The sequence below is a fragment of the Mercenaria mercenaria genome, chromosome 13, assembly GCF_021730395.1.
Source record: "Mercenaria mercenaria strain notata chromosome 13, MADL_Memer_1, whole genome shotgun sequence".
Lineage (NCBI taxonomy): Eukaryota > Metazoa > Mollusca > Bivalvia > Venerida > Veneridae > Mercenaria > Mercenaria mercenaria.
In genome coordinates, this window is record NC_069373.1 from 37,079,618 (window position 1) to 37,140,565 (window position 60,948).

Here is a 60,948-nt window from a genome sequence, read left to right on the forward strand (position 1 = left end):
AATTTCTCGTTTGTTGCCAACTATTAAAGAAAAATACAAAATAAGAAATAGGTAAATAATGACGTTATGTAAATGTTCTTAGTTCTTTTATTGTAGATACGATCAAAACAAGGGTATTATTCTAAAGAAACTATATTATTTATAGTTACAAATATCATTATATGTATGCTAAAATGTCATTATATGTATGTAAAAATGATATGAAGTATCTCTTAATTATTCCTTTTAAAAAAATCTTAAATGCAGTGTAACAGTAAGGCATTTTTGTTTGAGCGGAAATATTTAATTAACCTAAATATATCTAACGTTACACGTGCATCTACGTTGTGCTGCGCGCCTACCTTCACGTGGGCATTGAGATCATTGGGGTCACGGTTTACCAAATCTACTGTAGCCATTTTTTAAAAGTCTTAGTCCTAGTCAGAAGAAAACACTTCTAAACGAAGCTGTTGTCGTCACAAAGCGGTCTCAAAGTTTCAAATTTATATTTCAGTATTTATATTTTTGTTTCCATCCCTTGGATACGAGTGAATGTCTTTCTGAAAAATATCTTTATGATTAACCAACGAACCAAATCTAAACTTTCGTAATATGAATATAATGATATCATTGTCACCCCTCATTAGACTTTTTGATCCTGATGAAACTTGAAAAAGGTAAAACAATAGATATAACATTGGTTTTCAGACACGTGCATGCAGTGTGTCATAGTGCCATATGTTGCAACATTTCACCTTGTGTATGTAAGATAATTTGACACGCTCGAAGAAATACACGTTTTGTGTACTTGATTAATCATTAAGTCCTCTTTTCTTCATTTATGTATGCATGTATAATAATAATAATAATAATAAAAATAATAATAATTAGAATAATTTCGCTTTTATTTCGCTTGTTTTTCAAGATATTTTTTCTCTCTTGCCTATGGCCGACTTATGACGAAAATATAGTTTTTATACAAACGTGTATTTTCCCAAAGAAGCCAAATGATCTGTATCAAATGCATATTTCGAAAAGCGGACTATTTTTTTTCATATGTTTATATCATAATTATAACATGTAGTCTGGATTCTGACTGACCAGACAGTGAGCTGCATTTTCAAGTATGGTAAATGTCACAGTAATTAAAAAACAAAATCATTGCTGTTTTTGACTACACATGTTAAAAGTACATAACTTACATGTTTTATTCAAATATTGTACGTTCGTATTAAATTTAAAACTGGAAGTTTATGATTAAGTCCAAGTAAAAGGTAATATTACCACCAAATCAAATGAATACTTAAACGTGCAAGTAATTATGCATTAATTTCATGTTTGCTAAATGATGACATATCAAATATCTATCAAAATGCATTTAAGTTTAAAGAATAAAATCTTAGAAAGCATCAATATAGGTCGCAGCTGTTAAGCGGAAATATCTAATTTTCTTCGTTTCTAATGCTACACGTGCATCTATATAATCATATATTCGAGGTGCGTGTGCCATACCTTCACGTGTCCGTTGAGATTATTGGGATCTCGGTTAACCAAATCTACTTGAGCCATTTTAAATATCTTAGTCCTCTATAGATAGGAAAAAAACTACGGACGAAGCTGCTATCGCCACAAACAGGTCTGAGAGCAGTGTGAGGAGTTTCAACTTTATATTTCGTATTTATTTTCATGTTTCTTAACCAATGGATACGTGAAATGTTTTCTTTATAATACACTAACGAACCAAATCTAAGATATGTATAAAAACATAAGCTAATTCTGTTACATTCAATAGAATCATAAGACCCCTTTCAAAGTTTTCCATTCCGTTAGTTATATGAATATAAATGCAGTTATTGAAGCAATTAGAAAGATCTTTTGCACGTGGGTGATTTACAATTAAACAAAACAAAGGACATGGTTTAAGTTTTCAACACGAATAGAGTATCATTTTTACCTACAATATACATATACTATAATTTAGTGATGTGTTACTTATCTCTCTTTTTCTTAGAGTTCTATTAAAAAAATGTATGTTTAAATGCCAACTTCACTGACGTTTTTTTCCTGAAAACAAACGGCTGCAACTAATATATAACGTGGTTCTCTATACCAATATGACACCAGGTGGTGATCGGGAGAGGCAGACGAATTACAGCGGCTTCATATGAAGGCCAGTTTAGGATATTTTGTACCGACCAATCTTTCAGCCGAAATTGCTAAAGTCTGTCAATCTATGTATCAAAAAGGACAGTGAATCGACCGAAAATACCGAAAACTGATCATTTTCTATTATAAAGGGCACTGAATCAGCTGGTTATCTCTAGAGAGCACAGGCAGAAACGTTTCTTTTGTGTGTATTAAATAAGCCAAAAAGGACGAAAACTGTTCATGTGCTTATTATAAAGGGCATGGATTCAGCCAAAACGGCCAAAAGCTGGCAATCTGTGTATTACAGAGAGCATTGAATCAGTTGAATAGGCCGAACGGCTTTTTGTGTGTTAGATAACTGAGTCCAAAACTGTTCATGTTTTTAATTATAAAAGGCATGGAATCAGCCAAAAAGGCCAAACACTGGTCATCTGTGTATTATAGAGGGCACTGAATCAGCAAAAACGGAAGAAAACTGGTCATCTGTGTTCAGCCGAAAAGACCAAAACATTTTTTGTGTACTGGATAAGCCGAAAAGACGAAAACTGTTCACCTGTGTATTATAAGAGAGCATTGAATCAACCGAAAGGGCCGAAAACTGTTCATCTGTGTATTTTAAATGGCATTGAATCAGTCAAATAGGCCGACAACTGTTCATTGGTGTGTGCAACACATAGTCTAGTACTGGTGAATGTCTGAATTAGCCGAAAGGTCCGGAAAGTGTTAGAATGATAATTTTATGTATTACAAACAGTATAGAATTAGTCGAAATGCGAGCGGAATGTTGTATATGATATATGAGTGGGGTTGATTGTGTAACATAATTAATTAGATAATTCTTGTATGAAAAAAAGAACATCACATTTGCCTCATTTCTATACATGAAAAAATCCTCGTCAAATCAACAGAAATATATAGTGTTCCTAATCGTTATAATCGACCCGGCAATATATATACATGTACTGCATCATCCCATTGAGGGTATGGGTGCAGGTGCGCATCAGTGCAGTGCGAACAATTAGAGCAAGTGAGTGATCATAAAAGAAGAAAAATTAAGGCTTTCAATTGAACCAAGAGCTGACATGAATACGAAGCGGTTTCGGATCCTTTCTAAATTGGTTATGCAGGAGAGATTAGTGGTCGGGATATCAAATGAAGTCGTCAGCTGATATAGCAAAAATATACACTATCTAGTGATGTTTACTGTTATAAAATGCAGATATGGCAAAGTAGTTTTTTTGTTTTTTTTATAAAATTTGAAACGTGCCGATACTGCTCAGTATGTTATCATTTTATGTCTTACAACAAGTACAACTACGTACGTATTGACATACTTCATGAAACTATAGCTACATGGTCTAAATAGTGTCGGTATAATTACAATAAAACTATTTATGTGGAGTTGTTTTGGTTCCCGTATCCATAACAAATCGACCTGGCTTTTATTGTAAATCAATTGAACAAACATTTACTTAAGTGTAATGACTGCGATCAATTTTTAAAGTTTCAGGTTTCAAATACCACTAGCATGATTTGTTTAAATATCTTAAACTCAATATAACAAGCCCTTTAAATTGACAAAATTGCGATCAGTGGTCTAAATTTTAATTGCTTAAATGACACTGCATGATACAAGCGACTACCAAAGCGCTAATAAATATTATGGCAACTATAAGAAGAAAATATACATGTATCACGATCTGTCAAAACCAAAGTTCAAAAATCTAGGTGATAAGCGACCGTACGTTGCACCACATTCATCATGCATTTAACATGAAAAAGGTACTGTTTTTTCATTAAGTTGTGCCTATCATAATCAAGTCTGATAAGTAAAAAACTATGTCGAGTATACGCTTCATACGAAGTACGAGACACAGTGGTGCTGGGGTAGAATGTCGGGCTGTCTACCCTGAGGTCGCAGGTGCAGAATTTGATCATTTTCTAAACATCTGGTGAGAAATAGGCTTAGAAAATAGTTGTTAGTAAAAGGGTTCTAAATCCAACAAGAAATAAATACTCTTAAATCTAAAACTAGAGGTTGTCACTGAACATTTGTCGGAAAAAATGTTTGATCACAAGTTCCGCCTTATCCCCACCCCCACCCCTCCACTCTTACACTTACAGCTTGTAAAAATGTATGCCCCCGCGACAGTCTGTCGGAAGTTATTTGTTATGTTATTTTTAATCTCATGTATTTGGTGACCCCGCTGGCCCTTGAACTTACGATCCAAAGAACGGTAGAAGTCACACAACTGATCAGAGGGCACCATTCTGTAAAATTTCACTGCTATAAGTCAAAGAATTCTTAAAGTATTGATAGTAAGACATTTTAAAGCCCAATGTCATTGTGATCTAAACCTTTGATCTTACGCCTCTAAAATCAATACGGGTCATTTTCTGACCATTGGTAACGAGGTTTGAAGGTCCTAGGTCCAAGTACTCTCCGGTTCCAACATCTTCAGCTAGAATGCTAATTTTCTCTCAGCCTTTGACCATTTAAACAACAAGTGCCATTTACTAACGACATTATTCTTTATGTAAACTTTGAAATCCTTAGGCTCAATCATGCTTCAGGTAAATATTGTCAGTTTTGAGGCCAGTGCAACATTGACCTGTGACCTGCTGATCCCTTAAACAATAGGAGTCATCTACAGTCTACCTGTAATCATTACATGAAGTTTGACATCCGTAGGCCCGAGCATTCCCGAAGTATCGATCAGAAAACAATTGAGAAAACAACCTACTGACCCAGAACCATGTTAGTAATGATTTACATACCCTATACACTAATGGAGTTTGACAGCCAAAGAAACCATTTCAAGTCTCAAGATTAATGTGATCTTGACCTATGACCTACTGGTCCCACAAACCATATCGCTCATTCCCTTTCCTAAGGTAATGCTCATGTGAAGTTTCATGATTATGTGACCTAGGTTTCTACAGTTGATCAGAACTCGTGTTCAGACTAAATGTAAATGTGACCTTGGTCTTTTAAATTAAATCAAATTAAAAAGAAGTTTGACAGTCATGTCATAGACTCGAAGTATTCTGCAGTTATTGAGTGGAAACTGTTTTAAGTCTTTTTGTCACTGTGTCTTACTAACCACTAAATAAAAAATGTTAATTTGCTGACCCCAGACAACAATCACATGAAGTTTGATAGTAGCCTTGACCTACTGACCCTGATAACAATATTATTGTGAAACAAAATGGTCGGACAGATGAAACTGACTTACATGAGCAAAACAATAATTGAGCCGTGCCATGAGAAAACCAACATAGTGGGTATGCGACCAGCATGGATCCAGACCAGCCTGCGCATCCGCGCAGTCTGGTCAGGATCCATGCTGTTCGCTAATAGTTTCTCCAATTCCAATAGGCTTTAAAAGCGAACAGCATGGAGCCTGACCAGACTGCGCGGATGCGCAGGCTGGTCTGGATCCATGCTGGTCGCATACCCACTATGTTGGTTTTCCCATGGCACGGCTCATATTATAATCCCTCTACTTTAAAATGGAGGTGGAGGGAGTAGGGGGCATTACCTTACCTCAAAGAATTATAAATGGCAGTTTTTAAGCATAAATACCTAACGCTAAGGTCCCATTTAGTTTTGAAAGTGACACAACTTTAAGGGTTAGGTTAGGAAGATGGGGATTAGTTTTGAAAAGAAACATTCAGTACAAGGTGTATAAAATGCATGACTTTTTTTCTCATAAGCAGTACAAGGTGTACAAAATGCATGACTTTTTTCATAAGCAGTATGGGAAAATCTTTATAAAAGGATATAACACTTCACAACTTATGGTCAGTTTTATGTCAATGTCAGTAACCAATATACAGAAGAAAATCAATCTGTCTTAATCCTGTTTATGAATGGACATTAGCACAAGAATAGACATGTCCTTTACAAAACGTGTAATCAGTTAATCCATAACTACCACCTTATTTACAATGTAGTACTGTCCATAACTACCAATGGTATCCACTGAAAATTTCAATATTCATGCATTTACTATTTTGACCATGGTGTGTAACTATAAACAAACTGAAACAATATGTTATGCACCTACTGGTGTTTTAATTAGTCCCCAGTCTTTAAAGGAAATTTCATTATTTTTATTCTTTCACTTACATCAATATCATTGTTTCAAAAAAGGCTGTATAATTTATCAATTTGTATCTGCTAAGATTTGTTTTTTTGCTGAAACATCAAAATTTCTCCATTCTTTACCTTTTACAAACAAAGTCAACTCAGTTCAACAATGTTTTATACTTTAAACAACATCAACTTCAAATGTTATTATACTAGTGTAATACCCAAATTATGTAATATCTTTATTTCACTCCAACAATGTTAAACATATGATAAAATGTGTTATATGCACTTTGGGGAAAAAGGAATAAAGCCATATGTGAGCATGATCCTACAAGGTGGCCAAAACTTCATTATCAGTCCAATTGCCATTAATGCAGATTATTTGTATCACTTTAATTTGTCCATTTTTTAAAAAAAAAAACAAGAGGACCATGATGGTCCTGAATCGCTCACCTCTTCCCACATGACCCAGTTTTGAGTATGACATCATTTTTTTGACATATTGACCTAGTTTTTGAGCTCATGTGACCCAGTTTTAAACTTAACCTAGATATTATCAAGATAAAAATTCTGACCAATTTTCATGAAGATCCATTCAAGGGTATGGCCTCTAAAGAGGTCACAAGGTTTTTCTATTTCATGAACTACTGACCTAGTTTTTGATCGCAGTTGACCCAGTTTCAAACTTGACCTATATATCATCAAGATAAAAATTCAGACCAACTTTCATACAGATCCCATGAAAAGTATGGCCTCTAGAGAGGTCACACCGTTTTTTCATTATTTGACCTACTGACCTACTTTTGATGGCACGTGACCCACTTTCGAACTTGACCTAGATATCATCAAGATGAACCTTCTGACCAATTTTTATGGAGATCCATTCACAAGTATGGCCTCTATAGAGGTCACAAGGTTTTTCTATTATTTGACCTACTGACCTAGTTTTTAACAGCATGTGACCCAGTTTCGAACTTGACCTAGATATCATCAAGATGAACATTCAGACCAACTTTCATACAGATCCCATGAAAAATATGGCCTCTAGAGAGGTCACAAGGTTTTTCTATTATTTGACCTACTGACCTAGTTTTTGACGGCACGTGACCCACTTTCAAACTTGACCTAGATATCATCAAGGTGACCATTCTGACCAATTTTCATGAAGATCTCATGAAATATATGGCCTCTAGAGAGGTCACAAGGTTTTTCTATTTTTAGACCTACTGACCTAGTTTTTGAAGGCACGTGATCCAGTTTCGAATTTGGCCTAGATATCATCAAGATGAACATTCTCACCAATTTTCATGAAGATCTTGTGAAATATATGGCCTCTAGAGAGGTCACAAGGTTTTTCTATTTTTAGACCTACTGACCTAGTTTTTGACGGCACGTGACCCAGTTTCGAACTTGACCTAGATATCATCAAGATGAACATTCTGACCAATTTTCATAAAGATCCCACAAAAATTATGACCTCTAGAGTGGTCACAAGCAAAAGTTTACGGACGGACGGACGCATGGACGGACGGACGGACGGACGGACGACCGATGCTGCATGATCACAAAAGCTCACCTTGTCACTATGTGACAGGTGAGCTAAAAAAAGAGAAAAAAAAGGGTCTTACTCATCATTGGAAAATGAATTAACCTCTAGATTTATTACACATTCTAGCATAAAACTACTGTTACTGTCACTTTTCGGGGGTGTTTTAACACGAGAGAAAACGTGTGTTAACAGAGAGATTCTCGCGCTCACGTGCTGTTATAACACCTTTTTATATAAGCGCGTTCGGTGGCAAAGCATAAACATATTACAGCCCCAAACAGATTATTTAAAAGGAAATGACGTCAACGTGAAGAAAAAACAACGTAGACTTTACCACGCATTTCATAGAAATTTAATGACGTTGAGGGACAATATATTCATTTACCTGGTCTTATGCGTTTTATGCTAAAATAGCGTTATTTTAATTTATTTTAATATTCTGCAGATGTTATAACACGAAAAAAACATACATTATCCCTACAGTGTAGATTAAAAAAACAACAACAAAAAAACAAAAAACACTGACAGCTGATTATGGGACTTCTATAAAATATCTGCTTTTCTTTGTGCATTCCTCAGGTAACCTAATCTGTTTCATCTTTTTTTTAATTGTTTCTATATCAAGTGTATCTCAGTGTTTTGTGAAGATCTGATGATGTACTGTGAAAAGTGATTTACATACATGTCTGTGATGTAAAGTACATAGTCAGTAACTATCAGTCAATCCATTTCTTTGATGGAAGGGAGGTAATTCATTCATACTTAAATAAGTAAATACTATCTGTCACCTGACAGCAATTTCTTTTTAGGTGGTACTGTGTAAAGTCACATTCACAACCTTTGTTATATGGTTACTTTCAAGCTGTAATGATCGAAGAAGATGCCTTATATTTCCCCATCCACCCACCCACGCGGGTATTATCTAGAACATAGCCAGCTCCAGGATAGAATCACTCACTTTCTGCAAGCAAGCAGGAAGGCTTCATCCACATGTGTGTCTCTAACCAGTTCTATAATTGTCAGAGAACCTTGAATTAAGATGTTATGATGTGCCTAAAATTAAAGGGAATAAATCTTTAGTCACAATATTTTTAACTAAATTATTTTCACAACAATTCCTAAAGACATGTAAAACAAATCTTCTAACACGACCCAATTTGTTTAACTATTAAACAAAGAAGGCTGAAAATTGTGTGTTATTATTCAACAATTCATTTTTCTGATGTCATCATTATTACGTCATAGCGTTAGATGGCACAGCGGCATGCTGGAAAAGAAATCAACAGAAATCAGGCAAATATTTGAGGGATATCGGCAAGGATGTACATAATAATCCTTGATAACGTGTTAGAATTGAAATAATATATCTCAAACAGTGATTTGCGCATGAATAAAATCATTGTTTGTCATTTAGATGTGTATTGTTATACCATTCGGGCTGTGCCCTCGTGATATAATTCCTTCGCATCTAAACTCCAAACAATGATTTTATTCAATGACAAATCACTGTTTGGGATAATTTTTTATATCATTTAGTACGAATTAATTATCATAATCGTATTGATCATCATATAAGCAACTGACCCCGTGATCTGATCTTTGTTATAAAAGGGCAAAATGTGAATGTGAAGTCTTAACAGGAACAGGGGACCAGTGGTCTAGTGGTTAAGGTGCCTGCTGCTCAACAGGGGGGTGGTGGGTTCGAGCCCCACTGGGGTCACTACCATGACTTCTCATATGACACCAGTACTGTGTTTTCCAGGAAGGGGACTTGACAGTAGTTCAAATACGCTTAAAGCTTTCATCAGAATTGAGCTTACACAACAGGGGAAGGGAAACAACTTGTAAAAACTCTACAAAATTCAGCAATGATTACCTCCCCTATTGAGTATAACAGACATTGCAAACTTGACAATGAAAACATATTTTTTCATCATAATTTTTATTCAATATTTCATGATCAGTACAGCATAAAAACAAAACAATTCACTTGACAACAAACACTCATAAATAAAGGACTATAAATAGAAAATATGTGTCTAAACAAAATCTTCAGATGTCTAAAAGTAATTGTTTGTAATAACGCTAAGTTTTTAGGTAACACAGTATAATTATAAGACCTTGAAGCAGGGACCGTGTATCTGATCTACATCTCAATCTTACTTCATCACCCTTACCAACTGATGGAAGATGAAAAAGGCACCATTTCATTTCCAGCATGGCTCAACTGAGTTTTGCTTTTCTGGCATGTTTACAATAAGTTATATAGACCATAAACTGAACTACAAGATGAAATTAATGTATACATATCTACCAAATATTGTTAAAATAAGTTATTTGTGCTTAAGAATGTATTAGTTTGTTTTTTTGTATTTTTTTTTGGGGGGGGGGGGGGTGGGGGGGGGAGGGTTGGCAAGTGGGAGGGGTGGAGGTGGTTTGACTGGGTAATAAGATTTTATCAAGATTTATAGGTTTTTTTGTATTTTTTTTTTTGGGGGGGGGGGGGGAGGGTTGGCAAGTGGGGAGGGGTGGAGGTGGTTTGGACTGGGGTAATAAGATTTTATCAAGGATTTATAGGTATGTACCTCTTTCTAAACAAGTTTGTCTGCTGTTACATGAATTCTGTAAACCCTGTTAAATCACTTTCAAAGTGGCATTCATACCAGAAATAAACATGTATACAAGTTGACCTAATTTTGCTGTTCAAGGCTCAAAGAAATGGGCTTGATATAACATCTTTATGACAACAGAGTTGAGGAAGGGAAGAACAGCTCTGAAATCCTTACCAAAAGTGCTTGTGATAATTTAAATTAAAAGAAAGGAAGTTTGAAGTAGGCCTTCTTTTACAACAGTTAAATAACTCTATGATATGGGATAACAAAATTCTCAGCAATTTAAGTTAGCTATAAAATAATCTATTTGATATGCAGTAAAGCAAAATGGTAAATACGGTGGTCTAAGGGAGACAATCCAATGCATTTATAGTCATGATTAAGTAAAGCACTCCATTTCACTAAATGTCTTAAAAAATATCTTTGATTACATGCACTTAATCATTTTACATATAGCAGACTTCAAACTAAAATTCATAATTAGTTATTATGATGTGACTAAGATCTACTTTCAAGTCTATTTTATAGCTGAATTTCTCTAACTTTCCATCCAGCTAGTGTGATAAGTACCTCAGCTGTGTTATGAGCATTAGCTAATTATTACAGGGAAAACAGAAAATTGTAATCAAATAAAAGTGACTTAAAATAATTAAGGCATATGTGCCACTAGATATAATCTACTGAAAACTACTTTTTAATAAATTTTAAGTTGGCCTTTCTCATGCAATCTGACTAAAAACACCAGCATTATCCAACATGTGCACGTCTTGAATATTTTATGAAATACTGTATTTAACTGTAGAGGATAAAAACATCTATTTTCAGACCACATTACTGAATTGAGCCTGTAGCGAAAGATTAAAATACATGCAATATACAATTCTAATGAATAAAAACAATCAACAGTTGAAACGGGACTGGTTAATAGGGGACATTTCATAATTTATTTCCAAATTTTATAAATGACTCTGAAATTCATTTGCTACTTTTTGCCATAAAATATCAGGTCAATTTGCACTAGAGTTTTTGTTGCAAGGGAGTTTATATATCTGTCTGTTCATCTCTTTGCCACCTTGTGTGTCTGTTAGGTTTATCATCACACAGTCACTATTATAGGTCATCTGGTGACTTTCCAGCTTTTGACAGTTGAGGAAGACCCCCAGGTGCCCCTCTGGGCATTATTTCCTGCATGAGCAAGCATATGGGTAGAACTGCCAATGTTCTGTAAACCAGTTTGGTGGCTTCCTCACATGAAAGAATTCTACACCCCAAGAAAGGTTTCGGTCCACAGCAGTGAGGGGGTTAATGATTCGAATTTAGCAACTGTAACAACTAGGATACAGAGGTCCCCTGCCTTGAGCGATTGATGCAATACTGTAGTTTGTTGAATCAAGTTATATTCACAAGATGCCCTATACATATTCCATATTCTGAGGGTGTATGTAATACATTCATAAAACGGTATCTCAAACACTGTATGATCAGAAAGTGAACAAAAATATATTCAACATTTATGACAATGTGTTTGAATGGGAATGATTTCTCTACAAATTACATTAAAATATATAACAAATGCTTTTTATCTGTCAAATTAACAAAACAAAATGATCAACATGTTAATGAATTGCTCCACATACACATGTAAATACCACAATGACATCATGAAGATCCTGCTTTAATGAGTGCAAATTTACGCAATGAAAAGCAAGTGTTGAAGTACATGTATGATTGACTCATTCAGTAACTTATTTTCATTGACTGTAAACATTCAAATAAGAACATACAGATAAGCATGAAACTACCCTAGTAAAAGGCCTGCCATACTGAACTATGTAGCTGAAAAGCAAAGCTTGAAGGTACATGTATATAAGATTAGTATACCTTATTTTTTTTTATCATCAATTAACCCTTACCATGCTGGACACGATTGGTTCTGCCTTTGCGACCAGTGTAGATCATGATCAGCCTGCACATCCATGCAGTCTGATCATGATCTGCACTGTTCACTATTCAGTCAGTATCTTTTTGGTAAGCACCCCATTTGACAGTTAATGGTACTGTCCAAATTGGAAGATGGACAAGTCCATTATAGAAATCTAGCAGGGTAAGGGTTAAACTTCCTAAATTGATATACCTACTATATTTAAAACAAGAGCTGTCAGACAGCGAGCTTGACTATTTTGATGCTGGTTAGTGAAATAGGGCACTTCTGTGGAAGCTAGAGCTAAAGCTGTAGTGTTTAATGACTCTCATAATGGATGATAATATTTTAAGTCTGAGTCAATGTATTCAGTAACAGCAGAGATAAAGTGAAAGTGTATCAAACATTAACTAAGTATGAAAGAGACATAATTCATGCAATATTTCCACGAGAGTAATGAACCATGTTGCAAATCGTGCCTAATAATGTGGAACAACTGTCTTAAGTTTGAATCGATTCATTTAGTAATATCTGAGACACAGAAAAAGTGCATCAAAACTTCAACCTGAAATTCTAGGTAAAAAGGTGGCATACTTCATAAAAATATTGGAGCTAGAGTTATGGGCCTTGCCTCATATGATGCGGGTGAGGTTGTGAAACAAACAAATTAAGTTTGAATCCAGTCCATTTAGTAGCAAAAGAGATATGGTGAAAACAACTTTAATCCGAAACTCTAAATAGATAGGGGCATAATTCAGGAAATATTTGTGACATAAGAGGCAAATCATGTAATTTTCTTAAAGTTTCTACTTCTCAACAAATATAACAACATTTGGGCACAAAACTGAAAATTGTTTTCTGATTTTTTTTTGAATTTGGACCAAATGTTTGCACAGGAGGTGATCAGTTCTTCAAATCTGGTGCCTCTCAAGTCCCGTATTAGTATGGGTCATTCACAAAATCATGATAGATCTGTTTAGTAAGTAGCATTTTTGATGAAGTAGTACTTATTTAACCTTCTTTGCATTAAAACAGTTGCTTAAATATTGTGGAAAACAGGTCTCTGACAGACTGAAAATCTAGAACTGAAGTGGTGAATTTTAGATGAAGCAAAGAACAATGTCTTTAATTGGTATATAACCTTACAGACTTATAGAACTTGTGTCATATAAGGAGGACGGTGATGTAGAATAACAATTTTAAGTTTGTCAATTAATCAAATCAGTTAAGTAACATCAGAGATATAGTGAAACTGCATCAAAAATTAAGCTAAAATTCTTAGTAAAAAGGGGGCATAATTAATGAAAAATTGGTGCAAGAGTTATAGACCTTGTGTCATATGATGTGGGTGATGATGTGGAGCAAGGATTTCAAGTTTAAATCAAATCTATCTAGCAATAACAGAGACAGAGTGAAAGTGCACCAAAACTTTAACCAAGGTGTGGACACAGACCGTGATGTTGGGGCAAGTAGGATAGCTCTCCATTTACTTTGCAAAGTCGAGCTAAAAATAATGTATTTCTTTAACACTAGCACAAATTCCTGCTCTTGTTTTCCTTGACAGATTTTACTATAATCCAATTATAGTCATTTCATAATTTTCAATAACTTGTTATATTCTTATATAACAGAGAGAAGAACCATTCTCAGTTTTGTTAAAATTCATTTCTGGTACAGTTTTACACAAAAGTCTATTAATATGAGCTAATTTACTTATTACGTCTTATATCTAAAAACATCAAGCTATGGAACAGTCATTTTCGACATAGCATACATAAGAAATCTTCAGAGATCAAGAGAGATTTCTGTCTATTTTCTGAAGGTTGATATTTCACCGTTTAGCAAAGTATTTGCATATATCAGATTTAAATTCCCTTTTATATGACTTCAAACAAGACTGTCAGTCTCCACTCTGTCTAGGATGAAAGTATATTCATCAGTTGACAATATTACTGTTCAATTAAAAGGAGCATAATATCTAAGTACAACTGCACATCTAACTTACATTTTAACTGCAAATACATCTTTGAAATATAAAAATATGAATGATTTATAAGCATCTTACATTTTATTCCATTAATCAAAAAAAAAAATCACCAACATAATCCGTTTGAACACAACTCTTGTATTAAACTTTAGCCTGCTAAATTTCTAAAATGGACTGGTCCATCTTTCAATCTGAGCAGTATCATTTATTATCTCAAGGGGTGTTGACTGAAAATTTACTGACTGAATAGCGAACAGTGCAGTCTGCACTGGTCGCAAAGGCAAAACCACTTGCCGCCAGCTGGATAAAGCTTATTTCTACATGCACATTGCAGTTCAACTCAAATCTCTACTCTTAAATTCATTCAACCCTTAGCCTTAAAATACTTATTACAATAAGCACAGTAAAATATAAAATCTATACTAATTAAATCACAAACCATATGGGACATGAAACTAATTGATTACATTTAAAAAACATCATATAAAATGTTGAATATTTAATTTCCTCAGCATGAATCAATCAAGCTGTATTATTAAAAAAAAAACAAGAGCTGTCGGAGGACAGCAACGCTCGACTATTCAACAGCCTTGTCAATTGAATTAATACAAAAGTTGAAAAAGGGGCATAATTTTGTAAAATGCAAAGTAGAGGTATTGAACCTCTGTACTGCATGTCATATCATGACAGTGAACAAGTGTGTGAAGTTTCAATCTTTTCCAATTTGTGGATACTGAGATACCAGCTTACATACAAAAACTTAACCAAAAACTGCTAAGTCAAAAAAAGGGACATAATTTTGAAAAAAAAAAAAGGAGAGTTATGGGACTTGCTTAGTGCATGTCAGATCATGACAGTGAACAAGTATGTGAAGTTTCAATCCATTCCCATTATTAAGTACTGAGATACCAGCTTACATACAAAACCTTAACCAAAAATTTCTAAGTCGAAAAAGGGGCATACTTTTGTAAAAAAGTAAAATAGAGTTATGGAATCTGTGCAATGTAGGTCAGTTTATCACAGTGAATAAGTGTGTGAAGTTTCAATCCATTCCCACAAGTGGTTACTGAGATACCAGCTTACATACAAAACCTTAACTAAAAATTTCTAAGTCGAAAAAGGGGCATAATTTTGAAAAAGAAAAGAGCAGAGTTATGGGACTTGCTTAGTGCATGTCAGATCATGACAGTGAACAAGTATGTGAAGTTTCAATCCATTCCAATTAGTAAGTACTGAGATATCAGCTTACATACAAAACCTTAACCAAAAATTTCTAAGACGAAAAAGGGGCATAATTTTGTAAAAAAGCAAAATAGAGTTATGGAACCTGTGCAGTGTAGGTCAGTTTATCACAGTGAATAAGTGTGTGAAGTTTCAATCCATTCCCACAAGTGGTTATTGAGATACCAGCATACATACAAAACCTTAACCAAATCGGGACGCGGACGCGGACGCCGACGCATGGGCGAGTCCAATAGCTCTACTATTCTATGAATAGTCGAGCTAAAAAACAGATATGAGCCGCGCCATGAGAAAACCAACATAGTGGGTTTGCGACCAGCAAGGATCCAGATCCATGCTGTTCGCTTTCAAAGCCTATTACTATTAGAGAAACGGTTAGTGAACAGCATGGATCCTGACCAGACTGCGTGGATGCGCAGGCTGGTCTGGATCCATGCTGGTCACAAAGCCACTATGTTGGTTTTCTCATGGCGCGGCTCATACAGTTTAGCACTGAGGCAATGATTTGGCACCTTGATACTGTTATAAGAAGCAATCAGACAAATCATTTCATTTACCCTAAAACTGGAGTTACTGCAGCATATTCTGATCAATATACAAAATCATTAAAATACACCTTGTATTCACTATTACAATATCTTTGAGCAGCACATTCACAGATACATGTCAAATATACAATTATCATCAAAAATATGAACAGAATGAGCATAATGCATGGTTATACACATATCTTTGGTCTCCATTCAAAGTTAGGAACTGATGGCACATTTTTTTTTTTTCAGGAGAAACAACTTTGTCAATCTCTCAAAATGCTGCACAAACCTGGTGTTGCACAAATTTGTTTGAAAGGTGAATTCACAAAGGTGTAAAACTGGTAAAGAAGAATATTAAAGTACATGTTAGGAAAAACAAATCTGATGCAAAACAAACATTGATTATCTGTTTCACATAACTGAACTCTAGTTTCCAACTTCATTACTTTAGCTTATACACTTTTCAAATTGTATATCAAATGCAAGATGTTAAAATTTCAACACTTGGCATGTTCCTTTTTTTACATTTTGATTTCCATCAATCATGGTTCTGAATGGACAACTGATTCATTAATTTCCAAAGATATGCTTTTAATGAATTCCTGCCCATGGTTCCTACAAAACATCTGATTTGAAATTCCAGTACTTCGCAAGGAATTTTCAAGTACTTTCATGTACTTGTTTAAGGACTAGTTTTCTCGAAACCATATCTTGAAATCTTAGTCCAAACAACTTCTATCAAATACTTCCACAAACATTGTTACAGAAGAAATTGCACTCATTGTAAACTGTGATAAAATGCAGTCACACACTTCTACTCATGAATACTACTGGTGCACAGCAGGTTAAGTTAGTGACCAAATACCGTACTTTCTTTTTCATTTTTTCTATTATGTTTTTCAGAATTTTTTTCTGCAAACAAGGTTGCTGTCAATGTTTTTCAAGGAGTCTCGAGTAAAATTTGAGCAACTGCTTTCAAAATTAAAGTACCTTTTTCAGTTTTTTTTTTAGTTTTAGTTTCCAAAGACTTGCATCAAATTCAAGGACTTTTCAAGGACTGTGTGAGCCCTGGTTGCCAAAATAATGGTCTGAATGGGCATGATATATATTCTATAATGGTTTTCACTTTGTCTGAAAGATACATTGACCAAGTATAGGAACATGGGAAGTTTCAAATGTAAATGTAAACAAATAGACTTAACTGCAGATACTACACAACCTGATATCTGCAGACAACTGTACCCACATCTCACAAAACAACACGGACTTCATGAACTCTGACCTGATTTACCCTGTCTAACTAGTCTCAACAATGATCTGTGCATTCAAAAGAAATTATACCCTTCCTGGCATGTACTGAAGAGCTTTAAGCTCTAAAAAAGCTTTCACTCTCTTCAAACTCACAATTAAAGTTAACATTTTTCAAAAATATATATTAAATGCATCAGTCAGTAAAAAGAACAAGAGCACTGCTTGGGGACGACAACAACTATCTTTAAAAGCTTGGCATTAGGCAATATGCAAGTTAAAAGTTATGGTTCTTGCCCTTCAAACTCACCTACTGCTGATATTATAAGAAATGTATAAACTTTCAAAGCTATATGGACATAAACAAAAAATGTAATTAAGAAATATCAATTTTCAAAGTTAAAAAGGGACATAATTCAAAGTGACAACAATACCTCACAGATTAAATAATCAGTTGAGATAAAAATAATACAACCATCTTGTATAATTTATTTTTCTAAAAATTAAATATTTTCTTTCATAAAAACCAAACTTGTTATTTTCCAAGTCAATTCAATGTGTATACATATCAGAACTATTGAAAAAAAAAATGTAAATTTAATCTTTAGCCTGCCAAATTTCTAAAATGGATTGGTCCATCATCCAATTAAGGAAACAGCATTTATTATCTGAAGGGGTGTTCACTGAAAATTTACTGACTTAATAGCGAACAGTGCAGACCATGACGTGCAGGCTGATCTTGGTCTGCACTGGTCACAAAGGCAGAATCACTTGTGGCCAGCAGGCTAAAGGTTAAGGCTTGTCAGTATCAAACTTGGGTAGGAATTTTCATTTGTTTGTATGACTGAACAAATATAATCTCAAGGTGTGTCCATAATGAACAAATATGGTATGAAATACAAAACAAAGCTGTTTGTGTAATCAATTATATAGTGACAAAATGCACATCACTAAATGCTACAAACACACTGATGGTAATTAAAAATGCCTCATTTATATATGGCAAACATTTCATTCTTTCACGTATGCAAATTTTTTATGCTGATTTATGAATATTCATTAAATCCGATTAAGTATGGTGGGTTTTTCTGTGCTACTTAAGGCTGGACTATTGTCACACGTACATGTGGAGTTTGTATTGTACTTCTTGTCATACAAAAATCAAAGGTTCACAGCTTGCACTTATAAACTTAACCATTACTTCATGCTGAAGTTGATACAAACTCACAAACAGCCATCTTCAAAACTGCCCGATTTTTTTTCTGAAATTAAGAATCTATTTTATCAAAATTGTTATCGACATATTCTTTGCAGCGTTATAACCAGACAAAGTTAAACATGTGAGAGTCGAAAAAGGTATAGTGTGTATGCTGCAATGTAGAGCTCTGAATGTGACAAAACCACATTAGCATTTTAACCTTTAGCCTGCTAAATTTCTATTATAATGGACTGGTCCATCATTATATTTGGGCAGTACCATTTATCACTTGAATGGGTTTTAACTGAAAATTTACTGACTGAATAGTCAACAGTGCAGACCATGATCAGACTGCACGGATGTGCAGGCTGAGCATGGTCTGCACTGGTTGCAAAGGCAGACTCACTTGCCACCAGCAGGTTGAAGTTTAACTACCTCAATATTACCTATCTTAAACATTTTGGAACATGAAAAACGTCAACTCAACCTTACATAATTGGAAATCTCGGTCAATATATACATCCTGCAACAATGAAAGACTTCTACAAATATTTGATATTTGTTAATGATGACGGAATCTCTGCACATCTGCATAAAATCAATCCAAATACAAGCTTCATGAGAAGTAATTATTCTCCCAGTAGCAAAGAAAAATTTACATCTGATTGATTATTCACAAATGATAAATTTAAACATTAGGAAATTCTTCCTGTAACAAATTATTTCAATTCTATACCTGAGGCATTTCTAAATCACTTCAGTGTACTTTATATCATTTTACCTACTAATCACTGTGACAAAAGCAACTATGAAATGAGCGTGTCCTGGGATCTCTTGATTATCTTGTGTATCACATGTCATTCAGCATGACATATTTCTGCTTCTTGTTAAAAATCAAGCTAATATATTTCAGTGTTACATTATTTTGCGAGTTCAACTTGGCAAAAATATTCTCTCAAGCTGATTTTCACAATCTTGACTTCAGAACTCAAGTTCCAGTCTTGACCGTTTGAAACAGCACTTTAGGTCTTTTTATCTGTCCTTTAGGTTCAATATCAAGTGTTGAGTACTGACTGTAGATCTTCAGGTAGGGAGGAGATAATGCCTTTCAAATGTTTCTCAAGTTTATTAATACTTTCTGGCTTTACTGCTATGCTGTTATTTGTAGCAAATTTCTGAAAATACAAAAATATAGTTCCTGGCAAATACAAAATGTTTAGTGTAGCAGCAACGGATGGTCAGACACTTAAGATATGAAGGACAAGGTAGCAATGAATAATGTTTCAAATTGCCAAAAAATGTCCCTTTTCCCTCATTTCAAATTCTAAATTCCAAAACAACTGAACTAAACAAGGAAAATGATTATTAACTGAACAATATTATACATATACATCTGTTGGTTTCCATAAAAACTAAGCATTTCAAGTCATATCTAAACATTTGATTCACTGACAATGATTTTGTTTATTTACATTATAATCTTTAATAAAAACAAGTGCCAAAAATCAACAATAAAGGTAACAGTTATGAACCAATAAAGATTGCTTTACATATTAAATACATACCAATTTCTCCCTGATTCTGAGAACTAAGTCTACAATCTCAACTTCCTCTTTATCTTGGATCCAGTCCAGTAAATTCTGGAATAATGATATAAACAGTTTTTTAAGGGAAAAGGAGGCATTCAGGGGAGAGAATGACTGAGACAGTATTAAGTTCTCCAACAGTCCATACGAACAAGAGCTGTCTGTAAGACAGCACGCTCGACTTTTCTCAGTGCTTGACTCTGAATTAGAGCTTTGCCAGTAAAAAAAATTCCAAGTTAAAAAGGGACACAACTCTGTCAAAATTCAAATCAGTGTTATGGGAATTGTGTTTCCTGGGTAGACTTGATAGTAAATAACTATTTGAGTTCAAGTCAAAAGCTTAAAGTAACAGAGACATTTGACTTTCAAAACATTTTAACAAAAAATTCTAAGTTAAAAAGGGGCATAATTCTGCCAAAATTCAAAACAGAGTTACTGCAATTGTTTCTCCTGGTGTATACTTTGATGGTAAAATAGTATTTTAAGTTTCAAGTCAATAGCTTTGATAGTAACAGAATTTGACTTTATCAAAACTTAACCAAAAATTCTAAGTTAAAAAGGGCATAATTCTGTCAAAATTAAAACAGAGTTATGGGGATTGTTTCTCCTGGTGTAGACTTGATAGTAAAACTATTTTAAGTTTCAAGTCAAATAGCTTTGATAGTAACATGAGATATTTGACTTTAATCAAAACTTTAACCAACGCCGGGCGAGTACAATAGCTCTACTTTTTCTTTGAAAAGTCGAGCTAAAAATACATCAGTCCATAAGAAAAATACATCTACATGGATTGATCATAAATACTGAAATACTAACTTTAACATACCATTTGAGATTAATCATGTATCGGCTGGACATGCTATCTTCAAAATGCTGCAAAACCTGTACCACAGACTTAGCAGATGTTATTTCAGACACCCATTTTTCATTATACTGAATAATTTGAAGGATTTCAGAAGACCAGTGAAAAAAACACATGAAACTAAATTAGTACTGTGTTTAGATGCCAGAGAGCCCCACAACTTGTATCTTAAGGTGGCATGAACTCACTGCTTGATTTGACAACACTGTCTTTTCCAAGGAATATGACAGGCAAATGTTTCAAAAAAGGAAGCTCTGTCCTTAAAAGCGTTAAAATAAATGAATATCTATGACTGTGCTCAAATTAAAGTGAGGCCCTCAAAAAATTAAGAGGTGATGACAAAATGTTTGGTCATGTGACTTACTGCCGAACATAATGCTTCCATATGTAGCACTTGGAGCTTTTGATTAACTTCATATTGTCGGTGGTACAGCCAGCCCTCAAAGTTTGGTGAACGGAAGAACTTCCTGTACAGCCCTTCCCAGTCACCTTTGACCCCAGAGGTCAGGTTAGGCCCTGCTTGATCTAATGTCTTTATGAACTCATCTGCATCAAACTGTCGTAAACTTGGAGGCCCCTGAAAAAAAGAGTATTCCTCCAAATTAAAGTTCGAATAAAGGGTTACTACATTTATCAAAAGAATACAGCTTAATTATAAAGAAATGAAAGATATTTACCTTTAACCACTTTTCATTTGTTAAAAATGAAAATACTGTACTTTGTATCTGTATAAATTTAAAAGTTCCAAGAGTAACATTTTTATCATATACAGACAGTTTGTTTATTTTACTGTGACAAACAAAGGCAGTTGACTCTAGCTATTTTATTACAAGGCAAGCACAGGCATCTACCATCTGACAACACCAAATCTGTAACTGAGGTTTTCGAGAAGTGCAAGCTGTTTAGCCATTGAGTCACGACCATGACTTCTCATATGACACCAGTACTAGTTTTTCAAGGAAGCCAACTCGAGAGTGGTTCAAATAAGCTTAAAGCTTTCATCACAATCAAGCTAAAATCAATTAGTATAAACTAAGTTGTTTAGCCAGATCCAGATAAAATAGGCTTGTAGTTTGATCTTGGATGCTGTATTCTATTTGAGTGAATTTTGCCAGATCTGGCTAACCCTCAGGCACATAGAGTGTGATCCAGTCTGATAAAATCCACCATGAACCCGTATCAAGAGAACAATCTTAGTAAAAGGTCACACAAGGACCATTTGAGTGAAATTACTTTAAAATTTGGTCAGCAGTTTCATACAAGATTTTTTAAAATGTCCACTATATACATATAGAGAAAACTGACCACGCCTCTGGTGGCCTTGTTTTTTTTTTTTTGTTGAAAAATCAGCATTATTTTAACAATCTTGGTAGAAAGTAATATAAGGACAATTTTTGTGTGAAATTATTTCAAAATCAGACCAGCGGTTTACATGATGTCTTTTAAAGATTTTTCTATTTCTATCTCTGGAAACCACTATATGCAGTCAAAAATGGTTCGAACAATTTTGGAAGAAAACCACCCAAGCACCCAAGGAACATCCAGATCATGTTTCATCATCTTCCACTACATGGTTTCAGACGAGATGTCATCTGAAGAAAAGTGTGGCCAGACTGAAGACAGACAGCTGGAGGCCGGATGGTGAGTGATCACAATAGCTCACCCGAGCACTTTCTGCTCAGGTGAGCTAAAAAGAGATGACAACCACTGGACCAGTTTATACATAATCATACAATGTGTTTACCTTGTGAGGTGAAATATTTCGTTGTAAAGGCATCAGGCTTGCCATATATCTTTCCTGTAAACAGAAAACATAATCAATACATGATGTTGCATATACCTTTAAAATAAAAAAGAAAGTTACATACAGACCCATATAGGCCTACATCAAAAGTCTGACCTTGACCTTTGAGTCGGAGGCAACTGTTTGTGGCAAGTTCTTTTGAAATCCAGCTAAGCATAGCAAAGTTCTAGGCCAAGCATAGTATGCATACATAGACAAATATGCTTATGGACTGACACTCATGTGCATGCAGATAAGGATAACACTATATGCCTCCCCCATTTTTAACAGCATAGGCTTTAAAATGTTAAAAATAGAGATCATTGAAGATTCTGTCCAAGCCTGAATTTCGTACAAGGCAGTTAGACTCTTTACTGTGACAGTCTATTACAATCTTAAATGTAATGGAGCAATGTAAGTTAAATACTTATTCTTGAAACTGGATGGTTTATTTTGGTAAACCTGAGAAACTAGAAGATGCTTTTACAGAAGAGCACATGTCTCCCCCAATGAATAGTAGTAATAGGTAAGAAGTCAATAGAGGACAGGAGCGAAAGTCAAAGAGACACTGATGATGGGCAGCAATAGGGATCATCTACTTGGCATGTCCAATCATCCCATGAAGTTTCAACATTCTGGGCCTAGTGGTTCTCAAGTTATGGATTGGAAACGGTTTTCCGTGTTCTGGCCCCTGTGACCTTGATCTTTGCTCAAGTGACCCCAAAAACAATAAGGGTCATCTACTCTGTAAGTCCTATCATTCTATGAAGTTTGAAGGTTCTGGGTCAAATGGTTCATTATTTATTGATAGGAAACCATTTTCCATGTTCTGGTCCTTGTGACCGTGACCTTTGATAAAGTGATCCAAAAATCAGTAGCGGTCATCTGCTCTACATGTCCAATCATCCTGTGAGGTTTCAATGTTCTGGGCCAAGTGGTTCTCAAGTTATTGATTAAAAATGGTTTTCTATGTTCAGGCCCCTGTGACCTTGACTTTGATCTAGTAACCCCAAAAATAATAGGGGTCATCTACTCTGTAAGCCTATCGTCCTATGAAGTTTGAAGGTTCTAGGTCAAATGGTGCTCCAGTTATTAACTGAAAGTGGAATGTGACAGACAGATGGCCCATGACCTTGACCTTTGATGGAGTGACCCCAAAAACAAAAGGGATCATCTACTCTATAAGTCTTATCATCCACTGAAGTTTGAAGATTCTAGGTCAAATGGTTCTCAAGTTACTGACCGGAAATGGATTTCCATGTTCTGGTCCCTTTGACCTTGACCTTTAATAGAGTGACCCCAAAATCAATAGGGATCATCTAATTGGCATGTCCAATCATCCTATGAAGTTTCAACATTCTGGGTCAAATGGTTCTCAAGTTATTGGTCGGAAATGGTTTTCCATATTCAGGCCCCTGTGACTTTGACCTTTGATGGAATGACCCCAAATACAATAGGGGTTGGCTACTCCATACACCCTGCCACCCTCTGAAGTTTGAAGGTTCTAGGTCAAATGGTTCTCCAGCTAATGTGTGGAAATGAAGTGTGACGGACAGGGTAAAAACAATATGTCGGAGAGGGGGGATGGGGAGACATAATAATTGGACTGAATACATAACTCCTACTTCGTATGTGTAAAGAGTAGTATTACAAATTAGAACAGAAAACTAGTGTTTTAAAATTTTACTGCAACCAAACTGGTAATGAAAATAATACCAATGGAATCATGAAGCTCTGAGTAAGTTCGAGGAAATGTCGCCGTAATATCGCGTTTTGTGCTTCAACTGGCCTCTTTGACTGCATGCCCTATTAAAAGTGAAAATAGAAAAACAATGTGGTGAAAATATTTAATATAAGCAACATCAAGAAATTTGGATCTATTTGGCTATCCGACTGATATGTTTTTAACATAAAATCAAAAGTACTATGGAACTTTAAGGAATGTAACAAAATCAATGCTTAGATATAAAGTTCCTTATGAAACAAGCAATGAGAATTTTTTTACCATACCTTGATTAATCTCTTGAGAATACCCTTATCTTTTAACAGGAAAGGCTTATACCTTGTGTATACCCCTGAAATATAGACAGCATAGTTAAGTACAGGAACAAATGACCATCAGTGAACATATATGATAAGGTCTTGGGTATAAAGTTAAAAATACTGTAAGCTAGATATCATTCAAATTACTTCTATTTCCAAGTTTAACAGTACTGATAAGTTTAACAGTCAAAGACTTGTGACAAGAAGAATTACTATCAGAAAGCATTTTGACAATTAACTTGCAAGCTGCATTGGTCTCAATACAAGTGGAAGATAACAAATAGCAATAATAACATATTAGATTAATGATGTCCAATGGCCATCTTTCACCAAAATATTTTATATCAAGGCTTTTACTTCAAATGTTGAATATCCTCATCAAAAATATTTAACTTGCTAAATATATAAATTTATTGTGTATGTAGAGCTACAGTCAGAATTACATGCCATGTAGTTAACAGTCAATTGTTTAAAAAAAAACTTCCAGTTTTTTAGTGGTAGTAAGTATTTATACTGTGTTCAGCTATATATGTATAAAGCGTGTACAATTTTCATCCTAATGCATAGTACTGTTAATACATATAAAATTGTTTATTTTATGCTTAAGGACGTATGCTAGAATTTGGTGCGAAAATTTTCCCAATAACAGAAATTCTTCAAACTTTGGATATTGAAGGACAATCATCCAAGAAACAAAAATATGCAATAAAAATCATAGGTCACAGGTATCAAAAAAGAGTTATCTGCCCTTGAAAATGGCATTTCCCCCAAAAATGACATTTTCAGGGGCAGATAACTCTTTTTCAATACCGGTGACCTATGATTTTTATTGCATATTTTTGTTTCTTAGATGATTGTGCTTCAATATCCAAAGTTTAAAGAAATTCTGTTATTGGGAAAATTTTCGCCCATCTCATATACAGGGAATTCTAGCGTACGCCTTTAAATAAACTTTATGTAGTATTTTGTTCATGTTTTGAAATATGAAGTTTGGGTCTCGTATACCTTTGAAAATTACAGTCAATGAATCCGTAAGACCAACATACATATGCAATTAACTGTCAAAAGTATTTCCTGTACTGAATCGAGGGCAAAGAAGATATGAACTTTTATTACTTTACTGTAGATTGAATAATGTTCCTATTCTATTTGATTCGCAGATTGAAAGAAATGCGGATAAGATCTCACATTTCGTAGCACAAACTTTGTAGTAGGTAAGTCTCTTTATAAGAGAAAATGAATATTCAAGAGTGGTTTGAATTTCTTGTTTCTTTGTTCCATAAAACCATCACAAATTTTATATGACTTAGAAGAATTTTACTTTATACAAGAGATCACAGAGTGATCTTGGCGCCCACCAATGTGCCATTTTTGAGTGTTCCAAATTTCAAGACTTACTGACTAGCTCAAGGTCAAATTTCATTTCCGTACACAACACAAATCTATGCAAGTGGTCCAAATTTGAAGGCTGTAGCTTGAGAAATGTAAAAGTAGGTCACTAGGTCAAAATCCAGGTCAAATTTTACTTCGGAATACAAAACTATGCATGTGGTCCAAATATGAAGCCTGTACCTTCAAAAATGTGAAAGTAGGTCACTAGGTCAATGTAAAGGTCAAAGTTTGTTTCGGTACACAAAACTATGCATGTGGTCCAAATCTGAAGGCTGTAGCTTGAGAAATGTAAAAGTAGGTCACTAGGTCAAAATCAAGGTCAAATTTTATTTCGGAATATAAAACTATGCATGTGGTCCAAATTTGAAGCCTGTACCTTAACAAGAGGGCCAAGATGGCCCTAGGTCGCTCACCTAAGAAACACTCCATAACAGTGTAAAACATGTTTGACCTAGTGATTTCATGGAAACAAATATTCTGACCAATTTTCATTAAGATTGGACCAAAAATTGGTCTCTTGCGATAAAACAAGCATTTTCTTATATATGACCTAGTTTTTGACCCTAGATGACCCATGTTCAAACTCGACCTAGATTTTATCAAGGCAATCATTCTGACCAAAATTCATGAAGATCAACTGAAAAATACAGCCTCTATCACATACAGAAGTTTTTTCTTTGATTTGACCAAGTGACCTAGTTTTTGACCTCAGATGACCCATATTCAAATTCGACCTAGATTTCATTTAGGCAATCAACCTGACCAAATTTCATAAATATCAACTGAAAAAAAACAGTCTCTATCTCATACACAAGATTTTTCTTTAATTTGACCTAGTGACCTAGTTTTTGACCTCAGATAACCCATATTCAAAACCGACCTAGTTTTCATCAAGGCAATCACTCTGACCAAATTTCATGAAGATCAATTGAAAAATACATCCTCTATTGCATACACAATGTTTTTCTTCGATTTGACCTAGTGACCTAGCTTTTGATCCCAGATGACCCATTTTCGAAATCAGCCTAGATTTTATCAAGGTAATCATTCTGGCTAAATTTCATGAAGATCAGTTGAAAAATACAGCCTCTATTGCATACACAAGGTTTTTCTTTGATTTGACCTAGTGACCTAGTTTTTGACCCGAGATGACCCATTTTCGAACTTGGTCTAAATTTCATCAAGGCAATCATTCTGACCAAAATTCATGAAGATCAATTGAAAAATACAGCCTCTATCGCATACACAAGGTTTTTACGTGATATGACCTAGTGACCTAGTTTTTGAACCCAGATGACCCATTTTCGAACTCGGCCTAGATTTTATCAAAATAATCATTCTGACCAAAATTCATGAAGATCAATTGAAAAATACCACCTCTATCGCATACACAAGGTTTTTCTTTGATTTGACCTAGTGACCTAGTTTTTGACCCGAGATGACCCATTTTCGAACTCGGCCTAGATTTCATCAAGGCAATCATTCTGACCAAAATTCATGAAGATCAATTGAAAAATACAGCCTCTATCGCATACACAAGGTTTTTCTTTAATTTGACCTAGTGACCTAGTTTTTGATCCGAGATGACCCATTTTCGAACTCGGCCTAGATTTCATCAAGGTTATCATTCTGACCAATATTCATGAAGAAAAATTGAAAAATACAGCCTCTATCGCATACACAAGGTTTTTCTTTGATTTGACCAAGTGACCTAGTTTTTGACCCGAGATGACCCATTTTCGAACTCGGCCTAGATTTCATCAAGGTTATCATTCTGACCAATATTCATGAAGATTAATTGAAAAATACCACCTCTATCGCATACACAAGGTTTTTCTTTGATTTGACCTAGTGACCTAGTTTTTGACCCGAGATGACCCATTTTCGAACTCAGCTTAGATTTCATCAAGGTTATCATTCTGACCAATATTCATGAAGATTAAATGAAAAATACAGCCTCTATCGCATACACAAGGTTTTTCTTTGATTTGACCTAGTGACCTAGTTTTTGACCCGAGATGACCCATTTTCGAACTCGGCCTAGATTTCATCAAGGTTATCATTCTGACCAATATTCATGAAGAATAATTGAAAAATACAGCCTCTATCGCATACACAAGGTTTTTCTTTGATTTGACCAAGTGACCTAGTTTTTGACCCGAGATGACCCATTTTCGAACTCGGCCTAGATTTCATCAAGGTTATCATTCTGACCAATATTCATGAAGATTAATTGAAAAATACCACCTCTATCGCATACACAAGGTTTTTCTTTGATTTGACCTAGTGACCTAGTTTTTGACCCGAGATGACCCATTTTCGAACTCAGCTTAGATTTCATCAAGGTTATCAGTCTGACCAATATTCATGAAGATTAAATGAAAAATACAGCCTCTATCGCATACACAAGGTTTTTCTTTGATTTCACCTAGTGACCTAGTTTTTGACCCGAGATGACCCATTTTCGAACTCGGCCTAGATTTCATCAAGGTTATCATTCTGACCAATATTCATGAAGATTAATTGAAAAATACAGCCTCTATCGCATACACAAGCTAAATGTTGACAGACGACGGACGACAGACGACAGACGACAGACGACAGACGACGGACGACGGACGCCGGACATTGAGCGATCAGAAAAACTCACCTGAGCATTGCTCAGGTGAGCTAAAAATGTGAAAGTAGGTCACTAGGTCAATGTAAAGGTCAAAGGTCATTTCAGTACACAAAACTATGCAAGTGGTCCAAATTTGAAGGCTGTAGCTTGAGAAATGTAAAAGTAGGTCACTAGGTCAAAATCAAGGTCAAATTTTATTTCAGAATACAAAACTATGCATGTGGTCCAAATTTGAAGCCTGTACCTTCAAAAATGTGAAAGTAGGTCACTAGGTCAATGTCAAGGTCAAAGTTTTTTTCGGTACACAAAACTATGCATGTAGTCCAAATTTGAAGGCTGTAGCTTGAGAAATGTGAAAGTAGGTCACTAAGTCAAAATCAATGTCAAATTTCATTTTGAAACACTAAACTATGCATATGGTCCAAATTTGATGCCTGTACCTTCAAAAATGTGAAAGTAGGTCACTAGGTCAAAATAAAGGTCAAAGTTTTTTCCAGTGCACAAAATTATGCATGTGGTCCAAATTTGAAGGCTGTAGCTACAGAAATGTGAAAGTAGGTCACTAGGTCAAAATCAAGGTCAACTCATGTCAAGGTTCATCTTGCCACTCAAAAATATACATGTGGTCCAAGTTTGAATGTTGTAGTTACTGACAAGAACATTTTAAAAGCTTTTCCCTATATAAGTCTATATGAACCATGTGACCCCCGGGGCGGGGCCATATTTAACCCTAGGAGGATAATTTGAACAAACTTGGTAGAGAACCACTAGATGATGCTACATTACAAGTATCAAAGCCCTAGGCTTTGTGGTTTGGACAAGAAGATTTTCAAAGTTTTTCCCTATATAAGTCTATGTAAACCATATGACCCCCAGGGCGGGGCCATATTTGACCCTAGGGGTATAATTTGAACAATCTTAGTTGAAGACCACTAGATGATGTCACATACAAAATATCAAAGCCCTAGGCCCTGTGGTTTTGGACAAGAGATTATTCAAAGTTTTTCCCTATATAAGTCTATATAAACCATGTGACCCCCAGGGCGGGGCCATATTTGACCCCAGAGAAATAATTTGAATCATCTTGGTAGAGGACCACTAGATGATGCTTCATACCAAATATCAAAGCCCTAGGCTCTGTGGTTTTGGACAAGAAGGTTTTCAAAGTTTTTCCCTATATAAATCTATATAAATTATAGAAATAAACAAAGGGCCATAACTCACTCATAAATTGTTGAACCAGTCTGATTTTCAGGGGGACACAACTAGGGTACCAATACATCATTCTGACAAAGTTTGGTCAAAATCCCCCCAGTAGTTTCTGAGGAGATGCGATAACGAGAAATTGTTAACGGACGGACGGACGGACGGACGGAATGACGGACGGACGGACCACGGACGCAGAGTGATTTTAATAGCCCACCATCATCATGATGGTGGGCTAAAAATTCATATTTATATAAAATTCATATTTACTAAGTTTATGCCTGTTTTGGATTTAGTACCATTGTCAACAGTATTTCAGTTATGTAACAGCGGGCAATTAACCAAATCAGTGCTCCTGGATTCTGTACCAGTAGTAACCTGTTCTCTGCACTTAACTACCAACTTTTCCACACGGGATCAAGAGGAAGAGGACAAATGGTTTTAGACTTAGTCCTCTATCAAATTGTCCAGAAGAAAAAAAGCCTCCCCCAAGCACCAAAATTATGATCACACAATTCATAGGTAAGCTTTCTCCCTTTGGGCAAAGCAGACAGGCTACAAATTTCTGCTTTTTATCTTCAATAGAATTATCTGCAAAATGCCATTTTTGATAGTCTTCCAAGGAGACATGTCGACATCATCCAACAAGACATACCTGGTTTGCAATCTAATGTTTTCAGTGAGCTTGCTTTCTTCAATTTGTTGAAACCCTTTGGCACTGCAGCTGATGAAATATAAACATGGTAAATCAATGATAAATCAAAAATGACCCTAAATTCAGCTACTATTTCCCCTTTTTTTGAAATTTGGAAATTAGAAATGTGACCTGATAGCTGTCAAAGCAATGGAGCTGTTGCTCATTGCAAATATGAATACCACATGACTAATTTGATCTTGTCAACACATCAGGTCATGTGACAAAGAAACAATACATGTACAACACAGTAATAGAGAATTTAACCAAAATGTCATGGACAGATTCTGACCTGGAAAAAAATGAATTTCTTAAGAACAGAGTTTTTATATTCTTATCTCAAACTTGAAATTCATGCAAAAACTGTTTCGCTAATTAGCTTGAATTTGTTCTTTTTTATTTCAAGCACTTTAGTAAATATATTCTGTCTCTTAACTAAACAGAAATGCTTTGTTTTAACAATTTGGATACCTTATTGTTTATGACTTTTAGGACAGAAATTATGGCAATTGATCTTCAAAGCATTTTGAATTGGTTTATATCCTAGGCAAGATTAGCAACAAGAGGGCCATGATGGCCCTGCATCGCTCACCTGAGTACCATTGCTCAAAATATGATTAAGTTTTGACATAGAGCACATAGGCATACACATTAAATATCATCAGGATAAACAGTCCCTTTTGACCTAGTCAGGGCCAATCTCCATACCAAATTTGAGGGTCCTAGGCTCAAATGCTGCATTTTTGTACCAACATGACTATTCCTTACCCTGGAAGACTTAAATAACATTTAAAACCAATCTCATTTGATGCTGCTGATATATTTTCGTTAACATAAAATAAAGGGAGGCAATTTGTCATAAATTCAGTCAAAAGTTATCTACCCTGATTGTCCGAGTCCATCTCATGGCACAAATGACATTTCAAATCAGTATCTTCATTGGTTACTGAGTTACACCCATTTTAATTTGAAACAAAGGGAGGTAATTTGACATAAAATCAGTCCATAGCTATCTACCCTGATTGCCTCAGTCCAAATAAAGACAATAATGAAATTTCAGATGAGTTCTATAAATATTTACTGAGAGAAATCCATTTTTATTAAAATCAGGGGAGGTAATCATGCTTGGTATATGCATGTAAAAGATACAGAGTACAAGCCTATACAACAATATATTAGCAGAGTATTCATATAGATAAATGTTCAATCAAGATTTATCTAATATGACTATTTCTTATCTTTGAAGACATAAATAACGTTTCAAACCAATCTCATTTGAAGCTGCTAAGGTGTATTCATTTAGATAAAAAAATAAAGGGAGGTAATTTCTCATAAATTCAGTCAATATGTATTTTCACTGATTGTCCAAGTCCATCTGTTGACATACATGAAATTTCAGACCAGTATCTTCATTAGTTATGGAGATATACCCATTTTAATTTGGATTAAAGGAAGGTAATTTGACATAAAATCAGTCCATAGTTATCTACCCTGATTGTCTCAGCCCTACTGATGATAATTATGAAATTTCAAGTAAGTCCTAGAAGTACTTACTGATATAAATCCATTTTGATTACAATCAGGGGAGGTAATCAGATATAAATTAACTCTGGAACCTACAATTGGATCTGACAGATTTGTCACGGAATCCAAGATTTATTGTTGTTGAAGATATTTTGGAAGTTTGTATCAAATCAAACCATAAATGAAGTCTCTATATGGCTGCAAAAGCCAAAATAGCAAATCTTGGACATTTAAGGGGCCATAACTCAGGAATCCATGAAGGAATCTTGCCAGTTCAAGTAAGGAACCAAGATCTTGTGGTTATACAAATTGTGTCCAAGTTTGGTTAAAATCAAATCATGAATGAAGCTGCTATTGTGCAGACAAGGTCAATATAGCTAATGCTGGCCCTTTCAGGGGCTATAACTCTGGAACTCATTACGGGATCTGAAAGTTCAAGAAAAAAACTGAGATCTTATGGTGACACAAGTTTTGTGCAAGTTTGGTTAAAATAAAATCATAAATGAAGCTGCTATTGTGCAGACAATGTCAAAATAGCTAATTCTGGCCCTTTCAGGGGCCCTAACTCTGGAACCCATAAAGGAATCTGGCCATTTTAAGAAAGAAACCAAGATCTTATGGTGATACAAGTTGTGGGCAAGTTTGGTAAAATTCAAATCATAAATAAAGCTGCTATTGTGCAGATGAGGTCACAATAGCTAATTATGGCCCTTTCAGGGGCCATTACCCTGGAACCCATAATGGGATCTGGCCAGTTCAAAAAAGGAACCGAGATCTTGTGGTGACACAAGTTATGTGCATGTATGTTTAAAATAAAATCATAAATGAAACCTTTATCGTGCAGACAAGAAATTGTTGACGCACGGACGGACGCACGGATGGACTGACGACAGACGAAGGGTGATCACAAAAGCTCACCTTGTCACTATGTGACAGGTGAGCTAATAATGAACCGCACCATGAGAAAACCAACATAGTGCATTTGCAACCAGCATGGATCGAGACCAGCCTGCACATGCGGATGCGCAGGCTGGTCTGGATCCATTCTGGTCGCAAATGCACTATGTGGGTTTTCTCATGTCAAGTAATAGAAGAACAATTCTGCAGCAGAGAGTACACAGCTTGGTTATCAATTTTTGGTTTTATTAACATTCTAATCTAAATTACCTGGTATGTGTGCCCAGTAATTACGTGTGCCTAGTACATTAATAAATATGTAAAAATAATTTAAGTTATTCTATCCAGGATGTATGTCCAGATATAGTATGTGCAAATGTATTTCAGCAAAAAAGTTCTAGAGTTATTAGTTAAGCAAAAGTATCTATCATTAGTTTTGGTAAAAATTCCAAATCCTGTGCAGTAAATAATGAAAAATTTATCTAACACAGAAACAAGAGGGCAGTAAAGGCTCTGTATCAGTCACCTGACCTAGTTCTTACCCTAGATAAACTACCGGGTAGTATCTTATTTGGCCAAAATTTCACTAAAACAAATGATTTATGTAAATCAGGTAGACAATTAAGTTTGTCAATGATTTGACCTAGTGCCCTTGTTGTTTTCTCATGTTACCCACTAACAACCTAATCCTTGATTATAAACAAACTTTATGACCAAGTCTCATGAAAATCAGGTAGAAAATGTATTCTCTTGAATGTGAACAAGATTTTTCTAAGATTTAATCGAGTGACACAGGTCTTGAACTGACATAAACCAGTTTCAAACTAGACCTAGATTTCTGGGAGACAAACATTCTGACAAAGTTTTATGAATATCAAGTAGAAAATGTTGTCTCCATAGTGTCAAAAGGGTTTTTCTATGATCTGACCTAGTACCTAGTTTTCTGACCTCAGGTAACCCAGTTTCGAACTTGACATAGATTCAAAGAGACAAACATTCCCACAAAGCGTAATGATGATCAAGATGAAAACGTGGCCTTTAGAAGGTTAACAGGGCTTTCTTATGATATGACATAGTGACCTAGTTTTGATCCCAAATGTTCCAATTTTGAACTCATCCGAGATTTATAGAGGGAAACATTCTGACCAAATTTCATTAAAATAGGGCATAAAATGTGACCTATAGAGTTTTAACAGTAAAACTGATGATGCTTCATGGTGCATGATGCACGACCCATTACGACGGACAGAGGTATCACAATATCTCACCTTGAGTACTTTGTGCTCAGGTGAGCTAAAAAGGTAAACTGGGAAAACGTAACTCAAGATACTTATAACCAAACCAAGAAAGAGACCTTCTTTCTTGGTTTTAATATCCCACTTTCTAACAAAAAATTTAATCAACTTAACATGAACGTAGGATAAATTCTTACCTAAAACTTCATTGCCTTCCATCCCTAGGAGTGATACAGGCCAAAGAATTTAAACTCAGGTTTTCATTACAGTCAAATACATAGTAATAATGGACTGAAGCATAACCAAACATTTAATATAAACAATCTTATCAATCAAAGCTAGCAAATGAAACTAAATCCAACCCCTGAAATATATATACTACTAGTACCTGTATCAACATCCCTTGTTTAATACACCATTTCCCTTACACAGCTTCTAAATTGTTCTTTCTTAATTTGTTACACACAGCTCACAAAACACACAAAGCCATGATTTTTTCAATTTAATATATGCTAGTGCAGAAAAACCCATACAGTGTTCAATAAATCTGTATATTTCTTATGTCCAGACCATAACTTGAATCACTGATCAGTGTTGCACAAAATGTCACAACATAAAAATATGAAATATTATTTTGAATATATAAAAGTGGTGTAAGGTTTGGCCTACCTTCTCCCGACATTTCCCCAATCCTGATAATGTGTGGCCAATGTTGTAATGTTTTTGCGAAGAAAGGATTTGTCACCCCTAATATAACTGGAGGTCTGAAATATCAACACACAAAATTTACATAAAGTCCATTATTTTACAACTTGATATTAACAAAATCCTTTAAATGAGACCAAAATTGTGCTTTGAAGTCCTTATGCCATGAGTCTGGTTTAAAATCTACCCTTTTGACCACATTAACTTATTGGTGTGTTCCTACCAGGGACAGATTTCACCTATCATCATAGTCCTTTATCTGGACAAGACTTAGTCTGAAATATTCAGCCAAATAAAATAATATTTAGTGTTTTCTAAAAGTCAAAAGCTTTAACCTTACAAAAGGTGAACCATCAATACAAGATTAATAGCAAAAGAACAGATAAGTTTACAAGTGGTGATAAATTAGAACTTACGGGGCTTGAGTTTTAGTAGTATATTCTTTGAACTCACTGTCATGTATGGTGAAATAAGGCCGGTAATCTGAACAGTAATGAAGTGGAGAAATCAAGCTGAAAATATAAAAGTTCACTGTCAAAAACATTCTGTAAAAAACTGCAATATAGCAATATTAAAATTTTCTTTTTGTTACCATAATTTTCTCCAAAATGCAAAACATAAATAAGAGCTGTCAGTACAGCGCACTCCACTATTCGGGGATTTGACAGTAAAATGAATATATGTCTGAATAAGAGACCTCTACTTTAAAACGAAGATACACCAAGGGGCATAATTCTATCAAATACACAAATTTGAGTTATTAGGATTGTTACAACACATGCAGATGATGATGATAAAGATATATTTTGAGTTTTAAGTCATTATCTTAAATAGTACAAAAGTTATGTCCAGAAAACAAAGTTTGTAAAAAATTTAAGTATAAAAGGGGCATAATTCGGTCAAAAATACAAATCAGAGTTATGTGGATTGTTACCACACATGCAGATGATGATGATAAAGATATATTTTGAGTTTCAAGTCATTATCTTATATAGTACCAAAGTTATGTACAGAAAACAAAGTTTGTAAAAAATTTAAGTATAAAAGGGGCATAATTCGGTCAAAAATACAAATCAGAGTTATGGGGATAGTTACCACACATGCAGATGATGATGATAAAGATACATTTTAAGTTTCAAGTCTTTATCTTATATTGCATTAAAGTAGTATCCAGAAAGCGAAGATTGCAAAAAAGTTTAAGTACAAAAGGGGCATAATTCTGTCAAAAACACAATTAGAGTTATGGGGTATGTAGCCATACATGCAGATGATTATAAACAAATAGTTTTAATTTCAAGTCATTATCTTTTAAAGTACCAAAGATATGTCTATAAACGAAGCTTTTTAAAAAATTTAACATGAAAATAATTCAAAGTATAACTCCTTGGTGACCTTGACCTTGGGTATAATGGGCCCAGCCCCTATACATACTTTGTTTGTATGCTGCACAATGTTTATGTGAACTTACAGTATGATAAAAGCAAAAGTAACAAAGATATGACAGAAAAACAAAGGTTGCCGAAAAACTTTAACCTTAAAAATAACCTAAGTATATGACCTTGGTGACCTTGACCTTGAGTATAATGGGCCCAGTCCCTTTAAGAATTCTCTCCTGCAACACTTTCCTTTAAATTCCAGAAAAGCCCTCAACCAGTTAGCTCAACAGTGAGAGCTTTAGACTATTAAGTTTTGAGATTGTAAAGATTTTGCAGATCAGTCTAAAATCTCCAACATCTGACTAGTTGATTTTCTTTCAGCTGACTAATGGAAAAATTGCTTTATGAGACTGGTCTCCAAAATTGTATAACTTTGGAATTCCTATGAAAAGCAAAAAAATAATGTTCTTTGCAAGAATTTGATTCAACATACAGAAACTGATGAATCAACTCCTGCTATTTTGTGTTAAGAAAACTTGAAAAAAAAAATTCTGTAGAATTTTCATACAAAATAATATTCATTGAACACAGAGTTAACAATCAGTAAAAGCTACAATTATAAATTTTTAGCTTGTTTTACACATATCTCTACCCTCTTTCATTTACCATTACCCTTCTTGGTTTAATAATTGCCTAATTATTCCTTATTAGAAGTGATCTGCGACAGTTGCCATCTCAACCTTGAGATTAAAAATTTCAGTATTAGTTCTCTGGTATAACAAACTATCATGCAAGTGGCATAAAAGCCAATCAAAACATGTTCCTGCTTACACAGTTTATTTACAAGTATTTTGTAAAGGTACAGACCTGACAAGAGATTGCACTGTGTTTGATGTGACAGATGGTGAAGCTGCCATGACAACCAGGGGCTGAAATATAACATGTTTTCCATTAAACAATGGCTCAAATCAAGCCCAAACCTCAATCCTTACAGACAAGTGATCTAGTAATCTTACAACTTCAGCATTTGACAATTTATTCTTCATGCAGTACAATGTTTTCAGTGCCTGCCTGCCTGCTTGTCTACCCGCCCACCTGCCCACCTGCTCATTCTTTGAAATGCTATACAGATGATATATCATGAAAGTAAATACCATCTATGCATGACATACTTGGCTTTTCTGATGGAAATCTTCTAAACGTTATCACATAAAGGAATTCAACAAGGCTTTAACTCAAAGCTACTAACTAACTGTGAAATGTACTATTATACAAGATACCTAACTTTGAAATGCATTTCAAGCAACACATCTTGCCTTCGAGTGCACGCTCACATAACATTTGCACTAGGTAATATACTTTGAAATGTACTAAAAATATTCTAATTTGCCTGTTGGTACAAGCTCCCCTAACATTTACGCAATGTAATATACTTCGATATGTCTTGTAGGTAACCTTCCTTGCCTGTGAGTGCAAGCTCTCATAACATCTGTACCTGAGGTAATATACTTTGAAATACAATATAAGGAACTTACCTCGCCTGTGAGTGCAAGCTCCCATAACATCTGTACATGAGGTAATATACTTTGAAATACAATATAAGGAGCTTACCTCGCCTGTGAATGCAAGCTCCCATAACATCTGTACCTGAGGTAATATACTTTGAAATACAATACAAGGAACTTACCTCGCCTGTGAGTGCAAGCTCCCATAACATCTGTACATGAGGTAATATACTTTGAAATACAATATAAGGAGCTTACCTCGCCCGTGAGGGCAAGCTCCCATAACATCTGTACATGAGGTAATATACTTTGAAATGCACTGTAGATATCTACTTCAAACAAAGATGGTAATATACTTTGGGCTGGCAGTATAGGCTGAAATTTATAAAAATAAGACATATAATTCTTAAGTTTGAAAATTATTTGCATCAAATACATTACTGAATGTACTTGAAGGAAAACTGTTAAAATTCACCATAGTTAGCACAGATGGGTAATCAAAACATAGACAGAAATGGAAATAAATCAAGACAGACAACAAATACACTTCACAGTAAAGCTCCTGAAGAAATTTGATCTAAATCTATTAAAAACTGCATGGCTTATGCAACAGGCGTATGCATGAATAGACACATTGGACAAACATCCTTGCATAGTGATTGGCATGTAACTTTGTGACTGAAAGATAATGTTTTCTGTGTTGTTTTGTTGGGTCTGGAGTCACACAGACATAATTTTGGTTCCAATGTTACGAGTTGTTTGGAGACCAGTCTCAAAAACTCCAGTATATAATTGGTTGTTTCTGTGGGGGAAAAAAATTGGAATTGACCATTGGCTGCATTCTAAAACTTCCCAAAACTCATTTTTATAACCTTGGACCCAGCTGTTGGAACTCTTTTTTTAATGCTAGAGAAAGACCCCAGACACTGGTGGGGATGTCTACTTTTCACAGCTTCTTCTTATGATAATTATGACTCTAGGCTTTGGGAGGGAAAGTTGTTAGATAAAGGGAAGGTAAACATTCAGATACAGTGAACAAACTCATCATACAGAGGTCAAGACCAGACCCAGAGGTCATCAGTTAAAATCCTGTCAAGAACAGAATTTGACTACAGACTTCCAAGCAACAAGCATTTGTTGGAATGCAAAAAAACAGTCACTGACTGGCATGGAAAACTAAGGAACTATTTCTGCTGCTTATTTCAAACAAAATCTAACTAAAAAATAATTCCATGTTTCTTTGACATACTTTTACATATATCAAGGGGAAGGGGCTGGATATTGAAATGGGTTACCTCTGAAGGCTCTGAAATGAATCATTGCAGAAGACAGAAATGAAAGGTGAACATATGCAATGTCTCACCAATGAATTTATTTCAACTTACCGCTGCTTGAGATCTAGAGTGTTGAGTACCGACTAATTTATCACTGCGGGATGGGATTCTGACCTATACAACAAAAATATTAACTAAACTCAGAACTACAATAAAAGCTATTGCTTAAAATCATTACACCAAAGCACAACAGTAAAAAGGTTTCAAAACGAATTTAGGCCTTTCCTTTTATAACTTAAAAATTAACAAATCAAATATACAACACTAAGTAGAAACTAGGACTTATAACTACATATGTGTGACAGGAATAGAAATGAAAAGAAATAATTTATATATTGATATACTAATGACCCAACACTTCTGTTTTCTTATTTGATGTTTGTTCACTCAATTTTATACAATATTTCACTATTTCACAGCTCATCTTGTCCTCCATTCTCAGCAAGAAATGGCAACTTCCATACTCGAATTAAAGATGAAGGACAAATGGCTCTCTGTGAATATCATTCTTGACTAAGAATTATTTTGAAACTCCCAGACTGTTAGACATATGCCCTCCATACTGAGCTAACTGAGCAGGCTAAAACAGATGAAGATTTCAGGTGGATATTACAAATAACAAAGACTAGGGGCGAAATGGTGAAATCCTTGAAACCCAAAACTAAGCTGAAGTCACATGTAATTGGCTAAGAATGCACTAAATAATACACCATTCACCATACAATTAAGAATTATTAGCTTAAGTAAAGTTAGAAGAGCTGTCATTCTGATTCCTTTCAATTTTTTGGAATGAAAGTATTTCTACTGTATAGAGAATTTTACAAGAACTGTCTAATGACAGCATGCTCGACTATTTGAAGCCTTTCCATATTATACTAGCTTACATGCAAGCTTTATCATTTTTTTTTATCTATAAAAAGGGCATAACCTTGTAAACTTTAAGTCAGAGACACTAAACCTGGCTTAAAATGGTTACTTCATTATGCCAAAGACTTATTAAGTGTATGAAAGCATTCTGTACAACAAAAACAACTTACAAGCAGAACTTTCACCCAAGTTTCTATGTGAAAAAGGGCCATAATTTTGACAAAATATAAGCTAGAATTATGTAACTAGTCCTGTGACATCATCTCATGATGTTGAAGACACGTGTAAAGTATCAAGCTTTTATCCTTGTAGTTTTTTTTAGAAATCTGCTTACATGCAAAACCTTTGTGATCCTGATGCCGATGTACGGGTGACAACAAAAGCTCTATATCAATAATTTCACGAGCTTAAAATTGCATTGAATTTACTGAGTAGTAGATAAAAGTATCAAATATGCAGAAGAATAATCAAGATGTCTATCTACTAATAAAAGCCTTTTTTGTAGTTATTTGAGAAAGACAAAAGTACAAAGACAACATCTCATGCCCACAGGAAGAAACATTCGAGAGCCACAAAATGCAAAGAGACTTAACTGTCATTTTCTTTTTCATTTTACTCATGTGTCAAATTTAAAAACAAATTGGACCTAATTGTATCCTTTTCATCATACTGACAAGGACATTGGGTATATTCAAGAAAGTAACTAAATCAACAGCAATTTTCAAAGCTTATACACATTCTATTTAAAATATATAGGAATGCACAAAAAGAAATATAGGTAGAAGGATTTGCCTACAATCAAGCATACATACTCTTCATTATATTTTGAGGCAAGTAAATTTTAGGACTTTTGGCTGAAAACACATGCTATGAAAAATCTGACTTTTGTCCGTCTTTCAGGCATGTAAGAAAATAAGTACATCGTGAACAAAAATAAACCTCCAAATGCGAGATAATCTGTAGTTGATAATCAGTACTTTTATTTTTTAGCTAATATCAGATACTGTTTTATTCCCGAAATATACAGATGATCACAAAGAAAAATCTCTAAATCTCTCATTATATACCTCAAAAACCAAATCCTGATGGGGTACAAAAATCAGACATAGGAACTAATATGGTAAGTCTTCCAAATAATTACCATGGTTACATTCTTAAATGATATAGGCATGTTTTTTCTTTTATTTAGTTTTTTGTTGGTTTTATAGTCATACATACACAATTTTTTCCAGCTTTTGAATGTGGAGGAGGAAGACTCAAGTTGACCCTCGGTACACTGTTTCAGGCCCCATGATTAAACCTTTTCCATAAAGTCTCTTTCCATTTTCAGTTTACCATACATACAATACAAAGGGTATAGTGATATGTACTTACCTGCAGAACTGTACCAAATATTGGTAAATTCATTGTTTCACCTGGAACTGGCGGTCCCCATTGATCTATGTCATGACAGGCTGGAAAAACAGCGGGATACACATTTTCAAATAAATTTTATCAGGAATATGACTGTATAGCTATGATAACATTTATCTTTTATGTATATTATATTTAATATTTTCTTTTATGGTTTTAAATTTTAGTTCTTTATGAAAAACAAGAAGGAATATGAAAATAACAGTCTTCATCTATGCATATATAAACACAACATGGGACATTATCAGCAAGTTTGGACCACATTTTTAGATAATGAACAAGAAGCCTGAAATATGTACTGAAGGACAAGGTCAAATCTCAATACTTTTTATCTTAAAGGGGCAAAAAAAAAAAAAAAAAAAAATATGTTAATTAAAAAAACTAGAGCTATCACTGAAGGCGATTAATACTTCTCTTGTTCAGATTAGCAATTGTTGCTTGCTTTATGAAAATCCTTCAAGCAGTATATGATGTAGAGAAGTTTGACCTATAAAAGTGACCTTGACCTCAAACCTAGTGACCTTGGTTATGCATGATTCTTGTCATATTGTGATGGTGTAGTCATCTTGTAGATATAGCTATCTGACCTTTGACATGTTAAGTCTGACCTAGACCTTGATCTAAGTGACCTTGACTGTTGTTGCATTATGATGGTGACTGTCTATGTGTAATTATTTTAAAATCAATTAAAAGGTTTCAAAGATATGACTATGGTAAGGCAATATGGATGGACGAGCATGACTCAAATATAACCACAATATACTTTGTATCTGGGGTATAAAAATCTGACATGTACCTGCTTCGAGACTTGGTTCACCGTTTTCGAAGTATTCAGGGGCAATAATGCTGACTAGTTGAGAGAACAGAGCTACAAATGGCAGTCGAGAGATCAGCACAACAGACTGAAATAAATAAAACATTCTAATTAAAAACTTGAGCACCTCCACATTAACCAAAAACCATGACAATTTTTCCAAGTCTTTCAGATGTTTATGACTGTAAATAAAAAGTGCCAGTGATTTTGTGACTTCTAAGGTGTGCTTACACGTAAAAACATGTATGCAGGTCATAAAATATATAGGAAATCTCTCTATGATCTCAACACTTAATACAAAATAGAATGTAAATGAATTAAGCTGCATCATGAAATAATAACCAGTATGTCAATTACGTTTTAATGAATCAGTGAACACTGGTACTGACAAAAGTGATAATGAAAAATTTTACCTTTTGAAAGTAACCCCGTCGTATTGATCTGTCTTTGGTCTGCCGGAAATACACAAAGCCGTAATAATGGGCTTCATCAGACTGTAGGAAAAATGGTAACTTTAGTAATATGTATGAGATAACATTTTCTAACAATCAAAGAAACAGTAACATCAAAAATTGAGGTGCCTTCTTTTCTCTTACCTGTGTAACTTTAGCAGAGTCTATACAACAAATGATAAAAAATTAATTAGTTTGAACAAATGAACCATGATAAAATAGTGTAAAAATCATTTTGTGACATTTTGTTACATGTGATGCTGATAAAGAACTAGTTTTTGTTACAAGCAATACTATTACAAATAATTAATACTGTTTATAACTACCAACCTTGAGCTGTATAGGACAATCTCTGTTATATTCTATATGGGACTTGTTGACATGTTTTCTACCGGGACATTGTCTAATACGGAAATGGAACTGTGTATCTCCCATACAACCTGTAAACAATTTAAGAATAATAACATATATATATCCAAAACGTATTGTAATTCAACAATATGGATATAAATACAGGGAAAAAGGAAGAAAGTGATGGCAATCCACCTAGATTACATGTGCATTTTATTCATATTCTGTCCAATAACAAAAAGAGAAGAACTCAACCTGTTTCATTGCATTTGCAGATCTTCAAGAGTGATAATATATATATATTTCGACAGCATCAGACTGGATTTTTTTTTGCATCACTTTTATTTTGAAATTAAACAGACAAAAAACATATCCACAGTGTTAAAATTTTGTGCTCTGTATGAGAGATAAGACTACTACTGGTTGGGAACCATTTTCCGAACACATGTAATATCCGCTTTATTTCGTTGTTATTCATTTAATTGTTCTTCATGTCTACAACACTATATTATAAGGCTGTATAATGTTTGGGTTTTTGATGATAACTCACCTGCGTCTACAAAACAACTCTCTGTCTTAACGGGGCATGAAAATAGTATTGCGCATGCGCAGTAGTTCACACTTGCCGAGGTATCAAGAGGGGAATAAATAATTAAACTACATAATGATTGTCTGCCGATAACATGTTCTACTTTTAATTTCACGGTAAAAGCTACGTAAGATGCAGGGCTGTCGATTTTTGCACTCATTTTATTCTATGTTTATTGGAATTATCAAGAATTCGTGTGAAACGAAATTCGAATTTTTTATATTCAACCTCTGTTTGCTTTCGTTGCTGCTATTGAACGTCAGGTTATGTTTCATGTGCAATTTTGAAGAGATGAATGATAAAGAAACGTGTCGAAATAGTTTAATTACTTATTTAGATATCAACGTAACAGCAAAACACCGTCGAAATATTTGTCCGGCAACTGGTTTACCTGACGGGGAAAATAACTTCTTTTAGTGACCCTATTTGAGGCCCCATGGAACCCATATTTAACGTCACAACGCGATGCTGATTACAACATCGGATACAGAAGGAACTGAATTTTGTGCAGTGTCGGCTTCATTTATGTCAAATATTTTTTTAGGGAATAATTGAGCCGAAATATGAAAATGTGTCCGGAAAATGGTTCCCAACCAGTAATGTCTGCCTAAGATGTGAGAGTTACCATAATTACTAATATTACAGAAAATGAAACTTTCTCTTATCATAATTATGACCTGTAATTATGAGTCCTGTGAACTCAACAAAACATATATAATTATGAGTCCTGTGAACTCAACAAAACATATATATATATATGTATCAAAATATTGATAAAGAAATTTATTTACCTGAGTTTGAGTCAGGAAATGACAGATAGCAAATATTCATCTTCTGTAAAATAAAAATAAAACATCATGAAATTATAAGGTGATAACTCGTTATCTAGTGATAAAATAAAATCAAAATAAAGAAACCAGCATTCTATTTCACTATATTTCAATCAATACTGTCTTAAGAAGAAATATTAACCAAGACAGCCAATGCTCAATTATTTGAACTGTTGTTCCAGAAGCAGGAATATTACCCTTCATGTTAAAATATCTATAGAGTTCAATCCAGTATCTGCATTAGTTTTGGAGATAGTAACTTGCATGCAAAACTTTAACCAGAATGTTCTAAGTCCAAAAGGGGGCATCATTTGGCCAAAATGCATGTCAGAGTTAGAGTTATGATGCTATCACCTAGTTTTATAACCCCGAAGGCACATGAGAAGTTTCAATTCAATGTCTGCATTAGTTTTGGAGATAGTAACTTGCATAGGATTTTCTAAGTCTAAAAGGGGGCATAATCTGGCCACAATACATGTCAGAGTTATGGGACCTGACCTAGTGAGATTGGTAATTGACCTAGAAAAAGATCAAGAGCTGTCTGATGACAGCGCGCTCGACTATTCGAAGAATTGATTGAAGAATGGGGTCAAAATATTTCCACGGATATTCAGACAAAAGAAATAAATAGAATAGACAAACAATGTTCCTGTATTACTTTGATTTCGATAAGTCTTGCACTAAATGGCAATATATGAGCCAATTTCAAAGTCCAAAAAGGCCCATAATTCAGTCAAAATAGTTATGTACTCTTGCCTACAGATGGAAATCATAATGATAAACAAGTGTTCAAAGTTTAAAAGCCATATGTCAAATAGTTTTGACAAAACATGGACTTGTATGAAAACAGAACAAATTTCAAAGTCCAAAAAGGGCCATAATTCAGCCAAAATAGATGACAGAGTTATTTAATCTTTCCTACAGATAGAGACTATTATACTAAACAAGTGATAAAAGTTTCAAAGCCATATGTCAAACACTTTACAAAAAATATGAACTGGTACGAAAAACTTAACCAAGATTTCTAAGTCAAAAGGGGCCATAATTCAGCCAAAATCCTTGATGGAGTTATGTACTCTTGCCTATAACTGGACATGGTGATGGTAAACAGGTGTTGAAAGTTTCAAAGCTTTATCTGAAAAGACTTTGTCAAAATATGAACTGGTACGAAAAACTTAACCATGATTTCTAAGTCAAAAGGGGCCATAATTCAGCCAAAATCCTTGATGGAGTTATGTACTCTTGCCTATAGCTGGCCATGGTGATGGTAAACAAGTGTTGAAAGTTTCAAAGCTTTATCTTAAAAGACTTTGTAAAAATATGAACTGGTACGAAAAACTTAACCATGATTTCTAAGTCAAAAGGGGCCATAATTCAGCCAAAATCCTTGATGGAGTTATGTGCTCTTGCCTATAACTGGCCATGATGATGGTAAGCAAGTATTGAAAGTTTCAAAGCTTTATCTCAAAAGACTTTGTCAAAATGTGGACTGGTACAAAAAACTTAACCAAGGTGTGACGCAGACGCCTATGCCGTGGTGAGTAGGATAGCTCTACTTATTCTTCGAATAGTCGAGCTAAAAAGTAAGTTTAAAAGCTATATGCCTTTAAATGATAGCCATATGTACATGCATGCAAAACTTTAACCAAGGTGCGATGCCGACGCCAGGGTGAGTAGAATAGCTAGACTAATATTCGAATAGTCGAGCTAAAAAGTACCAACCACACTGAAGCCTCTTTTATTATTATAAATATGTTCAATAACTTACAAATGAAAACACATTGTAAATTTGGCAAAAAATGATACCAATTAAAATAAACTGCCTAATTAAACTATTCATCACTGATTAAACAGAGAAATATAACAAAATGTTGGAGAAACATGCAAGCACTTATCCACATTGAAGATGTTCAGTAACAGTTGATCTGACTTACTTCTTTCTCTGTCATCCTGATATGACTTGGGTAGATAATCTGAAATACAATATATTAATAAAATCAGTTTCTGTTGTACAGACAGTTTAATGGAAAACAAAACAAAAGGGCCATGATAGCCTTAGATAGCTCACCTGCATTTGAGCGTAAACAGGCTAGAAAGTATGCGACTTTGGAACAGATACAGGTGTCGAAATGTACACACAGAAAATTGGTGCAGGCCGAGAGTGTTTCGGAAGTTTTTTTTAGAAGGGTTATCTGCACCAGCAGGTCATGACAAGAACTTGCTATTTAGCTCTTAAAAGGAGGGCAAATGTCCCCATTTAAAAAGGTTTGGAAGAGAACCTTAAAATGATTCTACAGACCAAGTTTTATAAGAAGTTGTTTAAAGGACATAAAGGTATTTCTATTTTTAGCTTTAGCAAACCCTTAATAGGTAAAAGCTTCCTGATTTGAATAAAATTGGGAGAGGATCTTGACGCTTCATACCAAGTCTGATGAAGATTCATCCAGCGGTTCAGGTAAAGAAGTCCTTTAAAGGTTTTCCTATTTTAAACTCTAGTGACTGTGACTCCTATAAGGGACCAAGCTAAAACATTTGAACAATCCTGATAGAGGACCATGCCAGTGTGCTAGTGACCAAGTTTGGTGTATTTCTGACCAGTGGTTTCTGAGGAGATGTCATCTCGAGACAAGTGTGGTCGGACTGTGGGGGGTGGAGGGGGGGTTAATACATTTTATAAGAGTGCAAGAGTTATGTATCTTGTGTCACATGATGTGGATTGTGATGCAGGTTAAAATGGACTAATGTCGAATCTTTACGCAGCCTCCTTGAACAAGTTGTTAGGGCTGTTCTGTTACTAGGAAGATGGTTCCAAAGGGTGACACTGTGAATATCAGAGGTGACTTGTAACTATGTAGAGGGAGTGGATACTTGGTTAGTCTGACAGGTGCACTGCTTGCATATATGCTTGAAGTCTGACTGCTACAATGTTGTAGTTGATTTTGTATACTACCCCAGTCACACATACGGCGCGGACAGCTACGTCTAGCCATGGATAGAAACGTAGTAATCCGTACCTGAGCCATACGGATTGGTACGGGTTGATACGGATTCATATGGATTATTACTTTAAGGTACGGATGGATACCGATTACTACGTTTCTATCCGTAGCTAGACGTAGCTATCCGTGCCGTATGTGTGACTGGGGTATATCATAGTACAGTCTGAAGTCTATTCTCTGCTGTTCTTTGCAATTTGTATGCCGTAATTGGAAGCTTTTATCAAATTCTTGTTTTTCTCTGGAATGATGAATTGAAACAATAAACTTAAAGTTTTCTTTACACTTTAATATTTAAGACATGGATTGTGCCCATGAATTGTTGAATTCATTTTACTGCTTGAGTAAATAAATTATGGTGACTATCGGAAATCGCTGTTAAAATGTCATATTTAATATACCTAAAACCCGAGTGAGAGCTAATTAAAAATAAAATATTGACAAAAAAAACCCGTAATAACGGCAACTTTATGACAACTAATCATAACTTTTACCAGCAATTACTTTATACACTGGTAATACTGAACATAATAGTACATGTATGGCCAGTTACCATCAATTCGTGCCTAAACATCAAATTCGTGCCCCAAACAACGGAAGGACCACTATGCGTGTCCGTGTACCTATCAACTTTCGCAAAAAAGTTTTTTATTTTCCACTTCAACAGTCAAAACGCGCAAGAAACAGGTAAAAATAGTACTATTACAACAATACCCTAATACCTCAAGCCTTTAATGTGTTTAATTCTGTCTATAACAGCCCATAAATCCTTACTTTTGCGTAATTAAAAATCTTCTGCATTCTAACAACACGGATGCTTGACACACTCAAGTCAAGTGATACTGATCATGGAAAATTACCTGTATTGTATACTTACACTGAAAAGTTGCGCTACGTATTATCTTTTATGCCCAACTGTGACCAGCAGGTCAAACAACATCAAAATATCAAAATTGTAAAAAAAATTACAAAAAAGTAAGAAAAAAATGTTGATATTCATAGTTCAGATGTAAAACTTTACCTTTAAATTTTTTTAAGTAGTTTGGCAGTGTTCTTAGTTATTGCATTAATTACAGCAATGCCTTTCAAAACTTTATGAAAGTAACATTAATCCACAGTGATATGAAGAAACTTTTGTTGTGAAGTATAGAACTGGTTTCCCTGATCATAGAGACTTTTGTAGAAAGCTGGGAACCAAGGGGCACAAATTTGATGATAAGCGTTTCAGCGATCTAGACTGTCAAGGCTGGCTATTAGTAATACAGATATGTTTACTTTTAGAAACGGTTTGGATTCTTTCAGTTTTTTGTTGTTCAAACAAAAATAGAAGTGCAGTTGTTGCAGAAAACAGAAAACTGTTAAGTTTACGTCTATTTCATAAAGGAGTAACATGTAACTAAGCAAGGGCACCCACCATCCCAATATGTCGAGCAGCCAATTGGTAATTGATCATGAAGTTGGTCTGAGACTGATATGTACACAAAATCTTGTCATAGCGCTCACACCTTGCTACATCACCTTGGTGACAGGGTGTTGTACAAAATCGATCATCCACAGCGACCAAGGTCGCTGTAATTTCACACCCCGCAGACCCGGATTATAGGCGATACATTATTAATTAATGAAAGTTAATATTATTTAATTGCTTACTGCCAAGCAGGTTATAGACACTTGCAATTAATATTGTGTCTCAAATTCTGCTGACAAAGGCAAGTATCTTGAGTAAAACAAAAACGCAAATCAACATCTTTAGATGTATTTTCATAAAATTATTAAATGAAATATTTTTGACACTCAAAGAAACCAGTCATAATGATTAAATTCAAAGCATGTAGAAAACGCCATACAGTTTACAAATTACAATAGTGTCAAAATATTTCACCAGATATTCAAAATGTTTCAAATTACTGAATCCGTTCTCGTATTAAAAATGAGTATGTTCAACAACTACTGAGCAGTTCAAGAAGTCGCCAGATTGCACCATTTACTCTAGCTATATGCAAAATTTTCCAGGGGCCACCCTGGACCCCGTTGATGACAGGAGAATACCCCTTTCCAAACCCACCCCCTCCGCAGCCCCAGTGCTTAAATCGGTCCCTGCTAAGGGGCACCAGTATATATAACATGGCATATATTGATTACCAGACCACTAGACCCGGGCCGGGGCCTAGCCACTTCCTATTCCTTATTGGAAGTGTCTAGGGGTACGGATGTCTAGGGGTACGGATCCGTACCTCTAGAGAAGCCTGTTAGGGGTTTTCTAGGGGTACGGACCTCAGTTTTTCTAGAGATTAAGAGTAATTTACATTTCAAATTTTGTTGCAAATGAAATAACAAATAACATTTCAGCAGAATTCACCTTAAACTTGGATCTAAATGGTTTCCAGATACTAACATTTATCCGATTTGTTACATTTTCTTTCGGAACGTAAATAACCGAGGAACACCAAATAAATCACGAGGATTCGAACTGACAGAAAAAAAAAGATATAAAGATTAAACATAATAATGTTAAATATGTTGGGGAAAAAGGTATTTTTAATTAATAATTAACCCTATAGTGTATTCATGTTTTTCACACATTTGGTAACCGTTACGAGATACATGGGATGTTTTCACAAACAGTTTCTTTTACTTAATGTCGCTTAATTGATTATTAAACAATCAGTTCTGTGCCGATTATCATTGTACCTTGTAAAATAACACAAAAAAAATTGGTGCATATTATTATGCCTAATTTAGGCCTATTTATTTTCAAACAGAATTCATTTAAGGGATAGATTCATTCATTAATCTAGCTGTTATCAACAGTAAATTTGACAACAAACTAATCAGCATTCATTTGGAGTTCTTCGGTTATTTAGGTTTTGAAAGAGAAGGTAAACAATCGGGTGAACACTGGTATCTGTAAACCAATTAGATCCAAGTTTTAAGTGAAGACTGGTTAAGACTTACTTGTTATTTCATTTTCAACAAAATTTAAGATATAAATAACCCTAAATCTCCAGAAAAAGGAGGTCCGTACCCCTAGAAAACCTCTAACAGGCTTGTCTAGAGGTACGGATACGTACCCCTAGACACTTCCTTCCTTATTTCGAGTCAAACTAACACTTTTCAAATTTACCTTCATATAACCGTCACTAAATTTGTCTTTAGAAGCATCTGTCCGTATTAGGTTGAAGACAATTTAATGAGTTAGTTCCAGCAGTTTCTCAGAAACTTTCTGCCACTTTTGTCACCTTTGAGTTTGACAGTTTGACAGGCTTTGTTTTTAGATAAAAATTCAGCCGTTTTGAACAAGGTTTCGACTCACCTCCATGGCTTGCCCTAATTCTAAATCAAAAGTAACTACACAGGCGCAATGAAGCCAGTTGGAAAATCTATCCCAAGGTAAAACAGTGGGAGATTTAGGAGAATCTGGTGTTAATGTCAAATTTTCTTCGCTTTCCTCCTCCATTTTTGTTTACATTACAGCCTAGAAAACCAAACATCTCCGAATGTTTCGGCATTTAAGGGTATAGGCTAAATTTCGTCTGAAACCACACTGATCAATCAAATCTGTTTGATGGCTTAAATACTGTCCGTTTGAACTGAAAACATCAACATCAAATTGAAAATTGACACAGATAAAATTATTTCGACAAATGACATACAGAATACAAGAAAATCTAATGTTGGATGTTTCAACATTAGCTCAGGAGTAATTATATAGCATATGTCATGTGACATTTGTTAAAAGTGAAAGTGTAACGATTACTGAATGCATAAAGGGAAGTAATTCCATTAATATGCAAATTTGTAAACCTGTGAATTGTCATTGGAGTAAAATGACAGTATATAAGCGCAATAAATCACCTTTGGTGATGAGCTAGCTTTTCACTGACGGGATTTGTGTGGCACTAAAAAACATTACAAATGGTGGCAGCGGTGGGATGAAGTCAACTGCCGGACTGGAGTTGCCTTACCCATGAATTTCCTAGGCCAAATCTCGGGACGAGATTTCTCGGAGGGGAAAGTAATGTAACGATTACTGAATGCATAAAGGGAAGTAATTCCATTAATATGCAAATTTGTAAACCTGTGAATTGTCATTGGAGTAAAATGACAGTATATATGCGCATTAAATCACCTTTGGTGATGAGCTAGCTTTTCACTGACGGGATTTGTGTGGCACTGAAACGTTACAAAAGTACTGACAAAAGTTATAATGAAAATTTTACATTTTGAAAGGCTAAAACTAGCTAGGTTGTTTAGCTAACAGCAAGCATCCCAGTTAGCACTGGTCAATATATAGACAATATAATTTTCATTGTAATTAATAAAATATCTGAGTTTCATTGTGTTCTATTTCTAAGTAGGTAAAATATCTGGCTTGCAATCACTAAAGGTAAAGGTAAATTTTATTAACCGTCGCTTTGTGAAACAATGAACATAAGCTCTGAAGAGCTTTTGAGCGACCCTATTTTAAGAACAGTGAAAACCAATTATACCTTATCACCAGCAATTTGCGGGTACACATTTACAGATGGGTCGACTGAGGCAATCGTATAATTAAAGTGCATTGCCCATGGACAAACCAAAATGGGAGTAGCCAGGAATCCAACTCGGGGCCTTCACCTTCTTAGGAAAGTGCCTTAGCCCTCTCGACCAATGTCTCCACAGGTAGAAAAGTATAGTAAATAAATTTGTTATATATGTTCTTAATAGAATAAATATTCTTATGAGAGCTGTCAAACATAATGTTCAAGGCCCAATTCAAAAAAGAATTACTAATCTTATGTTTATAAATGATATTTAAATCCACAAAACACCAAGAAAAGGAGGGGTTATGTATACTCTAAGAGAGATTTGTTGTTTGACATATGAGCACTATGGACTGAGCTAAAATAAGGCTATGAACATAGCTGTAAAAAGGTTTGTTTACATTACTAGAATACCTGAAAATTCTAAGTACTAAATTTCAAGTATACATCAACAATGAAAGAAAAACAGCAACTGGCTAACATAAAACAAAATGAGGGCCATTACCTGATTAACTCGGCAGAACTGCTGCGTGTTTACCTTTTTGGTACTTTGATACCTAAAAGTAACAAAATGGATACTTCCTGACTGAGAAACGTTCTCAGTATTATTGCAAAGAACATGGTCTAACAAGCTACTGGAAGTATCTGTTGTTTTTTGTTGGGTTTAGCGTCTCACCGACATAATTATAGGTCATATGGCGACTTAAATTTCCAGATTTGATGGTGGAGGAAGGCCCCAGATGCCCTCCGTGCATCATTTCATCATAAGCGGGCACCTGGGTAGAACCACCGACCTGCCGTAAGCCAGCTGAATGGCTTCCTCGCATGAAGAATTTAACGCCCCAAGTGAGGCTCAAACCAACATCGGTGAGGAGCAAGTGATTTGAAGTCAGCGACCTTAAACACCCGGCCACGGAAGCCCCAGGTTACACCGAGTCTCAACGTAAATGTTGGCTGGTGCTTAATACGTGCGAGCAGTGCGCATTGGGCGGCTGTTTTACCAGTGAAGGTAATGTTTTCCTTCGCAGTTTTTTTTTCATTTTTAAAGCTTTGTTATTGGGGATTGGCCGAGGATGACCTACAACGAATGCGCTTTGATGAGGATGTATCGAGATTTTCATATCATTTTTTTTTTTTTCTAACATTCAGGAAATATTCACTAAAAACACGTATTTGCCTACTGCCCCTTAATTTTTTCGTTGTAAATGGATAAAATACTGTTAAAATGTCTCGTATTTTCGTCATACCTGTGCGATATACTCACCTTAACAGATCGGTCACCGTTGTATGCAGTTAAAAATACTTAGCACGGCAAAAACTGGCCGTCGGCGAAGGTTTTGTCTTACGTCCGAGTCGGTGGTACACCAAAATAAAAATGCATACGTACGAGCGGGATGAATTTATGAAAAAACGTTTTTATTCACGACTTTTCAGGATCCAAAAGTGGACAAAAGTCATTTTTATCAATATATAGACTAAAGTTTCATGTTTCTTTATTGTGCACAGTCATTTTAACATATTTAGATTTCATACTTGAAGCCTATACTATGAATTACAAGAGGGACGCAGTAGCTGTACAATGAATTAATTGTATGCTTTTATGTATAAATTATGACATTAATACATTGTTACACTATGATACGTCATTTTGATAATGACGCCAACATCTTAAAGCCAGATAGAGATATTTGAATTTAATTTATCTATATTTGATTTTCAGTCATTTGCCATGGATCTAAGTAAAACCATCAAAATGAACGAGGCTGTGTCGTCCATACTGGACGACATGAAAGGCGTATTCGGCACAAGATGTAAAACATGTACATCTTGATTGTAATAAGATCTACCTAAGAGTGGGGAGGTGGCAGGGCCCCAAAACTAGGATGTCCAAAATACAAGTTTTTTTTAAATGTCTCATAGACAGTGAACGTTCGTCTAGAAAATTGTTCTGGGTATTTAAAGTAGGCCCTAGATGTTCATATATTAGTAAAAACAAATCATAGGGTTACCTCCCTTGTTGTTATGAATTACCATTTCCATAATGCGCAAGTATCCAACCTGTGACAGTTTATGAAAAATATTGTCTTAACCGGAAAAAAAACACAACCTGAAAAACTTAACCACCGCTTAGCTGACGACAGAGTGAATACAGTAGCTCCACTTTCTTCGAACAGTCAAGCTAAATATGCTCTGTCGTTACCAATTTAAAGTCAAGTTGGTAAACAAGTATGCAAAACAATACCTTAATGGTGTTTCAATCTATGGTGATACAAAATGTACGAATATCTTCACCTGGGTGGGACCCTCGTGCTAATGCTAACGCCCGGGCGAAGAATTCTTCGAATAGTTGAGCTGAAATACTTTATTTCAAGTCAGTTACTATTATAACTTTCAATAATTTTGACTTAAGCGGAAAACTTAACCCTGAGAATCGAAAAAATAAATATATCGATATATATTAACAGTGAATGAAATAAGGACGGTCGCTTGGATGCGAATAATTAAATGTAGTTCTGCACGTTTGGATCGAAAAATTTTCTACAATGTAGAATTTGATAAAACCCGGATTTTTTAAAACTTCACAGTATAATTAGAAAATTTAGCAAATAAAAATGATAGGGTCGTATGCTTGATTTTTTGCTAGACTGATTTGAAAACTTTGGAATTCACGCATTTTTCATAACGGGAGTCTATGGGGAAATCACAACTTTCATATCATTTTCGTGAATAGAAATTTTTCTACAATGTAGATTTTAATGAAACTTCTCACGGTCGTAAATAAATATATGGTCTATAATATGGTAAACTAAAATGTACAGGTCCGTGTGCTTATTTTTGAGCTATTTGACCAAAATTTCTTCAGTACAGCCTTGATATTTCAGGACAAAGTACAGACTTGTTCTCCCCTTCAATACAAACTGGTAATAAGTAATGTTCATTCGTTTATGAGTAACCCTGTCAAATAGGAGTGATGTGATCATTTTAACGGCGTTATTTCTAATGAAATAACATTTAATACATGTATGTATATCAAAATTTGATAAAATTATAAAAATTTAAAATAGGTCCCCCTTTTTCGGACACCTTCTATAAAACAATGTTGAAATCAATTTACAACAGTAAATGAAATTTAAATTGCACAATCAAATATTAGTCAGGATGGTTAACAAAGTATGTAAATAAGACTGCATTATGTATATACTTAAACTACACACATTTCTCAGATGTAGGACTTCAGTGTATTTATTTAATTTTGGGTCGTATATAGTACTTTATTTACTTTTCTCCCAAACGTTGTATTCTTTTCAAACCGGGACTTGGGGCGTCAGTGGCATAATACGTGCGAGCAGGGCGCTTTTTGCAGCTGTTTTTACCAGTCTAGGTAATGTTTTCCTTCGCGTTTTTCTTTCATTTTTAAAGCTTTGCTATTGGGAATTGGCCGAGGATGACCTACAATGAACGCGTTTTGATTGGGAGGTATCGAAATTTTCATATCTTTCGTATTTTTTTTTAAACAGAATTCGGTTGGTCACTATTGGTATGTAAATAATTAGCAATAAAAGCCGTTATTCCTCTGGCTCATTTTTCGCTTGCGCCAATTTTGTGCAAAATAACCAACTTACTTAAACGCATCTCATTGACCGGCGTCCGCTTCTCAGGGTTAAGTTTTTCGCTTAAGTCAAAATTATTAAAAGTTATAATAGTTACTGACTTCAGCTCAATTATTCGAAGAATTCTTCGCCCGGGCGTTAGCATTAGCACGAGCGTCCCACCTAGGTGAAGATATCCGTACATTTTGTATCACCATAGATTGAAACACCATTAAGATATTGTTTTGCATACTTCTTTACCAACATGACTTTAAATTGGTAACGACCGAGCATATTTAGCTTGACTGTTCGAAGAAAGTGGAGCTATTGTATTCACTCTGTCGTCAGCTAAGCGGTGCATGGTTAAGTTTTTCGGGATGTGTTTTTTTCCGGTTAAGACGATATTTTTCATAAACTGTCAAAGGTTGGATACTTGCGCATTATGGAAACGGTAATTCATAACAACAAGGGAGGTAACCCTGTGATTTGTTTTTACTAATATATGAACATCTAGGGCCTACTTTAAATACCCAGAACAATTTTCTAGAAGGGCCCGTCTCTGCCAGATTCCAGTGGGCGGTGTCCATGCTTGTACGAACGTTCACTGTCTATGAGACATTTAAAAAAAAAAACTTGTAATTTGGACATCCAAGTTGTATGGGCCCCTGCCACCTCCCCACTCTTAGGTAGATCTAATTGCAATCAATATGTACATGTTTTACATCTTGTGCCGAATACGCCTTCCATGTCGTCCAGTATGGACGACACAGCCACGTTCAGTTTGATGGTTTTACTTAGATCCACGGCAAATGACTGAAAATCAAATATAGATAAATTAAATTCAAATATCTCTATCTGGCTTTAAGATGTTGGCGTCATTATCAAAATGACGTATCATAGTGTAACAATGTATTAATGTCATAATTTATACATAAAAGCATACAATTAATTCATTGTACAGCTACTGCGTCCCTCTTGTAATTCATAGTATAGGCTTCAAGTATGAATCACGTGACAAATTCGTAAACGGACGTGCTTTTTTGAATGGATTAAAAACTTAAGATTAAACATGTTTATAGTAAACTAAAAGGTTTAAATTTAGCACTGGAGTTTTCAGTAAATATTTCTCTTTCTGATGATGTGTAACATATTTCATGGATAACAAAAATAATGAAGATATTGAGAAAAAACGAAAATGCAGCAGTGACAATACAAATAGCGGGCTATTGAAAAATCCTAGACATGGCCGCTCGCCCCAGGGCAATGTGGAGAATCATAATGATACTAGTGTTATAGAATCAATACACCAAGCCAATTCAGTTTTATTCAATGATACGATATCGCTAGAGGACTCTGTGTTCGAAACTTGTGTCAGTGTCAGTGATAACGCGATGCCAGCAAAATCAACCAAAGAGGCAGCTACTGCCTGTACTCCTGGATCCCCCAACATCCGGCGTCTACCAATTCCCGAGGATGGCCCCAAAGGGGACGGATCGCCAACGGACGCAATAATTGACTATTTACGGCGCATTGAATCAAAGTTGAACCATGTTGATCAGCGTTTGAATACTTTAGACGCTCTAGAAAGTAAGGTCAGTAATTTTGAACTTGATCTCAAAAAACTTTGGACATTTGTGCACGATCAAAATAAACGGCTTGATGAGAAGGTATCCGCCATTGACCAACGTGTGGACAATCTAGAATTTGCCCTAGGCCAAGCACAAAGCGAAATTACCGGTATGCGAAAAGAAGAGGTCAAAACCAAGGACGAACTATTGTATGTAAAATCGCAAGGAATGCGTAACAATTTGATCTTTGGGAATATAACGGAACTTAAGAATGAAACTCATGAGCAAACCGAGACATTGTTACGCGAGTTCTTTGTTGACAAATTAAAGATTGCCAAAGATTTGGTCACTAGCATGAAAATTGAACGTGCACATCGCATGGGCAATTATGACTATAAAAGTAAAAATCCACCCCCGCGTAGAATAGTGGCCAAATTTGCATTTTTTAAAGATAGGGAAATGGTACGTCGTCAGCGCGTTGAGCTAGATAAAACTGACTTCTTCCTGCACGAGCAGTTTCCGCCAGAAATATCTGCGCGCAGAAGAGCTCTCATTCCCTCTTTAAAGGCTGCTAAGAAGCAGGGCCGGAAGTCGTGGCTAGCCTACGACACCCTGTATGTTGACGGAGTTCCGGTTCGGGATGGCAAGCTTCCAGACGGACCATCAGTCGGCGCCAAGGGGTAGCGATGCGACGAGGCTGGACTTTCTATCTTGTCATGGAATGTTCATGGCTTAACAAATCTAAATTAGAAGACATTGATTTTATTAATAAACTTTCGAAATATGACATTATATTTTTGTATGAATCGTGGGGAAGTAAAAATTCTGACTTTTCAATTGATGGTTATAATTGCTATAATTTTTATCGCAAATTTCAAAACCGTAGAGCGAAACGATGCAGCGGCGGAGTGGTAGTATATATTAAAAATAGTATCAGCAAGGGTGTTAAAATTGTAAGGAATCATTTTGACACGATTATCTGGCTACATTTGGACAAATCATTCTTTTATATCTCTGATGACATATACATTGCAGGTGTTTATATTTGGGTCGATGGATCACCGGCTTATAACTGTATTAATGATGACCTTTTTGATATCTTACAAAATGATGTACATTTGTATGAATCACGTGGTAGTATATTTTTGACAGGTGATTGGAATGCGAGGGTTGGAAATGGGGACCGAAAGGATTATGTCGTGTGTGACCGTCCCGTTAGTTTCATTGATAATGATGAATACTGTCCAGACGAGCCTATCGATCGTATTTCAATGGACTCTGTACATAATAATTTTGGTATTAAACTGCTTGACCTATGTAAATCGAATTCTTTACGAATTGTTAATGGTAGACTTGGAAATGATTTTAATAAAGGTTGTTATACATATGCTTGTAGTACTGGTTCGAGCGTTATTGACTATCTGCTGTTGCACGAGCATAACTTTAGTAAAGTTCAATCTTTTTCGGTCGAATCATTTAATGAGTGGTCGGATCATGCTCCTATCAGTTTTCACTTATCATGCAGGGCTCTCCGTGACAGTAGCGATGGTCAGTACGAGCGAACTAGCATAAAATGGAACAATGACCTGCGTGATGATTTTAGACGAGGTCTTATTTCCATGTTACCTACACTGAATAATGTAACTAGCAATGTTGATTTCGTTAGTAAATCAGAAATGAATAACTGTATAGAAAATTTCACAAAAGTTATAAAAAATGTTGCAGAACCGTTGTTTTACAAACATGATATCGTATATGATAAACCCTGTGTTAAAAATATATTCTGTAAAAAAGCAGAATGGTTTGATGACGAATGTTCTATTGCTAAAAATAGATATATAAACTCTGTAAATAAATTTAATTTGTGTAAAAGTGATGAAAATAGAGTCGAAATGTGTAATAGTAAATCTGTTTATAAACGTATCGTCAAAATAAAGAAAAGGCGGTACAAAGTTAATAAAATGAAAGAAGTAGAGCGCCTGCGCCATTGTAAACCTAAAGATTTCTGGAAATATTTTTCTAAGAAGAAGAATATGTCTGGTAATAGCGGCATTAGTACTCAGGAGTTTTACGATTATTTTTCAAAACTGGATGATGATTTCCCAAATGTATCAAATGATGATGTTGAACATTTTTGCAGCAATCATAATTTTGACAGCGAAGATTGTATTTTTGAGGAATTAGATTCCCCAATTACTGTGCAAGAAATTGATATGTTATACGTAATCTGAAGAAAAATAAGTCATTTGCTGGTGATCAGCTGTTGAGTGAATATTTTATTGAAGCTTCTGACATATTACTGTCACATCTAGTTGATATTTTTAACGGTATTTTAAATAACGGATTTTTTCCGGATCAGTGGATGAACGGTATTATTGTGCCTTTATTCAAGAAAAATGACCTAGTGATGTTAAGAATTATAGAGGCATTACACTAGTAAGCTGCTTCTCAAAAATATTTACCGGTGTTCTAAATAAAAGGATTACAGATTGGGTTGAATGTAATAACGTTGTTAGTGATGCCCAATTTGGCTTTCGAAAAGGTCGTTCGACCATTGATGCAATATTTGTATTAAATGCAATTGTTAGCAAAATTTTAAATGAAAATGGAAGGTTAGCATGTGCTTTTATTGACTTTAAAAAGGCTTTTGACAGTGTATATCGTAATGGCCTCTGGTTTAAGCTTTTTAATCTTGGTGTTCGAGGAAAAACACTGAGGATTATACATGATATGTATTCTAAAGTTAAAGTTCGTGTGAGAGGTTGCAAAACATATTCAGATTATTTTGAATGCTCTATTGGATTGAAACAAGGGGAGGTAATGTCCCCTTTACTTTTTTCATTATTCTTAGAAGATTTAGAGTTATTTCTCCTTGACGATGTTAACTCTGGTATAAGTTTAGATGAAATTTCGTTTATACTTATGTTATTTGCAGACGACATGGTGATTGTTAGTAAAAACCCCTCCGACTTGCAGAATAGCCTTGATCTTCTTCATAATTATTGTAATACTTGGGGGTTAGAAGTAAATCCAGATAAGAGTAAAATTGTTGTATTCAGAAAACGTGGCCCTCTTAAAAATGACGAAACATGGACTTATAATAATGTTCAATTAGAAACTGTAGATAATTTCAATTATCTTGGCACTGTATTCAATTACACTGGAAGTTTTATTCTAAATCAGGAAACATTAGCTGGAAAAGGTTTAAAAGCACTAAACACATTGCTTGTTAATACACGTGGTATGCAATTAAAACCTAGTACACTATGTCAATTGTTTGATGCCTTTGTTTGTTCTGTATTGAATTATGCAAGTGAAATTTGGGGTTTCAGTAAAAGTAAAGAAATCGAGAGAATTCATTTGAAATTCTGTAAGTCTTTACTCTATGTTAAACAGACAACTAGCAGTATGGCTGTCTACGGCGAGTTATGCCGATATCCATTGTATATTGGTAGATACGTAAAGATCATAAAATACTGGTTGAAGATTGTTAACTGTGATAATGTTATTGTAAGCAAATTATATGAATCCATGTTGAGTGATTGCCAAAGAGGTAAAAATAATTGGGCAACTAAAGTAAAATCGTTGTTAGATAACAGTGGTTTTTCAAATGTATGGATAAATCCTGACATTGTTAATGCTAATACATTTCCAGCATTATTTAAGCAAAGACTTATTGA

At 34.9% G+C, this 60,948-nt stretch overlaps 2 protein-coding genes across 5 annotated transcripts in view; both read right to left on the minus strand.

The window, feature by feature from the left end:
• Positions 1 to 1,648, minus strand: part of LOC123528794 (caveolin-3-like) — an 11,303-nt gene extending 9,655 nt beyond the window's left edge. For both annotated transcript variants that reach the window (XM_045308797.2, XM_045308796.2), the window contains exon 1: positions 1,492 to 1,648. In XM_045308797.2, the coding sequence (XP_045164732.2) occupies positions 1,492 to 1,548 (57 nt within the window). In that variant the 5' untranslated portion in view covers positions 1,549 to 1,648. The remainder of the gene's footprint in view (positions 1 to 1,491) is intronic.
• An 11,841-nt stretch (positions 1,649 to 13,489) lies between these two features.
• On the minus strand, positions 13,490 to 51,074 carry LOC123528793 (protein DENND6A-like). Of its 3 annotated transcripts, XM_045308795.2 has the most exons (20): positions 50,901 to 51,074; positions 46,526 to 46,564; positions 44,553 to 44,595; positions 43,152 to 43,261; positions 42,783 to 42,863; positions 42,352 to 42,457; positions 41,517 to 41,596; positions 39,327 to 39,389; positions 38,200 to 38,316; positions 37,304 to 37,365; positions 35,477 to 35,572; positions 35,025 to 35,119; positions 34,553 to 34,576; positions 30,661 to 30,729; positions 24,755 to 24,819; positions 24,461 to 24,550; positions 22,706 to 22,759; positions 21,326 to 21,538; positions 20,079 to 20,153; positions 13,490 to 19,688 (listed from the first exon to the last, which is right to left on the minus strand). In XM_045308795.2, the coding sequence occupies exons 1-20, from the start codon at positions 51,042 to 51,044 to the stop codon at positions 19,569 to 19,571; spliced, it is 1,746 nt and encodes a 581-aa protein (XP_045164730.2). In that variant the 5' UTR covers positions 51,045 to 51,074; the 3' UTR covers positions 13,490 to 19,568. The 3 variants fall into 3 exon arrangements, with proteins under 3 accessions (XP_045164730.2, XP_053377547.1, XP_053377546.1); XM_053521572.1 differs by lacking the exon at positions 39,327 to 39,389; XM_053521571.1 differs by lacking the exon at positions 34,553 to 34,576.
• Between the last annotated feature and the right edge of the window lie 9,874 nt (positions 51,075 to 60,948).

Coding starts and splice junctions, on each gene's coding strand:
- LOC123528793 (XM_045308795.2), bottom strand. CDS start 51,044: ATGGAGGAGGAAAGCGAAGAAAATTTGACATTAACACCAGATTCTCCT. Junction 39,390..41,516: donor TATTTGGTACAGTTCTGCAG/GTAAGTACATAT, acceptor TTTGTTGTATAG/GTCAGAATCCCATCCCGCAG. Junction 20,154..21,325: donor TGGAAGCATTATGTTCGGCA/GTAAGTCACATG, acceptor TCATTATTCCAG/AATTTACTGGACTGGATCCA.